Source organism: Ixodes scapularis, unplaced genomic scaffold, assembly GCF_016920785.2.
Source record: "Ixodes scapularis isolate PalLabHiFi unplaced genomic scaffold, ASM1692078v2 PGA_scaffold9__187_contigs__length_104089568, whole genome shotgun sequence".
In the NCBI taxonomy this organism is placed as follows: domain Eukaryota; kingdom Metazoa; phylum Arthropoda; class Arachnida; order Ixodida; family Ixodidae; genus Ixodes; species Ixodes scapularis.
In genome coordinates this window covers 66,326,840-66,398,928 of record NW_024609884.1, presented here as the reverse complement: position 1 = coordinate 66,398,928, position 72,089 = coordinate 66,326,840, and the positions used below count along the sequence as shown (strand labels likewise).

The following is a 72,089-nucleotide window of genomic DNA, read 5'->3' as shown; positions in this document are numbered from 1 at the left end:
GAATGTAGTCCGAGTTCAAAAATAATCGCTCTTATATTGCCTCCGCATTCACCGTTCGGGACGGAGCCAGAAGCTGAAACGTCTGTTAAAAATTATTTGACCTTGGGAAGCGAAAGACATGCTAAAATAAGAGGTGACCCACTTTGTCAGGCCGAACCAACATTCAATGTTCGGGACTGAACCAGAAGCTAACACGTCTGTTACAAATTCTTCGCCTTTCAGAAACCAAAGACATACTAAGATATGAGGTGAGCCACTTTGTCCGCCCGAAACAAATTGAACAATACATTTTTGGGGGGACAAACTATTGTGGGACCGGTTGGCCGCGTGACGAGTCATCCTATGAAGAATGTTCCAGTGTGACGAATCGTCCTGTGACCAACCTTCTTGTGACGAGTTTGCATGTGACGAATGGACCGTATCCCGATATTTAGCACTACCGATTGTTTCGCTGAATCAGAGGTTCTGTTTACCTGACACATTTATGAAAACGTGGAACGCTACCTGAAAACATGTATATGCGCGCCCAAGTCCGTAATAGTCTATACGTCTGGCAAATTCATCTCCTATTTTCGTCCCACGTCCATTAAATGCAGGTACATTTGGTGGGTTGACAAGACTGCTTGTTTAGCAGTTATGTTTTAAAGTTTAAAAATAAGTTACTTTTTTTTTCCGAATTGAGCCAAATTTAGAAGCTGGAACGAAGTAAATTTTGGCGGACATGTGCAGTGAATCTGGGTGTGCATCGTTTCCAAAAGATATAATTGTGATATCGGTCACATTATACGAGAGAAGCAACTGACAGGCGGCCGTGGTACAGAGATTAAAGTTGGTTTGATAAGCAAACATTCCCGTTTACCTCCGTTTCCCTTCACATAAAAATAACTCTTTTCTTTAAAATAACACAAAAAAGTTGTCTTAAATTTTAGTTTAAGAATATAATGACGCATGCAAGCCTGCCGCGTCAGCGCGTTTTCTGTGCGTTCCTTATCTTGCGCGTTGTGTTCGTCTGGTGAGATTTTCGCACGCGGAACGAGAAAATTTTTATTTTTTTTTATTTTTTGCAATACTATTTGCGCAACCCACAGCACAACAGGTCGGCATCACGTTGCTGCCGGCGTTGAGTTACAGAAAACAAAATGCATAGGAAATTGCTGAGCAATTGTGTTGCACGCGAAACGTGTGGCGTCTACGCTCTCGGCGCTCTTTATCGGTTAGTTTTGCGACTGGCTTGACGCGTGGCATGCATACACTCGAGAGCAATTCCTGAAATGGAGATACCGGCGCTAACCCGGGTTTTGAAAACGTGTGACAGTGCCAAGTTGCCAGGTGCCGGACGCAGAGCGGATGCCCCACAGGGCTTTCCCGCCAAATAGCACCTCGACTCATGGCCATGTGTCGTCATGACATGCTCATCTGACATACTTTTTTGAGCGTAAGCAACGATGAATGTGTATCATTTGATGTTTTTATTCTTTTAGGACTGTGCAGCATATGGCGGTCGCGCATGGCAATGCTGTCATGGCGACCTTAATGCCAAAGAACTTCGGTTTTATTTCTTTGACCATGTAAAACGAATAGAAACTGTATTTTCCACCCATGAGCCCAAGGCCGAGTGGCTAGGCCTTTGAGAAGAGCTACTGGAAATGTAAGCTTTTTAACGTGCCCTGCAAGAGCTTTCCAGAGCATTTTTATTAGTATTTAACATGTGTTGTCTGCTTTATAAAAAAAAAAAAAAAAATACGTCGCGACGTGCTGGAAAGATAATCTAAGTAGTCTGAATTCAATTCAATGTTGGACAAGATACTCTACAAAAGTAATAAAAAAGACAGACAGCCCCCCCCCCCCCCCCCAAAAAAAAAACAAAAACACCCTCCATGAAAAAAAGAAATGTTCTATTATTTTTGACCAGTGATTCTATACGGTGTCAGAAGACTACCCAATCAATATTTTCTACAGCGTCACGCATATTTCTTAATAAAGTAAACAGACGCAACTGCTCGAAACCGAAGCCGAAACTGGACTGCGGAGCAAGAAGAAATGTAGAGGATGAGAGCTCTCCGAAGTCACGTGCTTACACCCAACCGCGTTTGCTTCCTTTTTTCTTCATTTTTTTTCTTTCGTTTTTCCGGCCGTGTGAATCAGACGAAAAACGCGCACGACGCACGTCGCACGAAAAACGCGAAGGAGAGGCACTTCGTGCTTGACGTTTGTGCATTTTTCCAGCTCTTACCAATTCGTGCTGCTAAGACGAATTCAAAAATTCTCCTCAGGAAGTAAAACCGCATCTCCGCGTGGTGAATGATGTTGATTGGGGTGAAGCTCTGGTGGTGCTTGTCTGCGTAGACGCTGAGCCGCAGCATGTCGAGCCTTTCGTTCGTTTCCATCCATGTCACGCTGCGGTCAAATGCTCAAATGCGTATATAACCACTTTCCATACCACACATTCTCTTTCTGACATGGATGAAAACGAACGAAAGGCTCGGCATGCTGCGGCTCACCGTCTACAAGCACCACCCGAGCTTCGCCCCAATCAACATCATTCACCACGTGGAGATGCGTTCTTTTGTGTGTGTTTTTTTTTTCTTGCCCTACACGAGCACGGGAGCACGTGCTCACGTGCTCGTGACCCGACGGCGGACGGACATACGGACATGGCTAGCCCCTAAGGAGCCTCGCCCCTAAAAATACCCTGTATCTCACAAATATTCGCCGATTATAGAGTATGGTTAAGAAGTTTGGGATCCACACCAACAGTACTTGATTAAAATATAGAACTAATAGAAAACAGAGCCGCCAGATTTGTCCTCAATGCCTACTCGCGTAGTGAAAGCGCAACCGCCACGAAACGCGAGCTCCATTGGCAGCCTCTACAGAATCGACGTCAATGCTCCCGCCTGAAACTCCTCCACAGCATATACCCTAACCAGTGTGGAATCTACAAAACAAAATATTTACTTCCACCTCACTTCTTCCCTCAACGGCTGGACCATAGCAAAAAAAAAAAATTAAGTCTTTTTCATGCAAAACAGACATTTACAAATATTCCTTTTTCCCTCGCACTACATTCACTGGGATCAACTACATGAAGAGATAGTCTCAACAAATGTAAGCTCTCAATTCTATCATGCATTGTAAAATACCTAATACTTGTTGTTTTTTTTTTTTCTACGAGCTTACACATTGCAAATATCTACGAGTCCAGTATCTTTACGCTTATCCGGGTTTCTCCTTTTTTTTTTCCTTTTTTGTTGTCGTTGTTGTTTGTGATTATTGCAGTCTGATTACCTGTGGGTACGGCACCTCCTTAACTTGTATAGACAATTCAGTGTACTTGGCGTCAAGTTCATTTTGTATTTCCCCTCCCCTACTCTATTGCCCTCACGGGCGCTGTGGGGTTATCTGAAGAAATAAATAAAAGGAGAAGGGGCGACAACTCGGTGACGTCTTCTTGGTAATCAACTTTGTGGTCGGGCGTGTAGTACGAATAAATCCTAGCTGTTTGGTAAACAATTTCTCTTTCGAAGCTAGACAGATTCGTTGGTACCGCGAACAACAGTTCTGAAGTAGAGGTCTCACGCCCGTCGTCCGCCACCATCGCTTAGTCCACTTAGTTCAGCCGCCCAGCCCGCGATTCCAGCCCCGCGGTACGACGTCATGTTGAGAATTACACAGAAAATGCACAAAGTCCTTCCGGTTTTTTTTTTTTTTTTTTTTTTTTTTTCAATCAACGTATTTGTAGTTTTTTAGAAGTCACACAATATGGGTATCATATCTCTTTCTATTTTTCATATCGAGTGTGTGACTTCGATGACCCACGACTTTGATTATATTTAGCGTGCGTGTCTAAACTATAGAGAACGGCACGTGACCACGGAGAAGAGAGTGAGCGCGACTCAAACCGGCCAGTAATCGATCGGCGGTTTGTGGGCGGAAAGAAAACGAATTTCGATCGTCAGATTGTGTTTTGGGTAGTTTTTTTCGAGCAGGGCTCGTGATCTGTGTCTGGTACGCGCCACACGTGCGTCACGCGGCGTTGCACCACTGTCACGCGTCTTGGCACGGCAGACATTCCTGTGGTTATCGCTTGTCGGCTACAGTTGGACTCTCATATGTCACGTACAAATAAACGCCTTGGTGATCCTAAGTACCCTCTCAGTGTCCCTTTAAGGTAAATTACTATATACATGCTTCAAAAAGTACCTAAAGTACTACTCAAGTTCCTTTCCCTGCTAAAATCCTTACTAAAGTACAAATACTTAGTAATTTAATTCAATTACTTTTGAATATACTTTTCATTGCGTAATATTTTCTCAGTGACATCAGAATGCTATATTTAGAAGCAACAGAACCAAAAAAAGCAAAAAATCGCGGCGCTTTTCTATACAGTCCCAGTAAAAATGAGTAGAATCAAACTGGTGAAAATTTCAAAAAGAAGAAAACCACACCTTGTGGTGGTTCTATGATGCCTACGCACGCGTTGTTTTACTAAGTGCTGAAGTCGATATACAGGACGTGTATAAAATATTTCAGAAATCCCTAAAAATATTATGTTCGAGATAAAAATAAATTATTCGCGGGAACAAACTGCCAGCCTTGACGGACGTCAAGGATTGCAAAAACATACTAATTAGCGATATAATTAACTAAAACTTACTAATTGATGTTTTAGTCAGTGAAAACAAACATATGGTTTCACCGAAAAACTTGCTAAGCATAATTATGCGGCGCATGCGCATTTCCATCGTGATTAGAGAGTCGTGTTGTATGTTTTCTTCATGGTGTCCTGATAATAAACCTTTCAGTTGTTAGTCAGAGCTCGTCCTGTCCAGTTCCTTCGTCTGTCCTTGTAAAATTCGTGCTATACCATTATGAATACATAGCAAGTCGCCCAGTTATCCTGTTTGCTAAGCATAATCGAAATCCACTAAATCAATTCTTTTTAAAAATATATAATGATATAGGGTGGGGCTATCCCCGTCCACCGCAGGGTGTTCCCGAGAGTGCCAGACTGATGAAAGAAACTGGTATTCTTGCCGTAACAAAGTCAAACATAAAAAAAGCTATGTCCTTTTCTGGTGGTCTCTCCTCCTTTCCTTCCATTAGTTCTTTTGTTGGCGTTTTGAACCTGCATCTTTGCTTCTGGCTTGTTTCCTGTTTTATGCTCGGCCGCTTCCGCTTCAAGTTTGCAATCGCTCAACTCTACGCCGGAGTGTGCTGATTTCTATTTTCGTCATAAGTGAACCATTTCGATCAAATGTAAGTGCAAGATACCAAATTACTACAAAAAGTATTTTTAATACAGTATTTTGACTACAGTATTTGAAATAGGCACAAGTCTGGCTTCGATTCCCGCCTGGCACTAACGTTTCCTTACTACGATAACCTCTTCCCCCTCCACTCAAAACCAATCAGTGTTGAGCACCGCGGACACGTTTTTATCCAAGCTTCATTTTTGGGCTTCACGAAATGTCGAACACCTAGTCAAAAAACATTTCACGTTCAAAACCTACGTCCAGGCCGTGAACAGCAGAGCAGCGGCCATCCGACGCTCCCTCGCGGCGTCGTTTTGAAGCAGACAACCAGCTGAAGACGGCGTACGCCTGTCCTTGTCTTGCGTGTTTCTTGGTCCGTCCGTGTTTCAGTTCACGCTTTTAGCCTTTTAAATGATATGAACCAACTAGACCAAACAAAAAGTTTGGTAGCATCACGGGAAGGTTTGGGTCACGTGTCGAGCCCGATCTAATTGCGGAGAAGGAAGCAATCGGATTTTAGGAGAGAACGCGGGAAACGATGAATTCCTCCTTCCCCGTTTTGGACAATGGTGTCTGTCGCGGAGGGACAGCGTGATCGAAGTGCCCTGCAGCAGCAAGCTGGCGTTCTAATGTGGAGGGGGAAGAGGCCATCGCAGTGACTATTAGCCCTTCTCGGGGCTAATAGTCACAACTGGGGTTTTAATAGAAAACTTACGAAGAGAAAAAAAAAAAACGATAGAAGTAATACGGAATACAAAAACGACGAAAATAAAAGAAATAAATTAAAGAAGTAAGAGATTCATAGCAATTTTAGATATAAATAAATAATAGAATTAAATAATAAATAAAAATTTAAAATATTATATAAAAAAGGTTAACTTTTGTCCGGGTTCGCCAGAAATGAGTGAGCTTTTGTCCGGAACCGCCAAAAAAAAATAGAAAAGCTTTTGTCCGGTGAGCTTCTGTCCGCTTACCGATTGGAACCTGCCCCTTCTTGCCAGCCATGATTTAAACGGCAAAGTATAAGCGAGCAATTTAAGAGACTCTTTCACCGGCCCACGTGTCAGCATTTTGACACGACAAAGTACGTTCCTGCCTGCGTCGTCATCAAACGTAGGTCAGTATTTTGGGACGGGAAATAAGCTACCGACGAGATCCCGCAACAAACGTTTTAGCGTCACCGAACACAGGTACTTTATGGAAAACCGGACGCTCAGAAATCGGTACGCACATACCTTCTCTGAGTAAACCATAGAGACCGTTTTCGTGTCACGGTTGCAATGTTGAAATATGACGTGGTTCGGCTGGTGACAAAATCTAAAGTGAATAGCATGGCCAGAAATTTGCGACAGGCGCTTCTAGTTCATGGTTAAAATTGCGCACAAATAGGAAGGAACAGTGAAGAGGGAAGAGAGAAGAGACAAACGCAATCTCTTCCCTCTTCACTCTCTTCCCTCTTCCCAATCACTCTCTTCCCTCTTCACTGTTCCTTTCGATTTGTGCGCAATTTTAACCATGTTCAATCATTACCAACTCGCCCAAGTAACCACCTTACTTCTAGTTCACTTATCTGCCTTCACGTGGCGTATTCACCTTTAACATGTACGCCGTGTGCAAATTCCAGCCAAGGCGGAGTGTGTGCCGAGTGAAAAACAAACACACAAAAAAACTGTAACTTCAAAGATAAAAAAAAAAAAAAGATATGAGATAATGAGCGCCTTGCGGTTGCATTACCGTTACCATTTTCCGTTACCATTTCATGGCGATACTGCGTCTAAGGAAGAACATCGGGAAGCGACCTGGGCAGCCGCAGCTCTACTGCAGTGGTACACGGGTGGGTGTCGACTGCAGTGTACACCGGTAGGCTACCACACTGGCGGAAGCGCGGGAGCAGAGAGAGCGGCGCGGAGCTCTACCGCTCTCTTTACGCTCGCTCAAAAGCAGTCTTGGGTAGTATCGCGATACTGTGACTCGTTACTTTTTTTTTGGTAACTTTTAACTGTTGTAACTCGATACATTTCTTTGAAATAACTGTAACGATAACTTAAATATCTTATTTTCAAAGTAATTAAAAAAGTATCTGCAAGATACAGATACTTTTCGCGAACAAATGATCCTGTTTTGTGAACACTACAGCTCGATATTCCAATAATTTTTCGTGTAGAACTTAATAAACCGAAATGAAAATGGGTGCCTGTTCGGCGTTCAGTGAACATTGAAGGTTTAATGTAAAATTTATTTGGGCAAAAGAAAAACAACAACGATGCTTTCGCATCGTCGTTGTTTAACGATTTAGTGAACATTCTCAGCACCGGCTCTTAAGATGCCTTCGCTTGACAGCAAATTCAGCGATAAAAACGAGGACAAGGAGGGACACAAACGCGGCACCGTGTTTGCGTCCCTCTCTGACTCACCTTCCTTGTGTGCGCGCTTGAGTTTCGAGGCAATCTTCCATTCATACTGCTCGCAACTCCTGGCAGCAGTCGCGTCTGCCGAAACTACTTAGAAAATTAGAGGAGGGGGAGAAGGGGGGGGGGGGGGGGGTCTTGGTAGGCAACGCAATGAAGCAGAAAGATAAAACAAAGCTGCGGGCAGTATTACTTTCTCAAAATTGAACGCACGCAAACGAGCTAATTATCGTAAGCATCATAAACGAACGCCCTGAGATTAGGGAGTTGGTGGGTTTTCGTAGTCTTGACGGAGATTATTTTTGCGGGTGCTTGGCGGTGGATGCTCGCTGTCGGAAGCCTGTCTAATACTGTAGGGATTTAGCCTGTCAAGCCACGTCTGGTCAAATCTTCGTGACTCCATGATCCGTTTTCTTGAACTTTTCTTATTTTGGTGTGGTCGAATAAGCTCAGCTGTTCTTGGAATTTTGTGTTGTGTTGTCCGTCTTTTTATTCTTCCTAGTTTTCAACTGACGACGACCTTCTACGCTCTGCAATAGAGCATCACCTTTGTACACACTTTGTTCGTTCTAGAGAATATATCTTTGGAGTCAAGTTAACTCAATTTGACTGAAGGTTTGTTGTCGCTTTTCTCAATTGTAGGTCATATGCTACTTAATATTTTTTTCGTAACAAGTTAGTTCAAGTTAGTTCATGAGCACATATTGATCAAATCAACCAAAAAGGGAGGATTTCAAGCCAGAAAAGTTTATCTAAAGTAAGATGACTGATTTGCGAGCTTTCCACCGAAACATATCCGTAGTAAAAACTCTAACTAGTGCAACTTACGGTATGCACTCGAACGGTCTAACTTAGACTGGTGTTTGAGTTTTCAGGTATGTTGGCCACAGGGCATATATCGGTACTCACTTAGCCTGACCTACTTCAGGAGTTGTTCGACTTAGCGTGGTTTTCAACATCGGGGGATTCAATATATAGCTAGATTGGCAGAGGATGTAACAGAGTAATCCAGAGGAATCTATTTGCAATACTTGAAGATGTACTTAATAAATGAATAAATAAATAAAAAAAAAAGCTTATCACTTTGTTCAGATCGAAGCACTAACTAAAGAAGCATAATATAAAAGACGTTATAAGTTCTCCTGTAAATAAAACCCATTTCACATTTTGATGTAACTTTTCGTGCAGACGACTCGTTGACATGAACCCGGAGGAGGGGTCCCGGTGTACTTCACGGAAGGTGGCTCAGGTGCACCCAAAGGTTCAACAGCCTTTCAAGAACTTTTGAAGTTCAAGAAGAAATGGCAGGAGAGTTCAGCACTATAGCTTATTGCAACATGACAAACGCAGGACAGGCTCTTCCCACAAAGCCCTCCTCCCTTTCCACTTGAGCAGAGCGAACTCTGGAGAGGAGGCAAGTGCAAAGGAGGATTCCACCAATCACGGTGACCAGAGCTTTGCGGGAGCGCCTTGGGCCGCGTTTCTAAACCTGTCACAGACTATAGTGAGATCTTTTTTTTTTTTTCATTTATCGAGTCTATCTTTTTTTATCACCACTACTGATATGCTTTGTTTGTTTCTTGATTCATTGTGACAATTTTTTTTCGCAATTTAGTTTCTAATACAAGTTGTAAGTTTATAACAGATCACTCTATCTATTGAGCTGGTACTATTGTTGAGAATTTTGAGGCAATAAACACTTGGCTTTCCTTTACGATGTGTTCACTGCAATGGTTCAATACCATCGAGACCCGAGCATGTATATTTCACCTTTCTTCAAATCTTTATGAGTTTAGATTTATATTTTCCAAGTGGTATGTGCTCATATTCCAGGCAACCACCGAAGTTCCTTGCACAAGAGATGCGGCATGCACACCATGAGGAACTTGGTTTCACCAGATATAAGTTCATGCATCTTTGACATAGCAGGAGCATACAAACACCTTCACGAAATGGTACATCTTGCAGACCTGAACTTATAAAACCTGTCCAATGACACAGCGTGACCCTTAAAAATATTTAGTGTTTTTTTACTGCAAAAATAAACTATGCCTATCATACGCTCAGTCTCCGTTCAAATGTAGCACAGAACTCCGGAGCAGATGCCAATGTTTCACAACTTGTCATCTTATTCGAAAGTTATAAGTGATTTTCGGAAAGTTTCAGTAGGAAAGTAAGGCCCGTTCCTAGTGTAATATCATGCCTTTCATTTCTATGTATATGTGGGCAGCTGTTTCCTTATATAAAAAATTCTGAAAGTCACTTATAACGTTTGAATCAACTAACGACAACCTCTGAAACTTTGTCATTTGATGCAGACTGCTTGAGCTAAATTTGGGTGCAAACTGAGGATTCGGCAATGAACAGTTTATTTATGCAGTAAAATAGCACAACTTTTTTCGGGGGACACCTTGTACAAAATGGTGCGTGTGCAGTCACATGAAAAAATCAAACATGTGCTGACATCGTTTCCAACAGATCATGTACTGTTGTTGAACATTATGGCACTCTTCCCGTAGCTAGCAGCAAACAGCACTTCCACCATCATAGTGGTGTAAGGGACACAGGCGGGACCTTGTCGCCACAACAGGTCCCGTACTAAGGAATTGTGGTACATGTTCCGTGACTCGGTGATATGGCACATCTTGTGGCAACAAGGTTAGCAGTGATATGTCTCGTACTTAAACGGTCGTTTTTTTTTTTTTACAGTGACAACATTCTCTGGTTGGGCAAGTGCCGCCCTTTCGCCCGCGGCCATTATTTTGCCTCCCGCCATGTGTTGACCTCGTATGCGTGAGACCGCAGTGGGTCGTCTTGAAACCGTTAAAATGCCAACTTAGAAAATACTCGTTGAGGTGGTAATAAATTATTCCAAGTAGAAGCTTTCTAGACTCGGTAATCTAATGAAGCGTCGCAAGTGCAGTCATCTGTGCAATGTTTGTGCATTATCCTTATAGACGCGGCGCCGAAAACAAACGCATACTTGATGAAGCGCGTGTCGTTAGATGTTGTTGAAGTTATCCCGAGTCATGTTTCAAATGGTAACACTTATAACTGCGTAAAACGCTCATAAATGGTTGCACGTGAGTGGGAGATAAGATGGCGGCTCCGCTAGCAGACGACAGAGCTTTATGCACTCTGGGAGGGCCGCCAGCCCAGCAACATTGAGGCCCTCTAACAAACACCAACATATTAATACGGTGGCTACAAAAGGGAAGGTGTCAGAACCTGCGATCGAGAGAAGCAGCAGCCGGTCAGGATGCAGCGGTGGGGCTGCTGTGGATACTGAGATGCGTCGTCCGCTCGCGTCCGCTGCAATTCGGGTGCTTTCTTGCTCCGCTAGTAAGTATCTCGTGCGATATGCTCTGCCTAAAATACTTTTACAATGTTAAACTATGTTGAATTTGAATTTGTGGTTCATGTAACACAAGAAAAGATCGAGGTACACCTAAGCACTTTTTATGAGTTGTGAATGCAAAAGCATGCAAGCCGCTCGTCCGCTCCCTTTGTCGTCTGGTCGTCCTCTCCCTTTGTCGTCTGCTGCGTACTTTTAGTCGCCGGTCATCGCGCGTGCTCCCCTGGTGACCTTGGACGCTCCGTGTTAACAGCGCGCTGATGGACACGCAGCGCCATGAGGTGAGCGGTCGTGGAAACTGACGAGCGCAGCCAATGGGAGCCCCGTTGACGCGCACCAGCCAATGGAACAGAAGGATAGGGGAAACTAGGTGCCGTTTTCGTGCTTCGAACTGATGACGTCAGCTCGCTCCATGGGACCAGTTAATGCTTCCGCATTAATAAACCTGCCGACGCTTTTGTCGTCCTCGTCATCGTCAGGAACGGTGAAGAGGAAGGATTTCATCTCTTTCTCGCATAAACGCACCCCGTGGTGCATCCGGGAACAAAGCAGTATCTTTGCCGTTTTGCCATCGCGGTAGCCTGGACGCATGGGGAAATCTTTCCAGGTAGAGCACCACAAATGAGCACTTCTAGCGACGCGAACGAGCCTTTCCTGGCGCGGCGTCAGCAATTGGCATCTGGGTGGATGGATGGATCCCTTTGGGCTGAGCCCTTTGGATCGGGCGGTAGCTTACGCCACCTAGCCATTTTGTTTTACCATTTAAGCTTAGAATATTTAAATGTAAAAAAATATATTCACTCCGCACTGAAAAGAAAGTGAGGCTATAAAACCCCCTTGCCATCAGTTAATAAGAAAATATCTAGCTTTCTCTCGCTTCCTGCCACAATTCACTTAATCTTTGCTTGGTAATCTCTAGTGTCTTGAAACCCACTCTTCCTTCGCTGTCTCTAAAACCCAATGACTTTATTAAATCTATGTTGTCTTCGGTAGGCATAGGGTGAAGCCCTTTACAGTAGAGTATCAAGTGCTCAATCGTCTCGTCCTCCTCTCCACAAGCAGTGCACACTGTATCCATTTTCTGGTACTTCGCTCTGTATGTTCTGGTTCGCAGAACACCCGTCCTCGCCTCAAACAACAATGAGCTTCCCCTAGAATTGTCATAAACGCTTTCTTTGGCAATAACTGTTCTGTTTAGTCTATAGCTTTCCAGAGCCGTCTTTGTCTGCATTCCCTCCAGCCAGCGATCTCTTTCTGTGGCCTTAACTTTCTTCTTAACTTAGACCTGCCCTTCCGTAACTCCACTATAGCCTAAAAACTTTCCTCTTAATTTCCTAGTGCGCTGTCTCCACTTTGTGTCTATACTCCTCATGTATAAATAGTTGAAAACCTTTCGTGCCCATTGCTCCCCATCCATTTGCTCAACCGATCCTCAAATTCTATCTTGCTCGCAGCTTCCCTGCTCTCAAATGACGCCCATCCAATGTCTCCTTGTACTCCTTTGGCGTTTTGCAATGTGCCCCCAAAGCCAGCCTGCCTACTCCGCGCTGTTTTATTTCTAGTCTTGCATGCACTTCGGATTTCATGCATAGCACTGCGTTTTCAAAAGTCAAGCCAGGCACCATGAGCCCTTTCCAAATCTCTCTCACCACGTCATACCTGTGTTAATTCCAAAGTGCTCTTTTTTCATTACAGCTGCATTTCTGTTGCCCTTACCTATTGTATACTTTTCATGCTCACTGAGATTTTCTGCACCATCACATATCCATACTCCTAGATACTTGTATTTACTAGCTCTCTCAACTGTAATATTCTGTACCTTCAGCCTCTCAACTTCATTATTGTTAAAAATCATGACAGCTGATTTTTCAATATTGAATTCTAAACCTAATTCCTCTCCTTCCCTACCACAGATGCTCATTAATTCCTGCAACTCTGTCCTGTTGTTAGCCATTAGTACGATATCATCCACGTACATCAATCCCGGTAAGGATTGCTGAATTTTTTTGGCCTAGATTACTATACGAAAGGTCGAATCCAAGCCCACTCTTCTCTAGTCTATCCTCCAATCCTCTCAGACACAACATAAATAGCAAAAGCGATAACGGGCACCCCTGCCTAAGGCCTCGTCTTATCTCTATTTTCCCCGTTGCCTTTCCTTCCCATGTTATAATCACCTTATTATCTTTGTAAATGTTTTTTAATATTGTTGTTAGTCCTACATCTAGGTTAAAGCTCTCCACTATGTCCCACGGGTTCCTTTGGTTCACATTGTCATAGGTACCCTTGATACCTAGAAATGCCAGCAAGAGCTGTCTGTTTTCTTCTTGCGCTATTTCTATACACTGGGTTAGAAAAAATATGTTGTCCGCCAACCTTCTTTGTTTCCGAAACCCGTTCTGTAACTCGCCCAGTATGCCCTCGCAATCTACCCATTCCTCCAGTCTGTTCTTTATAATTTGCATTACTAACCTGGGTGTCACGGTTATGGGACGATAATTCCTAATATCAGACTTATCTCCCTTTCCCTTATATATCATACTCATCCTACTAAGCCTCCATTCATCTAGAATATTTCATTTTGTTATCATAGTGCTCACTACCTCCCTTAGTTTTGCCTTAAATTTAGGACCCAAATTCTTCACCAGCTTGATGGGATACCATCTGTGCCTGTCGACGTGCCACTAGAGACTCTTCGTTCCGCCTTTTCCCATTCTCTTTGTCCAAAATCCGCGATGTCACAAGCTGGACTGCTACTTCCTTCGGTTCTCCTATCTTCCACATGTACCCGTTCCCGAAATTTCTCCTCCATCACTGCTCCTATATGTGGGATCGCATCATCTCCCTCTAATTGATCTCCCTGATGCGAGAGTATGAACCTCTGTCTAGCTTGCGTCGTTTCACCGAGTGAGTTCAAGTGCTCCTAAAACTTCTTGGCTGCGTTTCTATCTTTCTTGCTTACTTGCTTGCTTACTCATCCATTCCTCACCCTTTCTCTAAAATTTTCGCACTGATCAAACTGGATGCCTCTCGGCGACATGTTATAAAAGTGTTCCATTTTCTTTTTACTTCCGCTTCTGACTCCCCACTACGCTTGGAATGCCTGTGTTCTCTAGAGGCTTCCTGACGTTTTTGTTTCGCTTGCTTCACTTCTTTGTCCCACCAGCTTTTTGGTCTATGTCCTAGCTTACCCTTTCGTTTACTCTGAACTTTGTCTAGTTCCAGAACAAAAAGCCTAGTTAGGCTCTCATAGGTGCAATCTGTATACCGTTGCCCTCCAAACTGCTTCCTCTATTCTTTCAGCAACTAATTCCAACTCTTTGTCGCTGCAGAAAGTTTGCTTTGAATTATGTTGTCTAGTTTCAGCATTTACTTCCCTGGCAAAATTCAGCTTAATACCAGAGTCGATGATTGCGCCACCTATCGTCGTCATGATACAGTAAAGTTCCCTATGCATATTTGCGTTTGAGCGCTTTGCGTTCCGTTGCGGCAAGCGGACGCATAGCGTTGTAGAGAGCGCATGCGCCAAGCTTGTAAACACAGTTGCGTTAACACGCAGTCGACCTTGTGACGAATAAAATCGCGAAGAAGACGAGGACCAGTAAAAGAAGACACACACAGCAAGAGCGCTCTTGCAACTGAAGTGTAATCTGAATTGATCAAACAGGAAAAAACAAGTATGACTTATAAACAAAACACCCATGTCTTGCACGCACATGTCCGATGTGCGTACCTGACATGGGTGTTTTGTTGATAAGGCATATTTGTTTGTTTTTTCCGGTCTCATCAATTCAGATTACATTTCAGTTGCAAGAGCGCTCTTGCTGTGTGTATCTTCTTTTACTGGTCCTCGTCTTTTTAGCGCTTTTAGTCGTCACAATGTATCACAAACTAGCCCTAGTGAAACCTTTACGCAGTCAACCGCAGTCAAGAGCCAATAAGAACGCGCTATCGTCACTAGCGGCTCATCAATAGTAAGCGAAATTCACGGCAACATGGCGGCGCCCGGCAGCAGCGTCCAAGTGGTCGATCTTGGGAGAATCCCACTGGCTTCCCCGACATTCTGTCCGGCTTGAACCATCGCAGTCTTTGAAAAACTTGCTCGCGCATTTCCCACCGCTCCCCAAAAACGAAAAAAGCACGTTCCGCGAACGGAGAACCGGATACGCATCGTCGAGTGCCGCGAGCAAACACGTGACCGTCTTCTCAACGCTTTGGAAAGTTGAGCGAGTCTACTCCCTTGCGTCGCACTACCGAGCGTTGCGGGACGGCGCTCGTCGCACCGCAAGCGACCGCTCATGGTCGCAAGGAGCCAATTGGACGTCGCGACGCACTCAAATGCGGAGTAAGCTGCGCGATTCTGACACCTCCCCTTCTAGCCAACGTAACGTCAAGGAGGCCCGGCTGTTGCCCCATCCTTGCAAGCCCGTGAAGCATGCGCGTGAATGTAGCTTTGGCGGGCTTGCAATTTCCTGTGTTTTCTTAAACGAGAAGACACATGGCCTCAGCAGATGCTCTACCTGCAATCGTGGCGTGGAGCTTTAACGCAGGCGCCTGGAGGACGCGACGGAAGGAGCGAGGCAGCCGGAAATGCTTGAAAGCCGCATTGGAGCGGGTATCGGGTTTCCGCCGCGTGTGTGACGCTTGTTTTCGAAATTCTCGCCAACCAACGCAGAATCAAGAGAAGTCCCGACGCTGGCTGTTGCATTCCTCGCCGTGTGGTGGTCTGCATCAGCGTCTCTTGCGAGGCTCAAGGATTGATTTCTCTTTCGCGTGGAAGCTTGTGCCTTCGCCTCGTCATCATTGCAAGGGTTCGGCGTTTTCAGTCTCTATTTTTTTTTAAAAACAAGGCGTTCTTTTTTATTGTTTTTTTTTACCCATAACCATTTTTTGCGCGTGAATAGTTTTACACATTAAAGTTTACAGGTTTCTTTTTGTTTTTGTTTGGGGGGAGGGTTTGGGGGGGGGGGGGGGGGGGCATATGTGCAATACCTTTATTCAATATTAACGAACGGCTGCGATCGTTTTTTCTAACCTTTCTATATTGATAGAAACGGCCACGCGATGCTCTCCTTCCCTACCAGTGGCCGTGAGTTCACACTCGAAACTAGCATGCTGCTGAGATAAAGTACCAGAGTAGCTAAAGCTAACAATTAAATCAAATGCGGGCACTAAAAAAAAGAAACACGTAACCACATTTTTAAATAAAAACAGAAAGAATAAACATAGGGACGGACAGAACAGCACCTCTTGTGACTTTCAACACAAATGGCTTCATTAGGCGCCGGCAGCCGGCCCAAGAGACCCAAAAACTGAAAGGAGGAGGGCAGCATACTTTATGCACTCACGAAACTCTGGTTGCTATGCATGAATATCGCCTTCGTCTTTGATAAAAACTGAAAATGCCTTCATTGAGAAGTTGTGGGACATTATGGTCAATTAAAGCATTCTAAATCCCATCTCCAAGCACCAGCCAACTTGGCACGCAAAGCCTGATTACAAAGGGGAAGAAAACTTTAGAGATCAAAATACTATACTGTTGACCCCCCCCCCCCCCCCCTTTTTTTTTTTTTTTTCAGCATAACATAGGACGATTATCCGAATATATGTTACAACTCGACCAGAATGCGTCAAAAGTTCCACAGCGACTACCCGCTCTCTCCACCCAAACGCCCATCAGCTGTGCCTAAACCATTAATTAATTGGAAAGGGAGAAATATACGCGTCCTTCTGCTACATGCTTTGCGTCTCCCGACTGTATCCCTAGGATTGATATGCATTTAATTTTGACTCAGTGTTTTTTATGGCCTCTACCCTCTTCACGAAATTAAAAAAATTCCCGCATTAGTTGCAAACGCGCGTCCCGCTTCAAGATAAAAGGTGCGACCGAAGTCTAGCCTTCCACTTCTGCCCACCGATAAAAAAAGAAAAAAAACGCAAGGACTCATTTTCTTCCCTTTAGCGTCGCCAAGGAGACAATTATTACAGTCTTAATGTTCCTGTCGTGCAAAACAGGTTCGTTGATGTACGGAAAGAACACCGAACACCGGTTCATCGCTGAACCAATCGTAAACGAAAATGACCCAGTGCTTGCGGTTCTTTCTGGCGCTGCATGATCTGTCCCGTTAGCTCGTAGCGTCGGCTGCGTCTGGAAACGAAGAATAGCGTAGCGCTACCGCCTGAGCGCTATACTGCTACTGGAAGCTCTGGCGCGTCCGGAGCGCTTTTCTGCCCGCGGCAATCAGTGGAAGCGTTCTGCTAAAATATTTTAATAAACGGTTTTAGAATAGGGGTACCCAAAGCATTGGTCCTCTATTCTTAAACTCTCTATTGTCGCGATTGAGGTTCATTTCATCATTACTTTAAGTTGGTGACGTAGTTAATCCGCGGTTAAACATGCACTCCTCACTGGTGGTGAATGCGGATGTGTATGCTGAACAACTCCACACAGATTCGGAAGAGTACCCTAAATTTTATCAGGCTCGTTAGCGTCTCTAGATGGAGAGGCGCTTTAAAATGTCACTACGCTAGACAGCATATGTAATTACAGCTTACAGCCTCGGCGAAAGTTTCCGCTAGTTATGTCAAAGCATCTAGCCAGTTTTAAAGTAAAGTTTACGGGGTAAAAAATGTCTGGAGTCCGTCGGTCTGGAGTATGTCATCTATTACAAATCGATGTGGCGAAAATATTCAACTATGAGAAAACACTGCTTGAAAAAGCTGTGACATGCGTCCCGCTTATGTATTGATACTCCACAGTTCCTGATATACTGTGCAACATAATGTATATCTGGAAACACGAGGAAGGTGTAGACTGGACAAGCCCGTTTAAAACCTGCCTCGTCTTTGTTATTTGTGCGCTTTTCCCAGTTCTATCATTAACCAATTCGCGTGCGCCACTTTGATAGTGCACAGTTTTTCTTTATTTATTATTCTTACGTAATGGCGTGCTTCATTGAAAAGTTTTGAAGTGGTAACATATCAGGTCGATGTAGAAACCCTCCTTGAAGTCTCTCTTCTTGATAATAAAGGTTTTTTCTTCCACTGAAATATTGTTACATTTATTGGGGACTGTACACCCTCCAAGCTTCCATGGACTGCCTTTTCTTAGCTTCTAGCAAATAAGTAGGACAAAGAATATTATATAATTAAAGGGACACTGACACCCCCCCCCCCCCCCCCCCCGCCTTTTTTAAAATTTTTGTCAGGCGATTTTCGGTGTCCGGAAACTACCCAATTAATATATTGCTGCAGAGTCACGTATATTTTTAATAAAACAAAAAACCTCAACTGCTCGGAAACGAAACCGAAACACTGGTACAGAAGCTCATGGCCGGAAGTCACGTAACTACATCCGACCGCGTTTTTTTTTTTTTTTTTTTCTTTGCCTTTTTGGTTTTTAAAGCAGACAAAGACGACGACGACGAACTTGCGTGGACTGTTTGTCGTACAATTGTTTCTCACTTCTATCCCTTCCGGTCTATGTTCAGCGCTTGAAGATCGATTGGCCGGTACCACGAACGACAGTTCTGAAGTAGCGTCCCCACGTCCGCCGCAACGTTGGACCGTCGTGCGCCGCCATCGCGTCGTCCAGCACGCGGTACGTCGCCATATTGAGAATGACGTAGTATATGCACTGTCTGTGATCCGTACAACATTTTCTTTTTTCGATCAACGTATTTGCAGCTTCTTGGAGGCCACAACAAATGGGGTTCATATTATTTTCGATTTTTAATATTGAATTTGTGTCTTAGATAACCCACGGCTTTGAATGTATTTGGTGCACGTTGTTTGAGCGCCACGTTACCATAGAAACGAGAGTGAGCGCGACTGAAACAGGCCAAGTTTCGACATGCTGTTTTCGGACGGAAAGAAAACAAATTTCGAACCGAAAATTGTGTTCAGTGTAGTTGGGCTTTTATAGGTGATGTACAAATAAAAACCTCGGCGAGCATAAATACCCTGTCTGTGTCCCTTTAAGATGTAGTGATATCGAGTTCGCGAAAGGGAGCTCTGGTAGCACGGTAAGATAACGACAGATTATTCTCTCATACTAGGGACTTTTAGCAAACCGTTACCGTGGTCCGCGTACCGCGCTACCGGAGCCTTTGAGACGTGCTTTTAACCGCGCGCCCAGGTGATAGCGTGACCGCGGGGCGCGCGCTTAAAAGCATACTCCAAAGGCTCCGGTAGTGCGGTATGAGGAACACGGTATCGGTTTGCTAAAAGTATCTAATGAATCCAGTCTAGTTTAATATTTAATATTGTCGAAGTTCTTGACAGACAGCACGTTTTACCTCATTGCTGTAAGAAATGCTTGGTGCAACGACAATATGTGCGTGACAAAGAGTCAGGTGCGAGCCATAAAAACAAATTTCTGCAATTGTAGCTTCATTCCGGTAGTCGCACGGCCACAGTTAAATTCGAAGAAATATAGGACCCTCAACTAGAGCCTGCATGTCTTCACGTATAAAAAATAAGATACCGGGGTGGTAACCTTTCACCCGCCGAGACTGTCTTCTATGACGTTCGCTATTTTGTTCTTGGAGGCACAAATCAGCAAGAAGTATTGAAAATATAAAAAAAAAATATATATATATAAATTACAGGAAGAATTGGTTGAGACCAAGTTTCAGAATTTTACATGTAGATAATAACAATTCGTCGATCTAGTTTGCAATCGGTTACGTTATTTTGATTGTCTATGTTTGGTTAGTGTCAAACTGAGTTCTCAGCTGCATATTCTGCGTTAGACGAATAACGTCTTAAGATCTGATAGTTTATCAGCGATTCCTAAACAGTGAAGCGCAAAAGCAACGCCTTCATTCGTAATCAGGTTGACGCTAGCCTGAAACAACGCGCAGCTAAGGGAGCATTCTCTAATACACGGCTAAACTTTCCTAGCCTGGCTGTATGTAGAGGTTTGTTCTTGAAAAGATGCAGGTCAATTCACTTTACCAATAAACAACACCCTTGTTAATTAATTCGTTTTCTTTATTTTTTAGCATAGAACAAGGTAGCATTTACTTTACACGGCACTGCAGCATCTTAGTGGCTGTCTAACGGTCTGTGTGTGGTGCTCGGATTCAGCCATGCAAAAAGGATTTTAAAAAAGCAATTTCCTTCTCTGGTAAAGACACCGACGGCTGACTGACACATCGCTCGCCCAAACTACGGATGTTAAATGCTTCGAAGATTTCCCTGGCGTGTTTGTTATCATATTTGCCTATTATCCTGGTTTTTTCTAAGCGTGGTGTACACGAGAGGCTTGACAGTGCCGGAATAGCTGAGCCCCCCCCCCCCCCCCCCCCCCCCCCGTGGATTTTAGAGAAAGATTGTGTTCTCGTAGCCGGCCATCAACGCACTGTACCGTCTTTCCTACGTAGCATCGACCACACGAATTTAAGGAACAGGGAGTATAGGGGTGGACATGATTTTTGTGCAAATACTTTTTTTTTTTGCTTTACGTTGGTCATTAGCATAAATATGACTCATTTGTTGCGGGGGCTAACATCACTAAGGGGACACCATACCTGCTAGCTACATTTTTTAAGATTATGGGGAATTTTGTGTATATATGGGACTCATACTTTTCTTATCAATAGTGCGTTTTGTTTTTTTCATCTCCCCTTTACTTTTTTGTGTCAAAGTTTTCACCACCTCAGTCACCGCTTGCGTTGTAAAGCCCAAGGATGTCAGCTCCTTAATAGACCGATCTCGCCAGCCAGTTTCGTTACGCCGCCGCTGCCGTAATGCATCGAGGGAACTTTAGTCTTTTTGCTCGTGGGACAAGCTCGCTGAAGCATTGTGCGTTCAGAGCATGACACGGCACGAGGTATCTCGAGAACAGCCCCCTGCCTCCTTTGAACTAAAGTTATGGTGACGTCACGCATGCGCCGAACACTTGCTGAGATCGGTTTATTTGAGCGTTGAAACTGCATTTGATGGTATGGAAACATGACCTTGTTAAGGCAAATGCAATGCAGTGGAGAGCTATTCATCTTTTAACAACTTTACAGTGTAAGGACGTCTACTTAAGAATGCTTTTTTTTTTTATCGAGGTGAAAAAGACCAGCACAGGTGATTGGGTTGCAAGGAAAGTAAATTGCTTTCCTTGCAACCCAGAAATTGCGAAACCGAATTTAGAAATTGCAAGACTCCTTCCTTAGGCGTTTCAAAGCTAAAAAGAAGTCCTAAACCGTATTTGTGTATTATGTTCATTGTCTTACTGACAACTTCTGTGTCTACCGTTTTTTTGTACACTGACAGGAAGTCGTCAACATACCTAAACACTCTTGTGACTGACGTAGAATCAGTGGAGGACTCTATAGCACGGTCAACACCCACAAGAAAATATCGCTTAGAACCTGCGCTACACTGGAGCGTATGCATACGGACGTTTGCAAAAATACCCCGTTTTACCACCCTATGCATTTAGAATCAAGAGAGAAATGCAGATGCTCAAGGGAAACATTCTAATGTTACTCCACTTGAGTTCCGAAACGAAATTTAATCTTGTAACTTAATGCATGTCTTGACAGAGGCTAGTAAAGAATCATGGCGAAGCGAGTAAAAGAGGTCCTGAACATCGACGCTGAAAACATTGTGATTGGTAAAGTCATTTGTCTTCAAAAAGTTCAGCAACAGTCTGCGAATTACGAACTATGAAGGGATCATTCATATTCAAATCGGAAATGTGTTGCTGCAGGTATCCTGACACTTGACGTTGTCACAAACCTCTTTCGGTGACAATCGCTTTGAAAGGGCAGGCTTCCTTTTGTGGTTTAGCACTTAAGAATACTACTTCTAGGTGCAGCCCTTCTGCTTTTTGTCTTTTTACGGCTAACTTAGCTAACGTGAGACGTTCACATAGACTGAGAGCTTGGCTCTTCACTTTTTTCATCACAATCTGCACCGGGCGAAAGTTTTTTTTGTACAGCTGCGCTTGCTTTTTCATTAAACAAGCCTAATCTCCGGCTGTGTAAACATACACACAAGACAATTTATACGACTGTGCCATTTACCGTCAAGTGATTAACCCATCAGATTGCCTACTCATTCAAGATGACCTCATCTGCATCTAAGCATGGTGTGAAACATAAAAGATGTCCCTCAACGTCCAAAAGTGCAAGATTGTGTCCTTAACTCGTCGCTCTAAACCTTTCATATTTACCTACTCATTTAACAGTGTTTACCTAAAAAAAAGAAACTAATTCTTATAAGTATTACGTTGTTCATCTTGCAATCGATCTTCCCTGATCCACTCATATCAGTCATACCAGCTCTTCTGCTATCGCTCCTTGGTTTTTTTTTTTTTGTTTTTTTAGCGCAATTTGAAACTGGTCTTTTATCATTAAAACAGCTAGCTTGCTCATCCCTTATCCGTCCAAAACGTGTATACGCATGTGCCCTCTGGGACCAACATCAAGCTACCTTATCAATAACATTGAATCAGTTCAGCATCGGGCGTTACATTTTATTTACTCAGATTCTTCTTCTTTTACAAGCGTCACATCTCTTCGAACCCGCGCCAACCAGCCCCTCCTCTTTGAACGTCGCAAACTTGCTAGCTTATCTCTTTTTCACAAATTGTTCTACAGCCCGTGCCTCAGATCATCATACATCGTTCCTTCAGAACGCCGCCATCATCGGACGGGCCATAATCTCGATGTAATACGCCGCAAGAACCGTTACTTTTCAGGACCTATTTGTTTTCACGTACTACCATTGATCGGAACGGTCTTCCCCAGATCATCGTAGGTACTCACGACTCATCTGAATTTTTATAAAAAGCTATTAATCAAATCACATTTTAGGTCTAATCGAGTGTTTTTTGTGTTTGTATACTTGCCCCCTGTGTTGTTCTTTTTTTTTTTACATGCACATTTGTTTTTCCGATATTGTACCTTTGTTTTTCTTTGTAACCCACCCTTTTTGTAATACCTCCCAGGGAATCGTTGAGGTATTTAAATAAATATATAAATAAATAATGTCTACACGACATCCGGGATGCAAATTCAAGCAAACAGCAACCAGTCTACTTTTGCGGTGCTCCTGTGCAATTTAGGAAAACGCGCGTGCATTTTGTTACTTTGGAGGAGAAAAGCATGGATCACTTTTGCTATTTGTGTCGTACCGAATAGTATGTACCTTTATTATCATTGTAAAAGGGTAATAGCTTTAGTTACAGAGTTTTTCTTCAGTAGTGAACGATGGTAAACTTCGCTATATTTAAGGACCAAATCTGCATGAGTTGCAAAGCAGGTGCGTAAAAACAAGCGACGAATTTAAGCAAAATAGCAATTGAAAAGAATGAGCGTGTTCGAAGATCGCCAGTATTCCGATGACGCTAATATTGTCACGAATGACAAATGATGAGGCGGGGAATAACTCAAGAAACTAAACATTTAATGAGGCGAACTTGTGACCAAAACCAAATAGAAGAAGGTTAGCGTCGCAGGCGTCGATGTCGGCAAAGCCGCAGAATCGAGCTCTAGGGCGATACTGACTCCGGATCGCCATGCGGAGTCCCTTATGTACCCGCGTATGTTCCTGGAATATTCAGCGTAGAAGGTTCGGCGACTAGAACATTCGAACCACGAACAAGCCAACAGGGTTCTCGAATTTACCAGAACATTAAATTGAAAGAATAAATAAAAGACGCGTATCTCCCAGGAATCGAACCCTGGGTCTCCGCAAGAAAGTCAAGCAGGGTAACCACTCGGCCACGCACGCTCTCGCCGGCCAGCGCGCGTGGCAATATATTGCTAATACTGTAAACGACTTATCTTTCGCGGGCTCAATATTTCGCGATTTAGGTCGAAGCTGAAGTTTTGGAATTGTTCGCTGGTTCTAACTTTCGCGACGCGGTGGGATCTCAATATAGGTTCCAATCTGTTCGCCTTTTACCGTAATGTTAGTGGGACCTATTTTTCGCTAACGGTAGGCGATTCGCGAAATTCGCGAAAGTTAGGTCCCCGCGAAACTTAAATCGTTTACAGTATGCCGGTTCTGTCAGTTTATAAAAATAACCCCGTCGTGCAACTTTCCTGGCGCTTAAAGGGATACTGAACCGAAATTTGAATTTCGCAAAATAAGGCTCTAGAAGCGTTGAACGGGACTCTACGAACTCCGAAAAATTGCTCGCACATCGATATCTCAAACGGATGGCTGCACTTTTCGAAAAGAAGGGCGCGATCAAGCGAGGCCTCTGACATCACTGTCCTCCGGGAGAATTTGAGAATGAGGGGGAGCGGCCTCGCTTCTTTCCTCCTCGCTTCGGTTCACCAGCTCGATACGGGACGTAGTGAGGAGGAGAGGGAATAAGAATCGTGACGTCCCTTGCCTTGTCGGCCTCGTCGGCCGGGTTCAGTCGGGCGCTTCTTTTCTAAAAATATGGCGATCCGTTAGAGATATCGCTGTATGAGTGATGTTTTTGGGTTTTGCATCGTCCCGCCTATCTGTCTAGCCTTGTTTTGTGAGTTCGAAATTTCGGTTCAGTATCCCTTTAAGAACACCCAAAACGTAAAGATTAAAGTGCGTGGGCTATCAAAGCTGTCTCTTTTTATTGTTTCCTACGCCGGGCAGCTTTTATTGGGCACCTGTTTTCTTGATTCTCCTATATATTTTCAAAGATTTTGAGCGTGCGGGTGATGTTTCCAACGCTAGAACCAACGTTACTAGAACCCCTCAGTTGGGAAACTGCCATAGAGACTGTTCTGAAAAAGTGGCACCGATCTGTACTCGAGAACCGAGCAAACGGCGATCACAACGCCGCTATTTCTGCCGCAGCGGCCGTTCGAAGAACAGCAGGTGACTTCTATTATGGCTTTAATCGGCCATTTTGGCGCCGAAACAGATACGGTGGAAGGGACGCGCCGCGAATTACTACCGAAGTTAAGATGCACCTAGGTCGGGACGCGCTACCTGAAATCACCGCTGAGGTATGGTTGTATAAAAACAATATTAATTGTGCTGCAAAAGCTTGCAAACTAAAGATCTTAGAAAACATCACGCGCCCTTCATTTTCTACTAAACTCCAATAAAAGTTACTAGAAAAAGACTTTTATTCCGTTGGTTTTTACGCAAACACACGCTTTCTAAAAGCTCAAGGCAACCCTGCAGTAAAGACAAATGATAAAGAATGGCGCTGTTGTCGTATTTAGCTCGGTCTCGGTGGGCGCCAGCGGCCCAGGTTTCAACGGGGAGATTTCCCACCGAGGGTTCTAGTAACGTTGGCTAGAACAAACATCTTCGAACATATGCATGAGCAGAGAAAATACAGCAATAGTTATTTATTGCAAATCTAACTATAATTACCTGACGTTCACTTAATGTTGATCGTTTACATCGCCGGATTAGGGGTTTGTCGCAGTCTGTGTGCGTGTGTGTGTGCGTGTGTTCGGGTGTGTATCTGGGCGTGCGTCTGTGAGTGTGTATGTGAGTGTGTATGCGTGCGTGCATATGTGTGTTAGCGTGCGTGTATGTGTGCGTGCGTGTGCGTGTGTGCGAGTGTTTTTGGATGTATATCTGTATGGCGTGTTTGTACTTGTGTATCCGTTCGTATATGTGCGCTTGTGCGCGTGCGTGCGTGCCTCTGTTCGTGTTTCTTGAACGTATATGTGTGCGTGCGTGCGTGTGATTGCGCGTGTGTCTGTTCGTGTATGTATATGTGTGCGTGCATGCAACCAACGGAAGTAGGTACAAAAAGTAGCTGAAATGCAGTATTGCACATGCCGCATGGCAATGAGTTCAAGGAGAAACTTGTCACGCGGCATTCGAATCACGGATATTGCGGTGACTCGTGTTGGGAGACTGTCCTTGTATAGTGTATGAGAAATGTGACTCCGGCTTTAAGTCGGGGTGACGCTGCTTATACATCATACAAAAGATAGTTTGCATACAGATTTGAACGCGAGTCACCGCGAGATCCGTGCTTCGAATGCCGCAAGGCAATGAGTTCAAGGAGAAACTTGGCACGCGGCACTCGAACCTCGGATATTGCGGTGACTCGTGTTTGCATGCTGTCTTTTGTATGGCGCATGAGCAGGTGACACCGGCTCTCGGCATGTTTCACGGACCCCCTTCCGAGTATCGGAATTGCAGTTTCCCACACTAAACTGTAAAAAAAACAAAACAAAAAAACACGCACATTAGTTTTGGGAAAAAAATACGAACATAAAATAACCCTGTCCCGTCTTTCGGCATTACATCCAATGTACCGTTTTCGTTTACAAACAAGAACTGTACCGTAGAAACGCAACTGAGCTATTTAGGTAATGATCGTCAATTCCCCCCGTGAATATTGGGGAGGAGATCGAACAGTCAAGCCTCTAGCTGTACGCTTCGGCTGTGGGGACAATAAACAGAATTTGCTTGTTTGTTTTTGATCCGAGAAATCGAAGATGATGGTTCGAAGGCCGCTCCTCGTGCGACTGAAGCACTGGTCACAGCGAAGCACTCATGCCCCCACCATCCGAGGTGAGGTTCAATTTTTTTATGCTCTGTTAGTAAACACCAGGCTGTGGGGCAACAAGCTCGATAAAGCGCTCCCTATAGTTCGATCTCTTGCCCAATAAAGATGACTTTACAGAAGAGCCCCTAGGTGCTTGTGACAACTTTCCCGCACATTGAGCGTGTCCAAAAACGGCAAACATTGCTCATTTGTATCGAACTTCATCACTCCGCAAGGGCACAGCACTACGCAAACCGCAGCACGCATGCGCGCGGAGGACGACAGCCATAAACATCACGCCCCTCAAAAGGGAGTCGAACCAGCTCTTGTGCCGCAGTTCGGAAAACGCATCGAGTACGGCGTGCTCCGGCTTCAAGTCTTCAACCCCTGTTTTCTCAACGTTTCGTATACATGCAATGCACCATTTGCTTTAGACCGCACTGTGCATGTGAACCACTCTTCTGCAGAGCGAACGCTCGCACGCTCGTTCTGCAGAACAACAGCTGTCATTGGGCTCCGAAAAATTACCCTTTTTGACATTTTATGACCACTAACACCCGCATCTTGGATACCACCCGATACAGGAAGTTCAGCGGCTACGCCAGTAAGTTTTTCGGGGACTCCACCCCAATTTTTAGCTTCGTTTGGCACTTTGACGCCCCACCACTTCGGACGCCGAGCTAAGCCTAACCGGAGGGGCCCTGAGGCAGGAAAGGGGGGAGGTGCGTGGAGTGAAGTGGAGTGGAGTGGAGCATGTAGAAGGTTGAGGCAACATCACCTAGAAGACAAGGCCGTAGTGCTGACATTTTTGCGTCACTAGCGAAGGCCAAAGGTGGACACCCAGATCGTTTATTTATTTATTTACAGACAAAAAAAAAAAAAAGAACCCACAGTGCCAAAGCATTGGAACAGGAGAGTGAGTTTTACAATTGATCAATACCATCAGTCATATATGAGTAGATCAACAAAGGTATAATACACTTCAGCATAGTATTCTTCAGTAACATAAATGAATATCATCTACACGTCAGCCTACGTCATCATAAGTTGAAACACGTCAGCACAACACACTTCTAAGATCAAATATCAACATTTCATCTATAAAAAAAAAAACGATTCGCTATCAACTGATGCCACATCTGCAGGTATGTCGTCCAATTCGGATATGGTTTTCGGGAGAAGAGAAGACTTCATGTAGTTTGACCGGCATTTTATTTCACGTGTCTTTTCGCGGTGATCGGTCCTATCTGAGATGTAATGGGGCGTTTTCAGATATACAGATTCGTTAACTTCGGTCAGATTGTTATCAATAGCATAGATAAGTTTATGTCTGCTTTTTCTACGTCTGGTATCAAGATATTTCATTTCGATAGAAGCTTTCATTTGTGTGACCCTTTCTTCACTTGAGTATTTTTTTAGAATAAACCTAACTGGCTCTATTTTGTAGGCCTCGATCTTATCTATTAAGTATTTCTGATGGGTGTCCCCCACGGCACTTGCATGCTCTATATAAAGTCTCACCAATTCGCGATATGCCGCTTCTTTTAGAATTTGCTGAGCTGTGCGTAATTTCCGGATGACTAATCTAAGAACCCTACTACCTTTATTCCGAATCAAATTTATGTGTTGATTAAAAAACAGGTACTAAGAAAAAATAACACCTAGATATTTCAATTCAGACACTTTTTTTAGCGGGTGCCTTCCCATGACGTAAGATGAATCAATACTACTTTTCTTTTTACTAAATGTGACATGAACGAAATTTCCTGTGTTTAAAATTAGTAGCCAATTCTGGCACCATAGACTGACACGATCCAAGTCATGTTGCAACAGTGACACATCAACGGTATAACTTATTGTTCGGTAAATTATGCAATCATCCGCGAATAACCTGGTATTAGAAGAGGCACAGGATGTTATATCATTAATGAAGACTAAAAATAATAGTGGTCCCAAAACAGAGATTCCGAGTCAAGAGGTCCAACGCGTCAAGAGGTCCAACGAGTCAAGAGGTCCAATATTGGACCTCTTGACGCGTTGGACCTCCTGACGCGTTGAACCTCTTGACTCGCCGTGGGTCTCTTGACTCGTTGGACCTCTTGACGCGTTGGACCTCTTGACCTATATTGGATCTCTTGACTCGTGCCTCGATGTGTCAAGAGGTCCAACGCGTCAAGAGGTCCAATATTGGATGGCTTGACTCGTTGCATCTCTTGGTGTGAAATATGCACAGGCAAGGGGTGTGAAATAAGTACAGGCAAGAAATGAGAAAAAAAATTATGAGGGCACCTAAGCTTTCTCTTACGATGTGAGAATGCGCGAGCACTAGCTTTTCCCGAGTTGTGCTGCCGCAACGGATAGCGCGCTAGTTGCGCGATCAAGAGGGCCTAGGTTCGAAAGCAGGCAAGGAATGGTTTCGTACTCACGTAACCAGAGAGGTCACGTGACCATTTTTTTTTGTGTTTTTTTTTTGTCCAAAGTGACCACAGACCTTTCTTTTTTTTTTGTTTTTGTTTGGTCACATGACCGGATAGGCACGTGACCAGAGAAATCACGTGACCAGGGAGATCACGTGACCAAAGATATCACGCAACCAGAGTTTTTTTTTTTATGTTAGATTCTGTTGGACAAGTCACGGATTTTGATGACGGATTTTGCCGACGGCTTTTTCGCTGACTGAGTCAGGTAACGCTCAGACATTAAAAAAGCAGACAACAGAGATGCTGACAATAAAGGCGGAGAAGAAAAATGTCGGAAAAAGAGCAAAAAGTTGAGCTGTGAAGACTTCCATACGGCAGGGGGGATCTCACGAACATGGCTTTGATGAATCGTTTCTTGCCGGTAATGTAATCAGTGCTCGTGCTTATAACCCGTGATTTGCTTGGTTTCTAAAGCGACAGATACGCGCGCGCTGGGCTGTGGGGATCGCATGCTGGGCACTGGATTGGTAAACACCAGAAATCATTGTTGTTATAAACTGTCAAGCTTATAGGAACATTCTTTTGTCGGGGACCTGTGTGACTTCGCTCCACAAAGTCATAAATCTGCATCTCCCGTGTTGCTCTCCCCCTCGAATATTGAACACGCAACTGGAGAGGTCTCAACATTTCACAATTTGAGAAGCCTTTTTTATTTTTTTTTTTTAAGAAGTGATTACTTTGACATCCGGGTTTGAAATAACACTAAAACCATTTTGAACACATCTTCCGTCACATGCGAAAGATATGTCCATAGTTATTTGCTATTTCGACGTCTACCATCACATTAAAGCACTATTACGGCGTTTGACGTCAGGATAAATGAACATAGTTTTTTTTTTCTTAATTTCTGTGCCGTCATTTTTAAAAAAAGTTGTAGTAATTAATATAATTTGTTCACGTCCCGTCAGAATAGCTTCATTGATATTTTGAAGTCCTTGGTCTTCGAGGAGCTAGAAGAGACAGTTTGGCCTGGCGCAGGTGGCGTGTAAAGTTACTCATTTTTTTCCGTTCGCCGTGGCCTATTTTAACTATAGCACTGGACACACTAGATCTATCGGCTTCAAAGATCGACGTGCTTTCCGACACGATCAATTCTTCAATCGACTTCAGTCTTTATAATTCAATTTTCTAAAAATTATTGAGCAACTAACCCACCATTTTACAATTCCAGCCGACTAACAGATCGCGTAATTTTAACTAAAAATAAATTATATTGACGGACAAGTGTTCGGTAATTCGTGTCAAGAATGCTTAATCATGAAACGTCGAGTTTCATGATCTATTTCACAGCATTCTCAAAAATAAAGAGCAATAAAGGAGTTACATATAGCTAGCATAAATATTTGTGGCTGCTCCGTGCTTTTGAGTAAGCCAACGGCCAAAATTAACCGGTCACAACGTTTTAAGAGGACAATGCTCGCATTCATTTGCAACACTCTATTGGACGCCAGGTGGCATAATCTGGGCTCGTTTAAAGACGCCCTCCAATTATATTTGAGCTTCTTTCTATGTTGTGTTATTTACCTCTTTAGTGATTCGGTGAACTCAGTGAATAAAAACTAAAGCATAAAATAGTAGTGCATCATATTTTTAATACAACATAAGAGAACCCGGGACTGGACAAAGTTACCCAAGGAAGTATTTGCGATTACAAATACTGAGATACATGAAAGGGAAGGCTAAACGCGAGATGCTGAGGTACATTTGTAGTTTATATCTCGGGAATTTAAGAGACACTTCCGTAGAAATGGCATAACTGTGTCCTAGAACAGAGAGACTGGAACACAGATATTAAGTTTTACAAGTCCAAAATATGTCATCAGGCACTATCCATTATTTAACACTCAAATACATATACCTTGTGGCGAATAGTATCTGCCTACTTGTCTCCAATGGCTATGTAGTACTTGTATTGTCCAAAATAATTCAAATAGTTCAAACAGTCAGAAACCGTCACAAGCAGTCCCCCCCCCCCCCCCCCATTAATAGCAATATCATTATAAACAGAGAAGATAAAAATAAGGCTCGATGGACCTCTTGATGCGTTGGACCTCTTGATGCGTTGGACCTCTTGACGCGTTGGACCTCTTGACTCGATGGACCTCTTGACGCGTTGGACCTCTTGACACAAATTGGACCTTTTGACTCGTTGGACCTCTTGACGCGTTGGACCTCTTGACTCGAATTGGACCTTTTGACTCGTTGGACCTCTTGACTCGGGTGTCACGTGGCTATTGGACCTCTTGACTCGTTGGACCTTTTGACTCGTTGGACCTCTTGACCATAAGCGCAAAACAGACCCCTGAGAGACACCCGAAGTTAGATCCACATATTTCTATGTCTTACCTCCCAAGACGACACAATGTTTTTCTCACTCAGGTAGTCTTTGATACATGTGTTTTATACATTATAAATATTTAGAGCACTCATTTTATGTAACAACAAATGTTGAGAAACAGAACCAAACGCCTTGCGAAAATCGATAAATATTGCGTCAGTTTTTAGTTCGTTTTCAGCTGCTGCTAACCAAATCGTGAAAGAGTTAAATTAATTGGGTGCTGCAAGAAACGCCTTTGCGAAACCCATGTTGATTTGGAGAGAAAAAAATTCCGAGGACATCTAAGCACTTCTTATGAGTTGTGAATGCGAAAGCATTCTCGACGCCGACAGCAGCAGAGCGGCCGCAGCACTAGCAGGGAGTGCGCAGGTGCGCCCCTCGGACCGCCCTGGCTCGCTGGCTCGCTGCGCCGCTAGGTAAGGCAGCGGCGGGAGTGCGAAGCTCGGCGCGGCGCGTGCTGAAGTCACGTGTCCTCTCATCATCATCATCGCCCTAGCTGTGGGTACCGGTTGACGACGTTAGACCTCAAAGTGTAACGTTAGGCCTAACGTTAGGCCTAACGTCAGGCCTAACATCAGGCCAACGCATACCCGCGTCCCCCCCTCACGTCAAACAGCTGCGCGTACCGGTTGACAACGTTAGACCTCAAAGCGTAACGAACGATAGGCCTGACGTTAGGCCTAACGTCAGGCCAGCATACACCCGCGTCCCCCCTCCCGTTGCGCCGCCAGCAGTTCGGCTGGCTCATTAGCAACGATGACGCCGTTGCTATGGAGCCACATGACGCGTCGCAGCCAATGGGAATTTAGGTGCCGTTTCGCTCAGCCAATGTGAATTTAGGTGTCTTTCGCTGCTGCAGACAACGCCGGCTTCGCTCTATGGGATAGGTAGTGCTTTCGCATTAAAATTGTTATCTTCCAATTAAGTGTTTCATCACATTGCTATACAAGATACGTTCCAACGCCTTACCTTACATGATGTACAACTCAGTGAAATAAGCCAATAGTTTTCTACATTTGATTTTGATCCACTTTTGTCAACTGGTACGACATACACTTTTTAGATTCTTTAGGCAATTGCCCAGTTTCAAGAGTTGCAAAAAATTATATGCAAATACTCGGACACTCTACACGAGCAAGCTTTTAATGCCTTGGGAGGTATCTCCTCCGGACCAGATGCCTTTCCCACCCCTTGGGAGGTTAATACTTTTACACCCCCCCCCCCCCCTCTCAGCGTCTGGCTTCGCGCTGTAACAGTGCCTGAAAAAAACTAAAATCAATAAACAAAAATATACAAGTGGCGGCCTCAGCGTTCTATGGAAATCAATGCTAACAGTGCGTTCCTTTCAGCTCCTTTGTTTCTATTTGTTATAGCGTCCATAATCAACTTGGAGAAGCATATTGACATGCAAACAAAACGCAACCTAAAATAGTATAATGTGCTCGCAAGAGGCGCTGCCAAAAACTTGAAAGATACTATCCTCTAGGATCCGCTGGATCTTTTTTTTTTTCTTTTAGGGGGGTGGGAAGGGGAGTTAAGCGCCGTAAGCCTTTCCCGTGGCTACAGCACTGTCCAGGGTGGTCTCGGCATGGTCGTCGGTCATCTCGGAGACACCCGATCCACTCTTCGCCCAATCAAGGAGCTTCAGCCCAAGAGACAACCCGGCGACTACAGACCCCGCCTTCACTCTGTACCTCGGCTCAATGTACGCTCCGGATCTATTGACCCTCTCTTGCGTGGTCCCAAAGGCACGACAACTGCGGTGGCAATTAGCTCGCCGAACGACGTTTCATCAAAAGATAGTTTACTCGACATGTGACGTCTGGAACCGCGCCATGGCGGAAGCATACCGCCAAGTTTTCTCAGACGATTTAATGGAGCAGTCAACGCCCGTTGATGAAACCGCGGCACGGCGCAAGTATACCGCGAAGGCATCATTTTAGAATATGAAAACAATCACGAAACACGCATATACATTTAAAATTCATGACTTGCAAGCATCTCGGGCCTCTAAATTAGTTTTTACAGATGAACAGCAGTTTTTGTTAATTCACATATACTGTATAAGCGGATTAAATTGAATGGCTCTTCGATTAAAATGGATGGAGTTGAGATAAAATGGGTGATAACCTGGATTACATTTATTACAGCTTACATTTAATTCATGACAACTTGGATTAAATTTAAAGTAGAGGTGAGTTAAATTCAAAGATGCTCGAATAAAAAAAAAAGGCTCGAGGTACACCTAAGCACTTCTTATGAGTTGTGAATGCGAAAGCATGCAAGCCGCTCGTCCGCTTCCTTGTTTCGTCTACTGCGTACTTTTCGTTGCCGATCAGCGCGCGCGCTCTACTGGGCGCGCTGACCTTGGACGCGCTGACGGACACCCAGCGCCATAAGGTGAACGATCGTTGCTAGGGATGCCGCGAACTTTTTTCGAATCGAAAGTTCGATGATCGAATCAAGCGGTTCGAAAGGTTCGAAAGATTTCGATTTTTCGAACTTTCCATATCAAGAAATTCGACGGAACTAGAATTTTCGAACTTGCTAAAGTAAGAAGTTCGACGCTTTTCAGACTTTCGAACTTATTACGCTGCATAATTCGATGCTTGTCGAACTTTCGAACTTGATAGACTAGAAAATTCGATGACTATCGAACTTTCGAATTTCTTGCACTAAAAAGTTCGAAGCTTTTCGAACTTTCGAACTTCCTAGGCTAAGAAATTCGATAATCTTCAAACTTTCGATTTATTAACCTAAAGAATTCGAAAATTCTCGAACTTCCAATTCCTGAAAAGTCAAAAGTTCGACGAACTTCGAACTTTTAGGGTAAACGTTCGAAGTCCGTCGAACTTCGAAAGACGGGCGGGCGGTTTCATTTGGATTCAAGCTGTGAGGTACATTCGTAATTTTTTTTCTCGCATTTTTACATGTGGCGCCGCATTACTTGCGAAAGACAATGCCGTTTATTTCAATCGTCTGGTGTGCTTGGTTTTAAAGAAATGGATTCCCGAAGGAGCGAGGAAGGACGACGGGTTCTTGACAACTGTCGTTTGTGCCATATTGGAAGCGCGCTATAGTCGAAGATATTTATGGTAGAGATGTTAAACATTTTAAGAATGATCTATGTATAGCCTAGGTAAATGTAGTCTTAAGATATGATTAGTATTCTTCAAGACGAGTTTCGAAGAGATATCCAAACATGTATCTATGGGCAATTATGCCCTAAACTTGGTAATTGTTTTCGTCGAAATTGTTTGAGGTATCGCATTTAAATTAACACCACAGACAGTACATATCATCAACATCTGCAGAATACAAATTAATGTATATATTGTTATATTCATGTTCAGGAATAAATTAACTCAGGGAAAAAGATTTCTAATATTGGTCAAACTCCGGCACGTCGTAAAATATATATATATATATATATATATATATATATATATATATATATATATATATATATATACATATATATTATTTTTTTATTTTTTCATTTCACGTTTTTGGTACATGTTTCTTTTGGCCTGTACACGTTTTGGTAGAAGAAACTTGTTTCGTAGTTCTGGGCCTGTGAATATGCGAGAGTACAACACTTCCGGTGGATTCTTGAGTTTTTTTTTCTCCAGCTTTTTATTTTTTGCATTTATTGTTATGTTTACTTTTTTACTATTTTTTACCAATGGCACACTTATTTAGGTCGAAAAGTCATAGCTTTGAACTTCCGAACCACCGAGCATGTGACGAGCAGCGCCTTCTGACAACGCGTTTCTAACAATGACCATCTACGCGACCTTTTATGCAGTGAAGATCGACAGTAGCTATACATACGCATAATTTCACATTAAAATAAGCTCGACCATGCCCTCTTTCCCCGTATTGTTTTCTTAAACAGTCCGAAATATCTGGGGGGGGGGGGGGGGAGAGAGAGAGAGAGAGAGAGAGGCTGGAGCCCTTCCCCCCCCCCCCCCCCCCCCTTCTCCCCGTTTTTCCTCTTCCGACGCCATTGGTATGGTAGGACGCTCCTCGACCTCAAGTTGTGTCAGCTTCTGTGCTTTTTGCTCGGCGTTTCTTCCGTCTCGGAAAATAAACCTCCAAAGCAATTACAAACTAAAGAATTGTCAAGGTGCAGGCGTGCTGGTGTATGTTGATCATGATGCAAAATACCGAGACTGGGAATGAAATTCGAAATAAATAGTGTAAGAAGAAAGAGAAAAGGGGACAGGACAACGTCTCAAACTCAGCTGAGTTGAGTTTGAGACGCTGTCCTGAGCCGAGTTTTCAGCTGAGTTGAGTTTGAGACGTTGTCGTGAGCTGAGTTTGAGACTTTGTCCTGTCCCCTTTTTTCTGTCTTCTTACACTTTTTCTTTCACATTTCATTCCCAGTATCGGGATTTTGCATCATGTACAAACTAAACTTACTACATGCCAGCGTCACTTGGGCGGCGCTCGAGCGGATTACTGCCAGCGTGCAGGGGGGCAGGGAGGCAGCTTGCCAGATCGTTTCAAGGTTTTTCTGAGCCTCAACCACCTGCCTGTCCCTGGCCGTTTCGAACTGGATGAGTATCGTTGAACAGTGCGTTCGTGTGATCACTACTGCGTGATGCACGTTAACTTCCCCCCCCCTCCCCCCCCCCCCCCCCCCCCCCGGGCTGGCGGGGGTGGTTATCATTTGAGCCCGTTCTCGTTTCGCCCTTCTCACTTGGCCCTTCTCAAAACAACCATTCTCAAAAGGACCTTCTCGCTTTGACCTGTCGCATTTGGCCCTTTCCCGTTTCGTCCTTCGTATTTCAACCCCTCTCATTTGAGCCCGTTCTCGTTTCGCCCTTCTCACTTGGCCCTTCTCAAAACAACCATTCTCAAAAAGACCTTCTCGCTTTGACCTGTCGCATTTGGCCCTTTCCCATTTCGTCCTTCGTATTTCAACCTCCCTCATTTGAGCCCGTTCTCTTTTCGCCCTTCTCCCTGGGCCCCTTTCAAAACAACCATTCTAAAAAAATATCTTGCTTTGACACGGCACATTTGACTCTTTCTACTCCAAATTTGTTTTGTTTTTTGGGGTAATATATATTCATAAATTCACTAATATTTCCTGTTGTGTGTGTGCCACGCTATTGGCTTAATCTCTCTGCCAATGATTTTAGCCGTGGGTCGTGGTCGTGGACAAAAGCTACTGCCTGACTAAACAACAGACCAACTACTTATCGCAGACAGATCACAGTCCGAAATGTCACTTTCTTTGAGGTCGCACTTTGCTTGGAAACAGAGTTTCCAAGCAAAGTGTCCATTGTTTTCTTTCTTTTCTTTGTGTTCGTTTAGAGAAAGAGAAGCAGGCGACATTGTACAAACGTATTACGTTATCTATAGTGTTTGTATTTTTGGGGGGTGAGAAGTGTGTGTGTGTGTGAGGGGGGGGGGGGGAGTGGGGAACGCCGGATGGGAGAACAACATAGGTCGAGAGAAAGTGGGGACTGTGAATCCAGTTCTTTTGTTGTCCGGGGTGGGCCGTGGGTGGTGGGAGCTGAGTCATAAAACGCTGAACCGTCAACTTGCACCCGGAATTCCATGATCGAATCGTCGCTTCACTCGACAGCGAGACGTCAGTCAGGGAAGATGGACAAGTTTGTTCTAAGCGAAACGCAAAAAAAGAAATTGTGTCTTCACCTTGAAGGCTACAAGTATTACAAACGACGACAGAATGCAAACGGAACGATCGCGTGGCGTTGTTGCCGTTACACTTCATCAGGATGTGTGGCTTCGATATTGACCGAAGAAGACAACGTGAAAAGCAGATCACGTAAGTTGCTATATTCGATTTGCCTTTGACGGTCTGTTTCAGCATGATAGAAATCGCTATTTGTTTTCGTTCCTTACTTACTCTTATCAGCACCACTTAGTACAAGCCTAAAGGCAGTTAAAGTGTCATTGACCATTCACGTTCCTATTTACTTATAGACGATCATAACCATGCACCAGACGAGGCGACGCTTGTGAAGGACCAGCTGCGCGTGGCACTGAAAAAGGCAGCAGCAGCCAACCCCAATACGCCCGTGCCAAGGTTGTTTCAAGAGGAACTTCTCCGAACTTGTTCTGCAGTAGGTTTTACATTATTACATCTATCGCGTATAAAGAAGTATTATTCAAAGTTAGCTGAACCAAATCACTAAATTTATTCTAGGTGCCAGATGAAGTCGCAGCAGAAGTACCCACGTTTGCCACCCTCAAGGATACGATGTATCGGGAAAGGCGTTCAGCGCAGCCACCGCTTCCATCATCAGCCTCCACTCTGCAACTCAACGACGCCCACAAAAAGACAGAAAGCGCAGAGCCGTTCCTGGTCGTCGACGACCGCAGTGATCCCTCGTCTTGCATACTTGCCTTCGCTACACGAGATGGAATGCAGCGGCTGTCGTCAGCCAAAATTATTTTTGCGGATGGGACGTTTTTTGTTGTACCGCACATCTATGACCAACTTGTAACCCTGCATGTTGTAACCGACGGCGTGCATAGCGCAGCGGTTTACTTCCTGTTGTCGGGTCGGTCACGACAAACCTATGTCCGTGCTTTTCAAGGGCTCAAAGCTGCATTCATATCGGCTGGGATTTCATTCTCGACCCCTGATATTTTCATGACGGATTTTGAGCAGGCGCTTATTGGTGGTCTGCGCGACGTGTTTCCTCAAGCTGCTCATCGCGGGTGCCATTTTCACTTTGCGCAAAGAGTATGGGCTTCCGTTCAGAGGGCTGGGCTCCAAAGTGCATATTCCAGTGATAACCAAGTAAGGGCTCTGATTCGTAAGCTCGTGGCACTTTCCTTTGTTCCGCCTTGTGATATCCCTCGCGCCTGGGCGTTTCTGCATCAGGAGGGTCTATTGCTCGGTATACCGGAGCTACCTGCTGTACTCGATTACTTCGACGCGACGTGGATAAGTGGCATTTTCCAACTCGAACAGTGGAACCACCATGGAAACAGGGGACCCAGAACCAACAACCACATGGAGGCATGGCATCGAAAAATCAAAGGCATGTCAGGAAAAGCGCACCCGAATCCCTTCGCGTTCATTGATTTAATCAAGAGAGACGAGGCCCAAACAAGAGTCCTCTTGCTTCAAGTTGCAAACGGGGGAGCCGTACGTGCGCAAGGCCGCAAGTGGGCCAATAAAGACAGAAAACTGGCGGAGCTTGAAGGCCGTTTCAACAGCGGCGCCATTTCGCTTTTTCAATTTCTAAACTTGGCTCAAGCTTTTTCTGGGCTGTAAGCATTGTTCAGAGCTTTAGCCGGAAAAATAAACGCGCGAAAATGTTGCCGTTGACTCGTTGTACGAATGTGAAAATGTGTGAAAAATAAAACCAAGTTGTTCGTCCGTAAAAGATGGTATCCCTTTCTTCGAATGCAGAAAAATGAATTCGACAAAGCTTCATATTGCCCGTTCGCGCACGGGCAATATGAGAATGGGCCCAGTTGCGAAAAACCGATTCGGATCTTATGACAATATTCCACCGAGGCGGACGAAGTGAGAATAGGACTAAATACGTAAGGTTCAAATGCGAATGGTGCGTTTTCAGATGGCGGGCAAAAAGAGAAGGGGCCCAGTTGCGAAAATACTGATTCGGACCATATGAGAAGGTTCAAACGAGGCGGACCAGGTGAGAATAGGACGAAATCCGCAAGGTTCAAATGCGAATGGGACGTTTTCAGATAACGGGCAAAATGAGAATGGGCCTATTTGAGAAAAACCTGATTCGGATCTTATGAGAAGGTTCAAACGAGAAGGACCAAATGAGAATGGGACGAAATGCGCATGGTTCAAATGCGAATGGGACGTTTTGAGATACACCCGGCTGGCGGTCACAATTACTGATCTGCACACGTCACTCTACACTGGCAAATAATCCAGCACGTCCGGAACACTCGTCGTCCCATTTAATTGCCTGACCAACTTCGCGCAGTCTAAATATCACACCCGAACATTTCTAAACCTGATTTCGTGAAAACCAGTGAGGCGTGAAAACATTAAGCGCCGTTCACACTCTGGGGACCGGGTAAGACCGAGAGAGACCAGACCGGTTTTTAAGCCTTTGGCGACTTCTTAGGATTGGATGCGATGCAGCGGAGCTGGTCCTAAGAGATCGCAAGAGGCTTAAAAACCGGTCTGGTCTCTCTCGGTCTTACCAGGTCGCAAGAGTGTGAACGGGCCTTTATTTGAAGCTGAAACTGTGGCGGAACATGAAAACCGGTCATCGAACTTTGCTCACTGGGACTTGAAAGAAATTCGAAGCCCTTTTTTCGTTTTTTTTTTCGAATTTCACGCTAAAAGAGATTGAAACCTTCGAACTTTTCGAACTTTATGTAGAAAGAAATTTGAAATCTACGAATTTATCGAACTTTATGTCTCTAAGAATTCGAAACGTTCCAATTTTTCGAATTTCAGATTCAAAGAAATTCGAAACATTCGATTCTCTCGAATTTAAAGTTAGGGAAAGTTCGAAATCTTCGAATTTCTCGAACCTCAAGTAAAAAAATATTCGAAATAATCGAACCCGAACTTTCAGAAACCGTGAAAGCTTCGAACTTTTCGAATTCGAAACGCCAGGATTTTTAAAAGTTGCGAATTTTTCGAAATCGAATCTTCGTACGGTCGAAAATATCGAAACTTTTCGAAATCGAACATCAGTTCGGGTCGAAAATATCGAAACCTTTCGATATCGAACCTCGGGCGGTTCGCGGCATCCCTAATCGTTGCCACTGACGTGCAGTGGCCAATGGGAGCCTCGTCGACGCGCGCCAGCCAATGGGACCGAAGCCGAAAATCAACCAGCTTTACTCCGCTCCTTTGGGATCGGGGAATTTAGGTGCCGTTGGCTAGCTTTTCGCGTGGTTTCATAGCTGGGAGCTGGCTTCACTTGGAGAAAAGATTTAAGGTGCCGTTCGGCGGCGGCTCGCTTCATGAGACAGTTAATGCTTTCGAATTAAAAAAAAGAAAAGCTGTCACTTGGATTATTGTGAGCGGAAAACCTAGAAACAAAATGCCGTATCACTGTCAATATCAAGAGCTCGTGCCTGGAGACGCACTTTCACGCGCTCTAGAACAAAACAGAAAGAAACCAAAACGTCGCGAGTGAAATGGTGCTTGTCCAACATTCTTCTTGCTGTGTCTAGTGCTTTGAAGCATGGCCACGGTGGAAGAAACATTTAGGTGATGACTCACTGTCCGACGCGGCGACATCATCATTATGTTCGGCGCACCGAGCGCTTCACTCGCACGGGGATAGATGGCGCCAAAGTATCGGGTCCCTCCCAAACCGACCGCTCCGGTTGTCTCTGCCAGCGGTGGTCCCGCATTCCCTCGCTTGAGTTTGGGTCAATCAAACTCTGCCATGTAATGAAAGCTAATGAGTGGTTTCGGAGGAGTGGAGAAGCGGAGAAAGGCATTGTCTTCTAATGCAATATAAGCTTGTGCTACAAATGTTTTTTTTTTTTTTTTACTGCTTCAAACGGAACGTTTGGTTTCTATAAAGGGTGCTTCAAAACGGTTCAAGCCAATCACATAGCGGAAAGCTTCACCACAAAATATTGATCAAATCAACAAAAAAGGGAGGATTTTAAGCCAGAAAATTATATCTAAAGTAAGATGACGCTGATTTGTGAGCTTGATTCCAGCTTCCACCAAAAACATAACCGTGGTAAAAGCTAGAACTAGTGCAACTTTTGGTATGCACTCGCACTGTCTAACTTAGGGAGGCGTTTGATTTTTGAGGTATGTTTGTCAGAGGGCATATGCTATGTCGGTACTCGCTGAGCCTGGCCTACTTCAGGAGATGTACAACTTGGCGTTGTTCTCAACATCGGGGGATTCAATATATAGATAGGAAGGCAGAGGATGTAACAGAGTAATCCAGATGAACATTGTATAAAAATTCAAAAGCGCAAACACCAAGGAAAAGAAGAGGGGACAGGACAGAGCGCTAGCCCAACTAGCCCAACAGTTAATTTTGATTCAATATCTTTCTTCTACACTGGGCCCTTTTCCGTGTGTATTTTCTGCAGATTGTGTTTCTTTTTACGTCAATTCCATCGCCTTCTCTACTTGCCAAGCAAGATTGTACTCTTTTGCCATCAGACACAGTGTGATTCCACAAGACGTTTGTGCGTTGTTTGGCAATGCAAGACCATCACTGCAACACGCCAAAGCGCTCTGTCCTGTCCCCTCTTCTTTTCCTTGGTGTTTGCGCTTTTGAATTTTTATACAATGTGTAGCCAACTAGCCCAACAGTTAATTTTGATTCAGATGAACATATTTGAGTAGTTGAAGATGTACTTAATACATGAATAATTAAATAAAAAAGTTTATAAGTTTGTTAAGGTAGAAGAACTATATAACTAAAGAAGCATAAGTTAAAAGAGGTTATAAGTTTTCCTACAACTAAACCTATCTCGCATTTTAACATAACATTTCTTGCAGACGACTCGTTGACATGAACCCGGAGGAGGGGTCCCGGTGTACTTTACGGAAGGTGGCTCTAGTGCACCCGAAGGTCCAACAGCCCTTCAAGATCTTTTGAAGTTCAAGAAGAAATGACAGGAGAGTTCAGCACTATAGCTTATTGCAACATAACAAACGCAGGACAGGCTCTTCCCACAAAGCCCTCCACCCTTTCCACTTGAGCAGAGCGAACGCTGGAGCGGAGGCAAGTGCAAAGGAGGATACCACCAATCATGGTGACCAGAGCTTTGCGGGAGCGCCTTGGACCGCGTTTCTAAACCTGCCACAGATTATAGGTGACATTTTTTTTTTCATTTACCGAGTCTTTATTGAGTCTTTATCAACACTACTTATCCCTATATGGAGATTTTAGTATTGAGCCAAGAGCCTTTGTTCGTTCATTCATTATGGCAGATTTTTTCACAATTTATCACTCAAGGCAAGTACTCATTTAATAACAAATCATTCTATCTAGTCAGCTGGTACTATTCATTTTTGAAATAAATGTTAAGCATTTGAGGCAATAAACACTTGGCTTTCCTTTACATAGTGTTCGCTGCAATGGTTCAATAACATCAAAACGCAATGCCTATTTCACCTTTCTTCGAATTTTTATGAATCGAGAAGTACATTTCCCCTAGGTGTGTGCTCATGATTGCAGGCAGCCGCCGTAGTTCCTTGCATAAAAGATGCGGTATCCACACCATTAGGAACTTCGGCTTCAGCAGCTATTGGCCTCGAGATCAACCTAGAGGTGGCGCTACGGTCGCGCTATCATCATCATCAAAGCGGGGATAGGAGAACGGCCGCCCCATAGACTCTCCACGTTCGCGCGCGAGACGGCGTAGATTCTTGCGTTTAGTTTGTCGCATACTATCGGCGGGAAAACAATTCTAGAGAAAAAGGATGCGGTACTGTTCGGTGCTTCAGTGAAGATCAAATTCTGTTGCCAGCGTGCGGCCTAAATTTTTAAAATCGCTTGTGTGGGGGCGTCGTCTGCTCTATGCAGACGTTGGAAAGCATGGATCACCACGACTGATGTCTCTCTCCGGCTCAACTGGAATATTTATGTGAAATATTTGTTTCTTTTAAAATGGATGTATCGGTTCATCAACGTGGTAATTAAAAAAAAACAGTAAGTTCCAACCCAGATAATATAATATTGGTACTGTGGGCTGTGAAATCGCAGCTTCTATGCTTTTTTTTTAACTTCTAGCTTTTGCAGTAATATAAATATTTAGAATGAAGATAAGTTAGCGCTGTATTGGAAATTACCATGCTATTGAGTTCCTCTGCCCTTTCACTTTGCCATAGTGTCGGTAAGTTCTTTGGAGTCTGAACAAATGTACCCCGTTGCGATGAGGAGAGTATATGGATTCTTCTAGTTAAGATCTTCTAGTTAAGATCGGCAAACTGCACGGTTGGCAGGACAACTGAATCAAACTGTTCTAATATATCTGCCGTGACTGTAATAAACGGGTGTAACCCAGCAACGCAGCAATGTTCCTGTTATGAAATGCTTTTCTCGGTAGTCTGGGTTCACTCGCTTCAGTTTTCTTGGTGAGGGCCACGGATGTCAAGAGGCTAATACTATAAATTTCTGGCTAAATAATCTTGTATTCAACCACAGTAGACTCTGCAACCTCGAAAAACGACGCGCACCACGACACAGACAGCATCGGCCGCAGGGATACTCTTTTACTGATGAGGGCCCTTCACGAGACTTTCCGATCACCCTCCGCCCTCACCTAACGTATATCGGGACTGGGCAGTTCATCGATTAACTTTCAGAATATTCAAGTAATGCTTTATTGCAATTTTCTTTTTGCCGCTTGTGCTGGAGAAAGTCAACAAGGAGTAAAATATGGTTGAAAAAACCCCGAGACTGCGGGTAAACGACACAACACTTGTGTCGTTTACCCGCAGTCTCGGGGTTTTTTCAACCATGTGCAATGTACACCAGCTCGTTTGCGCCCTTACTTTTTGTTCGTTGAGTAACATATGCCTGCTTTAATATTTTTGACGTCTTTATTTCTTTTGTGACACAGGCTTGCACGGTAAACCACTTCAGCGTGCTTGTCATTTCACAGAGGGCGATTATACTGTTTAAATAATAATAATAGCTTGAAAAATACTTGATTTTAAAAAGCTTCCAGTGTTCATATTTATATAGGACTCACAACGTGAAGTTTAGAATGGGAATGCAATCCGCCATTTATGACATAGTCAAACCAGTAAAAAAATGTGGTTTTAACGTCTTTCACACAATATGACCGGCGAAAAATCAACATACGAATTTATTGATTGATTAGTCTATTAAAGGACAGCGATCAGTCGGGTTAATTTTCTAATCAAACCACAGACCCACTCAACATTCAATGCTTTATGAAAGCCACGGTTTGTGCGAGATAACAAAAATACGTGGGACTAGCGATTGTATACAAACCAACTCACTAAGATTATGGAAGCTTCCGACTTAATCATAATCGCTTTGCTGAATTTCTACGCATGGGAAACGATACAACACAACCTTTAGTAAGAAGAAACGGCAACAAAAACATAAAACATTTAATAAGGAATGTCAAGCTCAGCCTGAAACGGGGCTTGCGTCGCCGAGATCCACGCGCTTCTGAGCGTGCGCCCGTAGCAGACGACGCACGGCGGTATCCCCGCTTTCGCGCGTTTCCAATTTCAGCCGCACGGTGGCGACACGGTTCGATCTCGAGGCGAATAGGTGCATGTATCTGTGACACAACCGGAGCATTCAAATGCCTTCATAAAATGGTATATCCTGCAGAACTGGACTTAGAAAACCTGTACAATAAAACAGCTTGTCGCCTAAAAACATTTAAAGTGTTCCATTCACCGCAAAAACAAACTAGGCATTGCCAAAGGCTCAGTCTACGCTCAGTGTAGCGCTAGTTCTCCGGACCAGATACCAATGTTTCAGAACTTGACATTTTATTCGAAAGTTCCAAATGATTGTCGGAAAGTTTCAGTGGCAAAGTAAGGCTCGTTCGTGTAAGCTCATGCAATTCATCTTTATGTAATCGTGGGAAGCCACTTCCCTATATAAATTTTTCCGCAAGTCAGTAATGACGTTTGAATCAAATAACGACAAGCTCAGAAACTTTGTCATTTGGTACAGACTGCTGGCGCTAAATTTAGGTGCTAACTGAGCGTTTGGCAATGCATAGTTTATTTTTGCAGTGACAAAGCACACCATTTCTTGGGGGACACCTCGTACAAAATAATAAGTGTGCAGTCAGATGTAGAAAGGAAACATGTGCTGACATCGTTTCCAACAGAACGTGTGCTGTTTTTTTGTTTTGTTTTGTTTTGTTTTTTAACATGATGGCACACTTCCCGTAGCTAGCAGCAAACTGCACTGTTACCATCATAGTGGTGTACGAGACACATGCATGCTGACCTTGTTGCCACATGTTTCGCACTAGTATGAAACATGTGGCAACAAGGTCAGCATGCATGTGTCTCGTTGTGGTACATGTACCGTAATTCAGTGATATGGAACATGTTGTCGCAACAAGGTTAGCAGGGATGTGTCTCGTACTTAAAATGTCTTTTTTCTAACAGTGAATTACACTGTCACCCTTAAATGCGGTTAACTCGCCTTTAACCGCTGTTACGCGGCACCACAGTTACTGCACTATAGTCTCGGACAGCTATTCCAAAAGGAGTGAAGAAAGCGCGTGCACTGCTTTGATGGGTGCTCAAGATGCTCAAGCGCACGCTCGCCCATAGCTTTGGCCGCATAGCCACAGAATGCTGTCGGCAAGTATTGTGCGCTAACTGTGGCTTAGCGTAACTGCATTTAAGTGTGCCCGTGTAACAAGGGTATAACAAGAACAAAAAACCGGCGTCTTGTTGCTATTGTTGTTGATGATGCTGTTCGGTGTGCTTTGTATTGTTATTTTTCTAGTTGTTCTTTTTATTGCTGCTCTTATTGTTGTTGTGTTTCTTCATGCTGTTGCACTTTACTCCTCGTGTTCGTGCTTCTGCTTTATGACATTTTTTTTCTGTTGTTGTTGTTATGGTTAATGTTTTATATTGATGTTATTGCTAGTATGTTCTTGTCGATATTACCAGGGCTATACAGCTGCACAAATATTTAACCGATGATATTCCATCACGTAAGTTGCGTCCAGCAGATTCAAGAGCACAGGCGCAAGGGCCTGGCTTTCAGATTTGCCTTCCTTTCACGAGCACTCCGGAAAGGAAAGCAAATCTGAATCATGTTCCTGCGCTTACGCCTTTGCCCTTGCTGCACACAACTCCTGAGATAGAGTATAGTCAGTGACTTTTATTCGATTTATAAATCGGTTAGTTTGTCTAATGCGGAACTGTAGATATATTTGTCGCGCAATATGTCCATATTGCGCGGCAAGGCGAACTAAAACTGAGAATTGGCATTGTCGCGTACGGTTGATTTTCGTCCAGCAACTGTTTGTGTCGGAAATTTGAAAGAAAAAAAAAAGTGTATTAATTATTTGGGCTGCATCAGGCACACCGGAGTCACCTGGATCGTTTCCGAACGACCGGAAGCATTCGAGTCGTCGACTGGACCCCCATCCCATTGTGGAAATTTGCAATTAACCCCATTGTCCTCATTGAGGTAAATACTCACTCCGTAGTCCGCTCTTTGCGGCGGCTACGGCCGGGTCTGTCCGTTGACTGCCGTTTTGGGCACCAGTGGACGAGAGACAACACCAACACAGTGAGTCCGTTTTCGACGTGTTTATTGACTCAAATGCCAACACGCTTCGCTCTTAGAAAAGAAAAGTCTGGGCGCTGGCTCAATTGCCAGTATCACCCGGTCGGTTTCCCGCGCTGCCGCATTAGACAGATTCACGGGAAATCGGAGGCCCACAAAGAAAAACCGAGCTCCGGAGAGCCAGGGCCTCCGCCGACGAGAGCCCCTGGCCCTCCTTCGGGGCCAGCTTATGTAGCCTCGGAGAATGGACGCGCCCGGGGAGGCCGCTAGCAGTCGCGTCCATTATAACTCTCAAGGGTGCGCCGGTGGCACATTCACCCAAAGTGGGCAAGGGAGCGCCGACCTCGGTTCCTTGTATCCGGGAGGCCGCCGCCATTGCCTGCTCGAAGCAAGACCTAGATAGGGATATAGGGAACCCCATGGTTCCCACACAATATGGCCCGGCTTAAAGTCGGGTGTCTCTGCTTCGCACTGGTATGCTGTCGCACAACACGACATAGACATGATACGATATGAACAGGGGTGTAGAACGTATCGTATTCCATGTTGTCGCCCAGTACCAATAATATCGTATTGTGTTGAGATACTGTGTTCCTCTGAGGAAACTTACCGGGTTTATGGGTTTATCAGATGACAATAAACTTTTGTTGGATTACAATAATGCCTCCAATATAGCCCGTATTGGAGTACGATTACTTCAATACGCAATTTTTATTGGTCTTCTTTTAATATGGTTGGCATGCCTTTAGAATTATCTTGAGGGGTCTCGTGCTCTCCCAAGAGAGATTGTGACAGACCCTAGAGACGTCTCAGTAAACTATGGCAAGCTTCTCAGACCTCTCAGAAACTTTTGAAGTGTCCATCAAGACCCCTCAGAAAATACCGGTGGTCCTCACATACACTTTTTTGATAGTGTAAACCCCTGTTTTCTGTCCCATTTCCCAGAACTCCCTGTTCATGTCAAAAGCGAAATATAGCCCATCCCACAGTGCCTTTAGGTGAGCGTTGCTTGGATGACGACATCTAACCATTTTGTTCCGAGCGCTTTTTTTTTTTTTTTTTGCTTTGGAGCGCGTAAAAGAGCGCCACCCGGCACGCTCTCTTAGCATTTACTGTGCTATGGTAGCATTTTGTTTTCGGTAATTTTTGTTTTTTTTGTTTTTTTCCATGTCGAGCGTGTGTTGTCGACATCGGGTACTAGAAAGGATGTCATCACCCGAAACAGAAGGACATTGAAGCACCGTAGCTTATCCTAGAGATAGTATTGTATATTAATAATGATTTCTGAAAGAGGAGAGGTAATGTCAGTTTTGGCCAGTCTTGTACACGTTACTAAAAAAAAGTAATCGATAACAATTACTATTACCCTTGGCTAAAAAGTATTCGATTAGATTACTTGATTACTCGACGGCAAAAGTAATTGGACATTACTTAAAGAAGTAATCGTTACTTTTCCGATTACTTTATTGTGTAAAGACACATCTTTAGCGCTCATAACAATGAACTACTTCCAACATATATTTCACATTTGCACAAGTATTGAAGAAGAAAAACTGGCTCCCTCTTCGTGGTCGTTGCACCTTCACAATGCGGTCACAAGCATAGAATTCGTTTGAAGACGTTTAATGACTTGGGCGTTCGCCAGTGTGTGTGTGTGTGCGGGGGGGGGGGGGGGGGCGGGAGCGGAGGGGGTTCTAGATCTTGTTTAGCTTGAGCAAGGGTTGTCGCTCAAAGTTCGCGTCGCTCATTTTATTATTCACATGTGGATGAGCTCGCATGTTATACAAAAGAGCAGCAGCTCCAGGATTTGAAACGGATCAGCTCCGTTTCAAATCCTGGAGCTACAGCTCCGCAAAACTCTTTCTTTTTTCCATTCGAAAAAAAAAGAAAGCTAATTTTATTTTTGTCATTTCATAAAAAAAAAAAAAAGGCGTGTTCCCGGGGGGGGGGGGGGGGGGGGGGCCGAGACAAATGTAACGGTTACAAGTAATTTTATTACTTCAAAAAGTAATCAGATTACTCTTGTGATTACTGCCTAATAAAAGTAATCAAATGATTACAAAATTACTCCAAAAAGTACCCGATTACAAGTAATTTGATTACTTGTAATGCGTACGGTACAAGTCTGGTTTTGGCATTATCAACGACTGCCGTGGCAAATTTATTTGCGTTTCAAATAACCTAGCAGCGTTCGTTGCATGTTTAGGGCAGCTGATGCAAGGAGGAAGCCAGATGAGAGATTTTTTGTTAGCGTGTTTCGTACAATCCTTTTTTATTCAATTGGGCTAAATTTCGGGATATTAGGTGGTTGATATCCCTAGAGTTCTACCAGCTGATATCCTCCGCGCTTCCTTTCTTCACGAACTACCGAGAGGAAGCTGGGGCTGCGGCGGCCAGCGCTCAGAGCATAATGGCGGACAAGGGCTCTTTGATTCCTCGGTGCAAATGGCCGCGAAGTGGTAGCGTTCCATACCGACGCCGGTGCGTCGCGCCAGACAAACGGGTCGACCGAGTGGCGCGCCCAGAGGCCCTTTGTCTCGAGCAACGGAGCCATTGTGAGCGCGGAATGTCCGCGCAGCGACCCAATTGGGCGGGCTCCCCGCAGGAACCTCGCCAGTTACGGGCTCTCGCTGCCTGGAAAAGAGCGGACCGCCGCCCGCTACAAATTGCTCAACCCGAAGGCAACGCTTTTTCAAATGGGACTTCCGTTTTCTCCATGTTCATTTATGTTTTTTGAAACTCATTTGCTCAAATCGGGGTTTATTTCCTTGGCAAAAAGAGAATCTTTTATATATACCTTTTTTTTCCACTACTTTTTATATTTTTCCGCTTCTGAAGAACAACTGAATGGCAAATGTTTAGAAAGCATGCTGTGACGGACTGCTCATTAAACAAAATGATTTTTTATATCAAACTCTTCAAGTGAAAAAAAAAGAGTAAAACACGAAATGTAAAAAAAAAATATATATATATATATTAATGCACAGCCCTTTTTTGAATGCCAAGTAAGGTCCGAAGCATGAAATCATTGAAGAAGTCACAACCATGTTTCAGCTAACTTTATTAACGTGCTCCGTGACGTGGTCTTCATCGCTGTTTTTCACCTCGGTGATGAATATCCGAGGAATGTAGTAGAAGTACACACTTAGTTGACGCCCGTGGGGCGAGCTAGGACGCAAGTATTCTCGGCGCTGCGAGCGACGCAGCTGGAGCGAGGGGCGTATTGACACGTGACGCGGAAGCGTGGACCCGTCATCGTCTCCCATCCCCCTCTTCTTTTGTTGTCATTTCCTTCCGGAAGACGCCATGCCAAGGCGTTACGACACAGCTGGACAGAGAGGCGACTTATCTCGGCAGCTGACCAAACGATTTTTTCGAAACTCTTTTTTGATGCCGAATACTGAGGAGTACAGTAAAAAAAGCATTTCCTGCCTAAAAACGTTATCGTGTCTGAGTAAAAAATAATCTAAGCTATTAAAATAAATGCGATACTAAAAATGTGACCTTTTTAAAACAAATCTGTAAAGCCAAAAAAAAAAAAAAAAAGAACACCCTGAATAAAGCCGAAACATTTCTGAAGAGAAGGTATTCGGAAAGAACCGGAGTCAATGCCGAAGCAAGCGAAGAATCGCCCGACGACATCATCGCTCTCGAGCCTCGCCATTGGAACCTCTTCGTATGCTTCTGCCGCCACTCTTTGTGTCCGTCCTGTGTGGTTATTCTTGTCTGTTTTCTTGGTACTACGATATTTACGTGGAGACATGAAACAAGTCCTGCTCCGCTGTAAATTGTGTTTGGCATCGACGACATCGTTCGACAGACCTCTCAAATGATGCCGAGGGCATCGTTTGGCATTGCCCGAGTTCGTGTTCACATTTCCTGATGGTGGATATTGCGAAACATGTGGGTAAGGTACGCTGGTCATATATAAGTGTGCACAAGCATGCATCAATAAAAATTACTCATTTTCAGGCAAGCCGGCTCACGTACTATACCGGTTATCACCTCAAGAACCGTAGTAAAAAGAGTCCGGCTCCCTCGCGGAGCATTACTAATTTTCCCCTTTATGTTGAGGATTAAGATATATATAGGTGCATTTTCATTAGATATATGTTATCTAATCAAGACGCATACGTTTCAAATGCCAAAAGCATCGCTTCTTTCTCCTTCAACCAACTCTTGTAAAACTACTGCGCCCGGCGTATGAACAATGCGCAAAATGTCTTTTTTTTTTTTTAGGATAAAACGAGCATAGTCAGTTCGTCCTATGGAAGAGCTCTAATCATTTACATCCTGTCAAAGTAGTTGAGCACGTCTTGAAATGTCGGAACTGCAGTCGCCAAGTAGCACAAAAACATAGCCATCTCCTCCTGCAGCCGCTTGTTACATCTGGTCACTTGAACCGCCGGTGCAGACGCCACCGCGAGGGGATCCAAGAGCAGTGCCTGGACCCTGTTTTGCGAGGAATGCTGGATAATTTGCAGGAACTGTGTGAATTCAGCCAAGTCTAGATGATGACTCGTGAGCCGTCTGTGCAGTCCGTTATTCCTCCCTTCCACCATGTTGGTGGTGCGTGGTCCATCGTTCTCAAACTGGCTCCAGGTGTCTTTGACGACTGTGTTCGAAAACCAGAAGCTGTCAAAATACTTAGCAAATTGCACAAAGTACAAGCGGTATCTTATAAGTTATTTATTTATTTATTTGGTTATTTGTGCCTCAAAACGACCGAAGTTTTTGTATAAGGCACTTAACTACAAAAATGAGACGCAGCTCTGTGACTTCATTCATATCTACACACTAACCTCGAGTGTCATGCCCAGACAGACGCCGTCTTTCTTGATTTCTCCAAAGCTTTCGACCGTGTACCCCATCAACGCCTCCTCTCCAAGCTGTCCTCTCTCCACCTTGATCCTTTAGTGTTTGCATGGATACGCAACTTCCTTTCCTCCCGCGTGCAGTTCACGGTCATCAATGATCACGAGTCCACCTTAACAAATGTCTCCTCTGGTGTTCCGCAAGGCTCCGTTCTCGGGCCTCTGCTTTTTTTAAATATTTATCAATGACCTTCCTTCCACCATTTCCTCTAAAATTCGCCTCTTCGCAGATGACTGCGTAGTCTATAACAAAGTAACATGTGTGCATGATCACAACCAGCTACAGGATGACCTTCTCAAAATTAACCAATAGTGCAACACCTGGTTGATGTCACTAAACAAATCCAAATGTAAATTAATCCGCTTCACCAGAAAGAAATCTATCCTATATCATCAGTACTTCCTCGACTCCGACCTAATCGAAACCGTTTCAATGTATAAATATCTTGGTGTAAAACTAACATCGGACCTCTCATGGAATAACCACATTGAAGCCAGACATGCTGACTCATCGAAAACTCTAGGCGTCATCCGACGTAACCTGCGCAGTGCTCCTCCACTCGTCCGCAAAATGGCGTACGACACGTTCATCAAACCAAAATTAGAATATGCAGCTTCCATCAGGAGTCCCCATCAGGCCTACCTCATCAACCACCTGGAAGCAGTGCAAAACCGAGCCGCTCGATTCATCTTGTCTACTTACGATTTTTCTGTCAGTGTATCCGCGTTAAAAAGTCAGCTAACCTTGTCTTCTTTGCAACTACGCAGAAAACTCTCTCGCCTCTGTCTTCTTCTTAAAGTCTACTATCATTGCCCCGACCTCAAGAACTCTTTGTTATCACCTCCTGACAGAACATCTTCTCGTCTTAACAACTCCTGCACAATCAAACGTGTTTCCGGTTCCACAAACGCATTCAATCAGTCTTTCTTTCCTCAAGCCATCTCCGACTGGAACAGCCTACCATCCTCCATCGTCACCATCGTGGACCCAGAAGTATTTCTGTCAACGGATTAATTTTTCCTGTTATTAGTATTTTTTGCCAGTCTGTACGATTAATGAGCTTGACCTGGATGTGTTAATTAGCTTGTGTTTCTTCCTATTCTAGTTTGTATAACATGTATATACCCCCCCTTATGTAATGCCCTAACCGGGCCCTTAAGGTGAAAATAAATGAAATGAAATGAAAAATAAAATCATGCGCACAATTCATACCACCATTCAAACAATGACGCATACAACTTTAAAGAGAAAGGTTAAAAACAATATGATAGTTATATGTGTACAATAGTGACTCAACTCAATAAAAATAATATATATACATATATATATATATATATATATATATATATATATATATATATATATATATATATATATATATATATATATATATATATATGGGTGGTTTCATCTCAAATCGTGCAGGCAAAAAGGGTCGAATTTTTAATTTCGATAAAAAAAATATATGTTATGGCGCCGTTTTTAAAAACGCAGTCGCCGCAGACCGCAAGTTCGTCGGATTTTTTGTTCGCGACTTATGAATTTTTAAAGAGGCCGCGGCGAAAAGCAGTGTTTTTCACACCCGTCGTGGGTCGGATGTTTCGCTTGATCTCCCGCCGTGGATTTTCAGTCCACATTATATTATCTTTTTTAAAGCACTCTGTGGACACATTTAAAAGGCTCCAATACCATAAAATAATTTTAGGCGTTTTGCTTTTTTTCTGTAAAAATGTCAAAAACGCCCCCTTGGTCAATTGTTGACGAACTTTGACAATTAATTACTGGCGATCTACTTGGGTTACATCAATACTTTTTATGTCCACGGAGAGCCTAAAACACGTTCTTTATATGTATTATAAAATAACTTGGCTGTATAAAATATTCTTTGCGTTACGTTTACGTTAATGTTATGTGAAAACCAAAAAGTACCATTTTTGAAATTGATTTTCTCAAAAAACCCATTTTTTATTTTTTTTATTTTTTGTTAAAATGTAGATGTGATAGTTTTCTATGCGAAAATCAAGTCTAGAAAGTGTATATATTGTTTGTATGTTTTATATTTAAGCATCAATATCGTACAAAAACATGTTTTTACGGCACGAAATGGACTTACGAATTGCGCGTCTTCACAAGCTTGGAAATAGTTTTTTTTATTTTTTTCAACGTTCCCACATAAAAATGAAATACAGTATTTCCACCCTGTTATATTTATTGATTATTTAAATTTTATTATAGGCGGCAAGCTACATTGGGAGGAGTTCCAAAAAGAGAAAGCAACACTTCTTAACAGACCAGCAGGTGTCGTAAATTTTTAACGTGTAGGAGTCGGCAGACGTCGTATTGATTCGGGGCCCTCATTGGCCTGCATGAACGTCCCGCCCTTTCGGAGCCAGCAGATGACCACGACCTTTCGCGCTCGTTGTGTTAGATGGGACGGCCCGTGACAGTAAAGCGAGCAGCGCACCCTGTGTCACGAGGAGTAAAATGGTACGATTGTGTCGTTGACGCGGCGAACAGTGACAGCCACCCAGGAGGAGTCAGTCAGAGTATTGCACAAGGGAAAACAAAGGAATCGTTGCCTGAAAGGATGAGGACACCATGGCCTTACAATATCGACGGTCAACAACTGTTCTGCCAGCCAAAACAACGCCGCGTGCGCGCTAAAACCGGCGGCGCGGGACAGAAATCCCACAGACGCACCCACGAAGATGGGCCGGTTTCGTTAGGGATGTGGGGAAATTTGAAACCAGTCATCCGTGCATGCGTGAAACGATACCGCCTGTTTGCCCCAGCTTCGAGCGCCCTATCCTTACCTTGAAACGGTCGTGCTGTCTCTCTCTCTCCGGGGAGATCCGATAGCACCGAAGGGTTATCTATTAAACTTGAGGAAGAAAACGAGAAGGGGCTGTTTAAGTTTAATTATCCCCACCAACCCGCTCATTCTGTCCTTATAAAGGGCTATCTCTTTTGGAAACAGCAAAGCCCGGAGACTGACATTAAAACGAGCGTGTTGGTAAATATACTTGTGTTTGTATTTTGCCCGGAGACTAGTTGGGTCGAAGTCAGCCTCCTTGTCAACTATAACCGTTTGTGAAGAGTGGGCTTCTCCCGAGATGAAAAGTCAGCACCGGCTGATGTGCTCTTTTGAAAAAGGGATGGAGAAAGAAAAAGTTTGAGTAACTGCAGAAACTATCTCGAAAGCTCCTCTCCCGATATGAAGCTTCAGGCATAGTCTCGGTTACCTTCTCGCGCATCGCCTGCTCGAATCTATTCCTCACTTTCTTTCGCACAGCCACTGTTCCTCACAGCCGTCGTGGATGTGCGTAACAGAGGGAAAAACAGATTCGAGCATCATCTGGACGCCGTCCTCCTGCCAGAGTTCAGTGTCGTGGGACCGACTCGTGTGTGTTTCTTCGCCCCGCTGAACTTAGTTTCTCGGGTGCGTTTTTGAACGTTTTTTTTTTTTTTTCAATGTTTTCTTACTAACTGTTTGTTAGCACTGTTCAGTTGTTGGGTTTATTTTGTCATGGCGTAGCGGCCTAGGCGGTGATGTAGAGAGCGTGTTCGCACGCATTTGGTTGCGTCCCATTTAGGGAATGCCCGGAGGAGTTGGTTTATCTTCTTGCCATGTGCGGCTGAGTTTTCCCGTCTTTATTAAATTATTGATTTTTTGTTTGTTTTACCTTTACGTGCCGTCGACTTCTTTGTCTGACTCTCCACCAGGCATGGACCTATCGTCTTGCCACCACTCCAACCTAAATACTTTATTTTTTTAACGCAATTTTCGTTAAGATCGCAGTTGGGCAATTTAATTCCTATTTATTTATTTTTATTTCCTACCCCTCTCCATGACACACTCTCTGTGTGTTGCGGACCGTTTCTGTGTCACCACTTTTGTGTATTACGGAAGTGAAAGGACATTCCCTGGTGACCTGTGCGATGTGCGGTGAACAAGCCCCCAGTGTTTGGTTTCGGAAAGAATTGTATATAACATATCGACGGATGTGGTGACTTTCTTTGTCTCAGTAATATGACAGCTATTAGCTAGTCGTGCTAGTTTACTTTGAGAGGTTTATAAATCGAAACAATACAACGTCTGTGCCTTTTGGTTATTGAAAGTCTACAAGGCCTGCTGATTTGGTTAGATATGTATCTCGTGGATCCCGCTCTTATCAAAACATACATAAATATTCAATACCACAAAATTCGTTTATAATTGATTACAAAATGCAGAAGAAAATTCAAGAAAACTTTTTCACAATTCATAGAGACGGATGGGTCGGAATGTCTGACTTGGGTCTTGCAAAACAAAGACGTTTTTTTTCCGATATTGAGGCCTAAATATAAAACATACAAACAAAATATACACTTTCTAGACTTGATTTTCGCATAGAAAACTATCACATCTACATTTTAACAAAAAATAAAAAAAATAAAAAATGGGTTTTTTGAGAAAATCAATTTCAAAAATGGTACTTTTTGGTTTTCACATAACATTAACGGAAACGTACCGCAAAGAATATTTTATACAGCCAAATTATTTTATAATACATATAAAGAACGTGTTTTGGGCTCTCTGTGGACATAAAAAGTATTGATGTAACCCAAGTAGATCGCCAGTAATTAATTGTCAAAGTTCGTCAACAATTGACCAAGGGGGCGTTTTTGACATTTTTACAGAAAAAAAGAAAAACGCCTAAAATTATTTTATGGTATTGGAGCCTTTTAAATGTGTCCACAGAGTGCTTTAAAAAAGATAATATAATGTGGACTGAAAATCCACGGCGGGAGATCAAGCGAAACATCCGACCCACGACGGGTGTGAAAAACACTGCTTTTCGCCGCGGCCTCTTTAAAAATTCATAAGTCGCGAACAAAAAATCCGACGAACTTGCGGTCTGCGGCGACTGCGTTTTTAAAAACGGCGCCATAACATATATTTTTTTCATCGAAATTAAAAATTCGACCCTTTTTGCCTGCACGATTTGAGATGAAACCACCCATATATATATATATATATATATATATATATATATATATATATATATATATATATCTTGTAACTTTCAAGGTCCCCGGCTTTTAAGCCTCCGGAAGGATGTTCTGACTCGGTGGACGTTTTGACGCTATGGATGTTCAGACTCGGATGGATGTTCTGACTCAATGGACGTTTTGACTCTATGGATGTTTTGACTCGTTGAATTTTATGTCCCGTTGGATGTTTTGACCACAAGTATCTGCACCCGAGTCACAACATCTAACGCGTCAAAACATCCATCGAGTCAAAACATCTATTCGTAAATGTTCTGTCTCGATGGATCTATATACGCGTTGGACGTTTTGACTCGGATGGATGTTCTGACTCTGGATGTTGATTCAGAGCCTGAATATCCAACGAGTCAAAAGATTCAACGAGACGAAAAATCCACTAGTGGATATTCAGGCTCGTTGGATATTCAGACACGTTGGGCATTCAGGCCTGGTTGGATCTTTCGTCTCGTTGGACATTCAGACTCGTTGGACATTCAGTCTCAATTGGATATTCCGTCTCAATGGATGTTCAGTCACGGTGGACATTCCGGCCTGGTTGGATCTTCCGTCTCGTTGGATATTCAGACTCGTTGGACATTCCGTCTCAGTTGGACATTATTTTTCGATGGATATTCGTCTCTCCCGCCACGTAACCAAGTGGATACCTGATTTGAGCAATGGGTTTCCTATTCGCAACTTTCACGACCTATAGGGGCCCACTCTATTTTCTACCAAAATGGCTGTCATCTGGATGATCGTCGTAGAACAGCGGTACGAGGCTGGGTCTACGACGCGTAAGTAATTCTAGTTTTGCTACATACGCGCAGTGTTAGAGCCTTACGTTATTTTTTCACTCCAGGAAGGTGTAGGCAAGCCCATTTATTATGAGGCCAATCATCCAAGAGCTAGGGAGCGCGATTCTCACACCGCGGTACCATCATCGCTGAAAGTTGCGAATTGTTTACGTATATCGAGCTGGTAGATCTTAAAATTTCTTTTTATAAAATGCTGGTTGCTCAGGCGGATTCAGTTGGGTTAAATTTAGCTGTTAAGATTGACACAATTTTGAAATTGCCTAACGGCTTATAAATAATTGTGCTTGAATTTAACTTGTTTATTCTTATGTAGACCATCCTAGTTGAAGGAACCGCCGGCCATTGTTCATTTTGGAGAGGGATGCGTGGTGGCCTTCGCCGGCTTACGAGTGTCTCGGGGAGTACATTGCTTCCTCCTGCCGGGGTCTGCTTTTTGGGGTTGTCGGAGGATTTCGGGTGTCGTTGTTCCCTGGTGCCTCCTCTACCAACCCTTTTCGGCCTTTGCCGAGGCACCTTGGCTGGATGCTTGACTGAGACGGCGGCTGCGATTGCAGTGGGAGATACGTGCCCGCCGGACCAATCAGCCGCCTCCCTCTTATCACCTGACCCGGCTCTCTGCGTGGGTATCAGCAGGAGCGTGATGACGTGGCGGAAGAGAGGTTATTTATTATTTATTTATTTTGAGCCTGTGGCGCCTGTATCACGCATTATCGCAGAGGGCGAGCAAACATTAAAAAACACCTCTTCGTATTTGCGGCACAAACAATTTCACTCGGCAGCGCATTCCATCCCTTGGTGGTCTAACAAAATAATAATAATATTAGCTCTTTCCCACCCCTTCCTGGCGCAGAGATCACGTATCTTATGTGATCTTTACGTTGTTAAATATAATTTGGAGCACTCCAGCAAGCCCTTTCACATAGGATACAAGAATGTGCAATGAAAAAAAAAGTCCTGGCTTATCATAATTTATTTGGGAGCAGTATGCTCGATAAATTACAGGAATGGATTAAACATAACACATTGGATATCCAGCCTCAGTGGACATTCAGGCCTGGTTGGATCTTCCATCTCGATGGATATTCAGTCACGGTGGACATTGAGGTTTGGTTGGATCTTCCGTCTCGTTGGACATTCGGACTCGTTGGATATTCCGTCTCAATTGGACATTTCGTCTCGATGGATATTTCGTCTCGCCTGTCACGCGACCAATTGGATCTTTCGACTCGTTGGATCTTCCATCTCGATGGATATTCAGGCCGCAAGCGCTGGATGTTTTGACTCTATGTATGTTTAGACGCTGATGGATGTTTTGACTCAAATCCGGCCAATTCATTGAAAGCCCATTGGTTGACGGACAATTCGAAGAAGGACAATTTGTCGAATAGAGCAATTCGCCCTAGGCCAATTTGCAGAACGGAGAATTGGGCATAAGTGCCGTTCGTTGAATTAGGTCGAATGGTCGAAAACGGTTGCACAGGGTGTCTAGAGTTACCCGGGTACGTTAGGGGTCGACAATGGGACCCTGTTTGCCAGAAATAAAGGATTACAAATTCAGTTCTCAGAATTTTCAAGAGTCCGGTAGTGAATCATGAAAATTCGGGTCGTTCAAAATTATAAAAGCCAGGCTCTGCGTGAAGACGTTCACTCGACTCTATCATCATGGAATTTGGGAAGACCAAGCGAAGTGCTAATCTTCTGATCCTGGATGGTCATATTCACCCTTGTAATACGCGTACAGCCCACACCACCTTGCTGTTGGTACAGCCACCATGGCGTACGGGATTTATCAACAAAGAAAAGTCTGCAAAGCTACGTTGGCTAGCAACCTCGAAGCCACGGCTATTGCAAGAAGACAATAAAACCTGTTTTCACAATTATTCTTTCTACAACTTCGTAAGGACAAATTTTGTACGGAACTAGAAAAAGCTCACTTGCAATTTTATTTTGGCCTACATAATTTCTTAGCGACGTCATTTAGTCATGAATTTACATAAAGGCCACACCGAGGAAGCAGTTTGTATGTAAATCGTCGCTCTTTTTCTCAATGTCGATAATCATATTTGCGTTTGCAAGTCGGCGAATCGTCCCTCTTGTTCCCCTTCTCCAGGGATTATGTTCGTCAATCGTTGTAGTTCTTTCGACGAATATTTTTTTGCGAACGGGCCGCTTCAACAAGTTTCCCGTTCGACGGATTCGCCTAGTGCGAATTGCCCCATTCGACGAATTGTCCGCCTACCAGTTGTCCGTCAACGAAGGGGCTTTTGACGAATTGTCCTCAACCCACAAGACCTATTGAATGTTTTAATTTGGTGAATGTTTTATCTTAACGCGCAAAAAGCCGGCCCTTTTGTTTAATCCTTTTTAAGAGCATGGTAAGCAAAGACTCACTACATGAGTTCTCTGATGGACCTAAATCGATTATAAAGAAAGAAACAATAAATATTTTATGAAAGTTTGTAGGGTATGAAACAATGAGTTCTATTGTTTATCATCGCATAATTGTTCAGTACACCTGTTAGTGACCCTGCCCACTATGTCACGGTTGTATCTAATCAGGGCGTATCAGAACTGCTTACTGCAATGTGGTCTTGGCGCCCTACTTCGTATTGAATTCAGGTGGGACACACATGCCCAGTGGGGATGGCTTCGTAACGCGGTGAGCGGAGGGGAAGCACGAAATCGATTTACTAATCTCCCTACTGCACGTTTTTTGTCTATTTTTATTTATTTATTTATTTATTTATTCACTTTGGAGGATGCATATGATCCGTTGCGAGGATATTTAGGAAGTAAAAATATTTTCTTATTTTTTTGGGGACACGGAATATTAGCAATTTAACCTAAGCCAACGTGCTAAATATCATAAAAAGTAAAATTTGAATATTTTTCTTCACTCTATTTATTCGAAGAGAGCCGTAATTGGGGTTGTGTGGATATTTAGACAGCGTTTAATTGGTCAGCCATTTCAAAGTTGCGACGAGTCACTCACTGTAGATGAGAAATTTGGCCAGTGCGGTACAGCCGCTAGCCTGGGGTCTTTAACGTGCATCACGCAGTAGTGATACACGACCGCCCGCCGGTACAATGCTCATCCAGATCAAAACGGGCAGGGGTGGGGATTGAACCCAGGATCGCTGGGTTCTGCAGCGCGAGCTGCAGAACCCAGCGAGTTGGTGTGCGCTAGCCACCAACTCCGGTGGCTAGCGCCAAATCCGAGTTGGTGTGCGCTAGCCCACTCGGCCACCGATCCCCCTTTTTTCTTTCTTTATTGCATGGAAGTGGGTACGATGAGTATACAGAATACTTTCTCAGGCCAATCTCTTACAACATCATTGTTTTTACATCAGAAATCTTTTATATGTTGGAGAGTATTAAATAAAGGTACCCATTCAGGTACAACCAGTGTGGGTTTCATAAACACTTTTGATGTGGGTAGCAAGTTCAATGAAAGGAAGTCTTACAGTCTTAGGGTGTAAGTTATCGTTTCTAATGTCCATACGGGACTTCCACATGCTGTATATTGAGAGCAGCATTACAAGGTCATAAGGGAAGGTGTCTCTAGAGGACACAGGTAGAAAACGAATTATAAACAAAGTGACATCAATATATTTTTTTTAAAGTGCGTTGCAGAACATCCCGAAGAAATATAGCATCCCAGCAGTGGATGAAAACGTGCTCAACTGTTTCTGGCGATTTACATAGTTTACAATTTTTTGACCTTGGAAAAAATAAACCTTTTTCTCTGAGTCATAATTTTTGTAGGTAATACTAAACAATGTGGCTTTAAAGAGAAGGTTTTGCTGCGGGTGGGATGCACATCTTTTTAACTTGGCATAGGACATTGCAACTGGATCCACCGTCAGCCACCGTTCGGTAAATTGTTAGAGGAAACAGGACACTTAGAAGATCTCTTGCCCACTTTTTCCGCGTTACACTCGTTAGGCAGTCTCTAGTAAATCTTACCGATAAGAACTGAAATGCCTCGACCACCTTTTTTAAATATTCCACCAGTACAGTTTCTTGGTATCCATACGAAGATACAATGAAGTCAGTAATAGAGCTTGCCAGCCTATTCTGTGCTATTTCTCGAAGAAAGGGATGCTCTTGGTCTCTTAGAAAAAAGAAAGCGGGAAACCAATTGGCGAACAAACTTATGTGGAAGTTCGATCCCTCCGTCAGGTACACGGCGAAACAAGTTATCTCGACGCATTGGTTCCAAAACAGATTTCCATACAAAAACGGCGAACACCCTATGCAACCTTTGTATATTTGTCCGGGCACAATGCACTACCTGTAGAACGTAACACAGTTTAGCCACCAAAAATACGTTGCAGACTGTGGAACGCGCGAAAATTGACAAATTACTGTGGGACCAGCCTTTGGTTCGCGTTTCCAAATCGCTTGCCCCTCCAGACGAGTAGGTCCTGCTGCTTTGGACGTACCTTAAGGGCACTCCGAAATAGTCGCAAGGAATACAACTCCACTGCATGTCTTCGTATTGTTCAGGCGTCGTGGCCCACTCTCCATGCCAGAATCCTCTGCACTTCTCTAAATTCACTGAAGCCCCTGTAAACTCACAAAAGTTACGTGTGAGTTCAACAGCCTTGGTCACAGTTTTCTTGTCTTTGCAAAAGTAGGCAATATCGCCTGCATAAGCCACGACCTTAATTTAGGTTTTGCATGCCGTGAACGTATTTACTTCTAATTATACTTTGGCATAAGGGCTCCATGTACAAAGTAAACAGTAAAGGAGAAAGGGGGCAGCCCTGCCGAACTGAACAACGCACTGCGATGCTTTCTGTGACACTCTTATTTATGATTAAGCTTGTGGAACAGTTGCGGTAAGACATTCGAACACCCTTAGAAACAATATCTCCAATACCAACGTGCGACAAAATCATGAACAGAACGGTATGGCAAACATGGTAAAACGCTTTCGCGAGATCAACTTGGAGCATCGCAATTTGGTCGTTATTACTCGTGACGCACTCTAGTACACTTCTCGCAATGTGAACATTGGTCGGCATAGCCCTCCCACAAATCCCACAAGTCTGGTGATCACCGACTAAACCACAAACAACACGTTGTAATCTGTTAGTCAAATCTTTTGCGAAGACCTTATAATGTCTATTGCATAACGTGATGGGCCGATAACCACTCACGTGCAAAAGTTTGGTTTTGTCGTCAGTCTTTGGTATGAGAATAGTTTGAGTATGCAAACAAGAGGGGGTAACGTGTTTGCCTTGTAGGCCTTTTAAAAGATCTCTAACAAAATGGGATCGAAAGCATTTTTACGCAGTTTATAAAATTCTCCTGTTATACCATCCGGGTCAGGAGTGTTTCCTTTTGGAAGGTCATCAATGGCTTTTTTATATTTCTTGTAAGCTGATGGGTTCCTCTAGCCCCTTTCTGCACTCCTCATCTAACTGCGGCAGTAAAGATACCAGTTCTTTAAGGTAGTCGTTATTTACCGAATAAGAACTTTTCCCAAACATCTTTCGGTAATGTTCAACAAAGACGTGGGCTAGGGTTTCCTTATTTGTTATTATCAAGTTATTATCTTATATTTCCGTAATTTCTTTAGTTATGGCGTACCTCTTCTCCTCCTCCATTGCTCCCTTTGTAGGCTGTTCTCACATAAGATACTTTTCTGTGCTCGTGCGCACAACGGCTCCTTGGTAACGTTCCTGGTACAATGGATTTAATTCGGCTTTCATGCAAGTTATGTCTTCAAAACACTGTCCGGGGTTTGTACATTCAGGTTCGACCAAGACGAGCAAATTACGTAACAGTACTTTTTCTGTTTCTGACTTCTCAAATTTCACAATACTGCTCATCTCAATTTCTAACTGTTTCAAATCTTGCTTATATAGTTCCTATTTAACAAAAATGTGCTCAGACTTTTCTCCTACTTGTTTTAAGAGGTCTTTAGCAGTGTCCAAAAATATTTCGTATTTTAGTAGTTGATAGTTGAGTTTCCATAGCTTCCAGTTTACCTTTTTTCTTATCTTCTTCCCTACTGTTAACGAGACCATACAGTGATCAGTGAAAAATACTGGATCCACCATATACAGCTGATAAGGTCTACGGAACAATAAATTCTATCTAGGCGTGCGTGAGAGGAGTTCTGAAAATCCGTAAACTGCAGTTGCTTTCCTCCTGCGTCAAAGATATTGCTCTCGTCAACCATATTCAGCAGTATTTGTGCGCTTTTGTCAATACGCGATTTAATAGGCGTCCTGTCTGCTTCCTCACAAACACAGTTGAAATCTCCTAGAACTACCAGTTTGTTACAAATTAAATATGGCCGTAGATGGTGAAAGAATGCTACTCTTTGATTAACGACATTTGGTGCAAAAACACATATAACACGATAATATACGTCAGTAACAGAAAAGTCGCTCATAATGAAGCGCCCGCAAAGATCTGTCGTGACCATTAATTCAGATAACTGAAAAGACTTCTTAATAAACAGCATGCAACCGCCAGAGAAACCAACAGCATGGCTAAGACATATTTCATATTGACGGAGGAAATTTTTCAGGGCATGTTCTACTTGTTCCTCTGTTGGCAATTTTGTTTCTTGCAGTGCCAGAAAGTCAAAATCCTTATCGTCAAGGAGGCGCTTTAAATGATATTGCTTTTCGCGGGAATTGAAGCCTCTAACATTCAAGGTCATAAAACGAATGCCCTCTTGAGAAGGAGAAGGGAGAGGAGGTAGGGGAGGTATGCAGGTGAGGGGGGGTTGGAGAGGAGGGGTTACATTATCATCTAGCGCGCAAGTGATGTTTTCCGCTTACACGCGACGGTGACTGGTGGTACCTCTTTTTTTCGTTTGCTCTCATTAGTGTCCTTTGATGTGCTGTGGGTCGTGTCCATGGTGCCTTCAGGGTCATCTTTGTTGCCGTAATCCGTAGGCTTGTCTGCGGGGTCCGCCGACTGCCTTGGTGCTTCCGAAGGTTGCGGGGTTCTCTCGTCCTTGCACTCCTAGGTAGATGTAGCTTCACTTTCCATCGCTGCGCTGATTTGAGGCGGCTCGATGTTCTTTCCGGTCGACGCCTGGCACTCGTTGGGACTTGGGGGCGTGTGTTCTGCAGAGACCTCTTCGGTGGGAAGGATGTCTCCACTGGCATCGACAATCTCTGAGATGTCCATCAACAGCTCGGAGTTGGAATCTGCTTCAGCGCCGGGGCCTCGAAGTATACTTGCGTAGCTAGAATAGCACTCGTCGCTTTGGTGTCCGTATCTGTTGCATCGGGCAGATTTTGGAGTACGGCATTGGGCGCGTTTAGTAGCGGCCCCGGAGTCAAGGAGTCACTGACTCCTTCCACTGGACGGCCAAAAGTCACTTCCGGTGCACGTAACCTCGGGACTTCGGAGTCAAGCTCCGAAGCACCGTGTCCGGAGACGGTGCACGTAGAGTCAAAGGAGCTAAAAACGAAGTCATTTCCTGACTGGTGACGATTTCCGGTGCTGAAAGAGAAAAAAAAATGGCAGGATAAGTTGCGTCGGTTCTGTCGCGGGTGTGCGGTTTGCTCGCTTTTGTTAATGAAAAGTGCTTAAGGTAAGACGAATAACGCGTTCGCATTTCTTTTTCAGGTAAGGCTCTTTCAGAAAATGTATTGGATCGTATTTTGTTTGATTTGAGTATGCTAATAAACAGCGTAAACGTTCATTTGACGCCGTGTCTTGATCGCCGTTGCACGGAAGCTCGGTGGATATCGACGATAATCCTTTCCGCGCTGAACAGAGCAAGGCAGGGTATGAACGCGAATTTGGTAGCCGGTTGGACACTCACGCAGAGTATGATCCCGATTGATGTTTTGTTTGCGTAGCTAAATCGGGGTGTACGTTGACTGACGCTCGCTTCGGCCGACACAACCTTGATCGCCGAGCGCGGCCGAACTTCCCGTGTGTAAATAAATTTTATAGGAAGTTCGTAACAAAGGGCAGAACAAACGTATACACCGACACGCGGGCTTGACGTCACGGAGCTGCGGCGGCGCTGCGATCGCGCCGGAGCCGGGGTGTGTGGGCAAAAGCGCGCACGTTTCGCATGGGCGTCATAGCATTTCAGCATGCCGCGAAGCTGTGTTGCCGTTAATTGCACCGAAATGTACAAGAAAAGCAGCGGAGTGAGTTTCCACAAGTACCCGGCAGACTCTAAAAGGCATAGAAGGTGGATAGTATCCGTGGATCGAAAAGAATGGTCGCCTCGCGCGAACGACCGTTTGTGCGGCAAACACTTTCTTGGAGGCAAGTGCGGCTTACATTTCAATCTCCGTCCCGAGGCTTGCTTATGTGCAGGGAAACCGTTGTCTGATCGAGACCACCCGGATTTTGTTCCCACGGTGTTCGCGCACAACGCACCGGCCAAGCGCTCGTCCGAGGCTCCCTACGCCCGTGCTACCGAGCAGAAGGGGATCGGCGACTGAACGGCAGTGTTGTAGGCGTTACCGAAAAAAGTATCGAAATACGTTACTCGTTACTTGCAAATAAAAGGTACGCGTTACTGAGCTACGTTATCTAAAAATAAAAGGAACACGTTACCGCTACCGATAAAAAGTAAGGCACGTTACTTCTGCATTACTTTTTTTTAAATTATGATTCAACACATTTTACGGTTTTGACGATACAGGTCATATATCAAGCAGAAACGGAACATAACTACTTTATCATTTTTTTACGGTTTCACCTGAATACTTACGAGAAAAAACGCAAAGAAAACATGGCTTGACGAATAAAACACGGAAACAATTGAAGTGTAATTTCTTTAAGACTTGGGAAGTAGTAACGACTAACGTAACTACGTTACTTGAAATAGTAACATAAGTACGTCACCCGTTACTGTGTCGAAAACGTAACGAGTGGGTTACTACGTTACTGAAAAAAGTAACGCCTTCCTGGTAACGCCGTTACTTGTAACCTGTTACCGCCAAGACTGCAGAACGGACAAACCTTTACTGGTTGTAATGCCTTGTGGTCACGAGAATATGAGAAATATCATACCTTGACTTGAAGACGCTCTGTGTATTTAATCAATTAATGAATACACACACTTCCGCAGACCCACAGTCTGCTGATCCCGCCGGCAGTGCAGAAACCGACTCGATGTAATCCTATAGGCCTCGAGAGACTTGTAGGCCTGCACCGTGTCGGGCGTGAACTGACTTGGCGAAAACTAAATAAACGACGACCTGAGCCGTCGACTTCCGTGGCAGCAACTTTACGTCGGAAGTCCAGCACCTATAGGCCTTGTTTACGACGCACGGATCCTCGTAGGCAACGCCGTCCACGCACAGTTTGTTCCGATACCGCTACCGTTCAGGCTATGGGCAACGAGCTCAAATAGTCGGGCATAGCATACGACATACGTTATGAGAAAATACGACGCACAAATAAAGATACAAGCGTCCTTACAACGTCAACAACGAGCGCACGCCATAGAGCGCAATGGCGAAAACACGGAGAGCCGGGCTGCTCTTGCCCACATAGCTACCGCGCATGCGCGGCCTTCCGGCCGTGTTGGTAAACAGAGCCGCTCCGCGTGTCGGTCTATATAAGTATCGCCACCGGCGGCGGAGATTTGCTGAGCTCCATATTTTGCGTGGGCTGACGACGTTTTTGTCGGTTTTTATAACAGTAGCTGCCTTTGCACCGCCAAGCGAAGGGCTCGATCGCGTTGGATCGCTTCGAACAGCAGCGCCTGAAGTGTACAGTCACTCGCTTTTTCTTCAAAGACCTTGTCAAGACTTCTTCAATACCGGCGTCAAATAAAAGCGATCGTGCTCGCCATCGTCTGCTTCCAGTTTATTCGGAGACCGTCTGGCAAAGGGGAGGAAGCGGAAATTGCGTAGAAGCAGGTTTGGAGCCGCGGTTTTTTTTTGCCGTTCAGTAGGCGCTCCGAGGACTTCGACTCGAGTGACTCCGTTCGGAGCTGAGGGAGCCGCTACTGAACGCGCCCATTGTCGTCGAATGTGGCCAACTCTGTTGCATCTCAGACACAAGGGCGGCCTTCCGGACATGACTACGAGAGACTGCGATCCGGCGACTTTTACCAGATGAGGAATGCTTTCTGATGTCGCGGTATGGTGAAGAGCCATGCAGACCTCTCTGTTCATTGTCTCCGTGTTCTCCATCCCGGGAACGCGCCATTTCTCTTTCGCGACACTCCGCACCGTTCCAAAAGGCACCAAGGCTTCAGCGACCTTTTTCTCTTCTAAGTGCAACGGTAGACAGAGCAGTTTGATCTTGACATCTTTCGAATTGTGATCAATAATGAGGCACTTTTTTTTTCTTTTACCTTGAGTTCTTTCACCGCTTTTAGCTTTTCCGCGACTGCAGGATGTGCCATCGTTGCCATTCAGAAGTGGCTCATTTGAAACTGCCCGTGGGACAGCACCTCACTCAGTTCAATCACATCTTTCAGACCGTCGCGAAAGTCCATCGCACGGTACGGACGACCAGTGAGGTCAGCATGAAGAAAGACTGAGTTCAGGCACACAACCGCCGGCGGAAATCGTGGAAGCAGGATTCGATACTCATCTTGGCTTACCGCCTGAGCTTGGGTATTTCCTGGGCCTACGGGTGTCGTCACAGTGTTCTCCAGGTGCATCATTCGAAGATCGTTATTGACATTTAAACCTGAACTACTGGGGTTTCCTCGGTCTCGGGCCGATTGATGATTTTCCTTGGAGATCATGAAAGTCCGTCAGTTTGAAACGGCACCTTCTCCTCTTTCCCTCGGCCACCTATCCCCCATTCGAAGAGAGCAGTTCAGGGGGAGCAGCAAAACGCGCAATGAGTTCTGAATTTGTGCGAGTGCTCAAGCCAGAATAAAGTCAGAATTCTGTGACGTAAGCCCCAGAAACAATTAAAAGGGGTTATTAAACGATTTTTAGTGGGTTAATATTGCAATACATAATTTTAATCATGCGATAGCATTATTAAGCTACTCGTCATAGATTTCTGTCTATCCAGTACAGGGACGGCCAGAGCGACATGGGGTTAGAGTTGCGCATAAAACTACGAAAGTTCAGAGGGCCACAAGAAAAAAAAAGGGGGGGGGGGGGGGGTAGGGGGAGGGAGCTACTTTTAACAATTAACGATATGGAGGAAACAGTCCTTTACAAAGGGGAAAGTATATTTGTCGCCTTTGTCTACACGTTTTACTGGGCGCGTTTTATTGTTCTTCGTCGCAGACTCTAAATGTGGGTCCGTAAATCTACATTTCTGCAGCTTTTTCTACTTTTGCTAATACTAAGAATCACACCTTAACGTTAATAACTGAGTAACTTGCCTTAGATTTTCTTTCTAGGCAATGACAGTAGCCAAACGAATACGAGATATATGAGCATCGTTCATTCCCTCAACGTGGAGCAAGAGCAAGCAGCCACATGACCTCGTGCCTATCCTATGTCGCCAACGTTAATCATAACCATGCGCTGGGGTTGGCAATGTAGAAAACGCGTACTGAGGTTCAGTGGTTGGGCACGAGTCGCTACCCGAGTTTCCGCCGAGACATAGATTGTTACGAGCTCAAATCGAGCGCGCACTCAGTTCTCGTGTCCAATCCATGAGCCGCGCTCGACAGTCGTCAGGTGGGTGGTTTTGATCCCACAATTACGTCATCGTGCTTTGCGAAGGCAAGACTGAAAGAAAAACTCGGAGAACGCTTAAAGGGACGGTGAACCGAACATTTCAGTGTCTATAATAAGCGATACAAAACTTGAAAGTATAAAACAGAGAGGACGAGGACGGGAACAGGACATCTTTCATTTAGCAACAACATAGAATGGCACAACGATAAAACCGCCCCCAAAAACGTTGAGACCCTTGGGGGCGGTTTTATCGTTGTGCCATTCTATGTTGTTGCTAAATGAAAGATGTCCTGTTCCCGTCCTCGTCCTCTCTGTTTTATACTTTCAAGTTTTGTATCTATTAACCAACACGCTCGTTTTTAATTGTAAATAATAAGCGGCGCACTATCTTTCCATGAGTCAGCAGCCCCTGGTGTGCGCGAGCACACGCAACGAGATTGACGTCATCATATGCCCTCTTCACGCTTAATAAGTTCGAATGGGGTTTAGGATGACGTCAATTTCGTTGCGTGTGCTCGCGCACACCGGCGGTTGCTGACTCATGGAAAGATAGAGCGGCGCTCATTATACACACTAAAATGTTCGGTTCACCATCCTTTAAGCTTCGCCTTTCAGAGTGGAACGCGATAGCGTTATCGGGCCCCGTTCGCATCGCCTTCTCATTCGCAATGCAATGGTGCCTTGTGTAACCCAATCAGTAGCGTGTCTGGCTTGCAACCGAAAGGTCGTGGGCTCTAATCCCAGCCAAAATTCTTCAAATTGCGTAAAATTCCCCTTCAAACTACCTAAAATTCTTCAAACTACCTAAAAATTTTTCAAACTGCCTAAAATTCTTCAAGCGAATTACTTTATAAAGTGAAATATTTTGAGACATGCGTCGACCAGGCTTCGTACTATATGTCATGTTTTAATGACTTTCATTCCAAGCGTGACGTCACGTGAGTGTTGTGGGTTGATTGAGATTCCCGCGCGAGGTCATGTGGCTCTGACGTCATGACCCTAGCGATCAATCCTGAATTTTTCCGGCCCGCCGACGCCGGCGTTTCTGTGACACAAGCTCCTTAAAGCAATTGCTTTAAAATTATACATCAATTTAGACCGCCAGAAAAAAAAAAAAAAAAAAAAAAAAAAACGCCAAGGTAACCCAAAAATTGCTCAAACTTCCGGCGTCCGAAAAACGCAATTTATAGCGCTAGACAACATTAAAAACAATTATATTTAACGGGAAAACCACTAAATTGGGCGAGTGGTTAGACGTGTTTTCTTGCGCTTCGTTCCGGTTTAGAACGATTCGTATTTCAATCCCTCTCTGGATCATATTTTCTTTCTGTTTCATTCTGCCTTTCGGCAGTTGCGCGGTACAATCACGCAACTCAAAAACAGTTTTATCTTTTTTTTTTTGGCGAACGAGTAATTTAGAAACGTTAGCAAACGACAAAGTTGGTAGTGGGGGTCGCTGTGCTGCGAGGTAAGTATATCCTAAGACAGGAGGCAGTCGTACAAAGAAGCATCGAGAATTTGTTTGATTACACAGTGGTATTTCAAGATGGCTGTTGATTCGGTTCCCTTTTTTTCTTCTCCGCGAGTTACTCGGATGAGCCTGATCAGATCGTAGCGTGCTCAATCGACCCCTCCAAGATGGCGAGGCGCGGGAATTTCATGATGACCGGAGGCCAGCGTGGACCCGGCACAAATGGGACGCGAGTGCTGCGTGTGCTATGACTCGTGCTTTCACTGCTCTTTAAGAACACAACTATACAGAAGACGAAGTGACGTGAAGTCACGTACAGATCAAAGTGGACGCGCCGAGGGTTTCTCGTCCCTCTTGCAAGTAGATTGAGTATAAAAAGCATCACGCGGCAGAAACTACGTTCGCCAGCAGAATCTCTCGAGTCCGCTGACGCGGTATTCAGGGGTTGCTCCATTCAGCTCTATAATCAAGCATATAGCGGTCACTGAGAAATGCTAGCCGTCTGCTAGAACTCTGAAGGCATCGAAACATATGGAACATATACTTGTTCTCGCTCGTACGGTTTAAAGCTCTTGATTGCAATACCTTGTAAATTGTACACTCGGGCTTAAAAAGCTGTTTAACTCAAACGTTCACTTCAGATGGGGACTCCAAGTTGTCCTCTACGTTGGGCATCGTAACTTGACTGTACTGCATCTCTACTTGGAACGCATTATACGATATAAAAAAAAAATTTGGCCAGAACTATAGTGGGGACGTGCGCCACTGTGAATTGTGTTGCAAAGGGGAAGCGCTTTAGCTTTAAACATGTCGCGAAATCGACGCACTCGACCGCCGAGTTTGCCCTGGTCGCAACTGCACCACTGCACCGTCATTGCACGGGTGTCCGTCAGCGCGATTTGTGTATGCATAGTGACGTGTGACAGCGGCTATGAACCTCCCGAACCGTGTCGTCCAGAGCTGGGGAGAATGCACTACAGTGAACACCCCCGGCTCGAACACAAGTTTCCAGGGTACTATCCCAGGCTAGAAACCTGGTCATATCGTGTATTTTACAGAAACCCTGCATGGATAAAATCTTATTAAACATAATCGTAGCAAATAAACTCCAGGCTCGCTAATATCCTGCAGCACCCCACAATAAATATTTTAAACAATTATCGAACAATTCAAGAAATACTTCCTATACCTATCAGACCTCTGTAGTATAACTACTATTATCAAAGGCGCAAACGATGTGCAACCAGCTATGCCTTAGAGGAAGTTGCACAAATTCTTTACCGAAGCACCAATAGCGAAGCAAGAAGCGTGAACAGAATAAGCCCTGCGTTCCTTTAATTGTCATTAATTAGACAAGCGGGGATTTTTTTTTTTTTTAGGCTTTACAGATTTGTTTTCAAAAAATCCGTGCAAGCTACACTGACCTGGTTTGTGCAGCTGAGTTGTACGGCCAGTGGGACAGAATATTGGAGAGCGGGGGGGGGGGGGGGGGGGGGGGGGGAATTATCACGATAAGTCGGCTGATTAACTTAAACATGTTAATTAAAATTTTAAGTCGTGAAAATAAACATACGGTTCCAACTAGAAGCTCGCTGAGCGTCATCGGAAACCACTAAAAAAGTCAAATTTAGAAAGAGTTGGAGCGCGTGAGAAGCGCGCTGGATCGCCTGAATTTTCGCCTCGTGCAGCAGGAGCCAGGCTACCGACGCGATAAGGCGCCCACGCGGTTTTTCCGTCTCTAATCATCCGCGTTTTTTCGCCGCCAGCCTGTTGCGCGGGTGGTAAC

General features: G+C 44.2%; 1 protein-coding gene across 1 annotated transcript; it reads left to right on the top strand.

Moving 5' to 3' along the window:
- Window positions 1-36,699: 36,699 nt before the first annotated feature.
- Window positions 36,700-38,663, top strand: LOC120841430. The gene is made up of 3 exons (XM_040212317.1): window positions 36,700-37,090; window positions 37,249-37,388; window positions 37,472-38,663. The coding sequence occupies exons 1-3, from the start codon at window positions 36,859-36,861 to the stop codon at window positions 38,549-38,551; spliced, it is 1,452 nt and encodes a 483-aa protein (XP_040068251.1). The 5' UTR covers window positions 36,700-36,858; the 3' UTR covers window positions 38,552-38,663.
- The last annotated feature ends 33,426 nt before the right edge of the window (window positions 38,664-72,089 follow it).

What these genes read in the sequence shown, in the direction of transcription:
- LOC120841430 (XM_040212317.1), top strand. Translation starts at nt 36,859, where the DNA reads ATGATCGAATCGTCGCTTCACTCGACAGCGAGACGTCAGTCAGGGAAG. An exon ending in CAACGTGAAAAGCAGATCAC is followed by an intron (nt 37,091 to 37,248) that starts GTAAGTTGCTAT and finishes ATTTACTTATAG; the next exon opens with ACGATCATAACCATGCACCA. An exon ending in TTCTCCGAACTTGTTCTGCA is followed by an intron (nt 37,389 to 37,471) that starts GTAGGTTTTACA and finishes AATTTATTCTAG; the next exon opens with GTGCCAGATGAAGTCGCAGC.